Here is a 69,938-nt window from a genome sequence, read left to right as displayed (position 1 = left end):
ATAGTTATGAACATTTTATGTATTTAGTTATTCACATAAAAGTAAAACTGATATAATTTGTTAAATGCCAAGTTGCCAGACCTGTTTCTTTTCAGGAACTTAAAGCAAATAAAAAAAGGCAGAACAAAACTCCGGCTGTAAAACTGTTTTTCCGTCTCCAGCTGAAGTCATAACCAGGACAGAAACAAGATCCTAAATGTGGAAATAAGAGTTTTAGCAGCAACAGAACTGGCTGGACAGGTTTTCCACTCTAGTTTCTGTAACATGGGGCCTCTCACAGAGTCCTGGGCCCTTAATGTTTGTTCTTGTTTATTTATGTTGAACATGCGAGCAATATGTTCTTACACTGACACGTTCATGTAATAAAAGAAAGGCAAGTAAAAGAGTGTAGAAAAGGATCTGATTTCTGCACTAATATGCTGTGTTGTACACAGTGTTTTATATGTACATGAAGTACACTTTTAAAAAGTATTTGCATATTCCTTGGATCATACGCGTGCATGATATTTCTATTTGTACTATACATTATCATAACTATTGTAGTTATTGTTGAGCTTGTTTATTACATATCATTTTAACGCTTTAATTACTTTTCCTGAGACCATTTATGCCTGATTGATTTTCTCCTTTGTTATATACCTCATCCCTCTCTTTCAGTACAAGATGATTATTTTTACTTAGGTAATATTAACTAGAAAAATCTAATCAACAAAGAATCTGTAACTGAAAAGAAACATTCTCTACATTTTATGGAAATGCTTTTTTTAATTGCCTTTAGTCTGAACTTCTTTTTTTCTTCATAGGTCGAGTCCATAAACAAAACAAAACGTTTTCCTAACTCTGCATGGTTTTAAAGCAATTATAATTTGTACAACCTCAAAATTATAATTTACCTAAGTGAAATAAACGTTTTATTTTCTCATTAACAGGATTAGCCAGAAGATGAAAAAAAGAAGAACGAGGAGGAGTTCACTTTAGGAATAAACAAACCAGAACGCGATCTTTATGTTGTATCTGACTCCATCTAGCGGTCAGAAATGATAAAACATTTTAATGCCGTTTCGAGATTTAACAGTAAAGATGTGCATTCAGTAACTTTTGAGCTAATAATTTCTCCCAGTATTTTATTTTTTATTTTTAATAATCTGTTAAGCACTCATAGAGAACCTTTGAAACTGTATCTCTTTGAGCAAGAACTAAAGAGGATAAATAAACTAAACATGAATTCTTAGCCAAAATGAAAAACCTATTTTTTTTTAATGGTTTCACCAGATCCCAGAACTAAATCTGACAGGAACATCTGTAAGGTCACCTGAAATAAGATCATCTGTAAGATCTGAAGAACTTTTGGTCGAGGGAGAGAGGCTGGAAAACTAAATAATGAAAGTAATTTTAAATATGCCTCAACCAAATATCAAAGTGTACGCACCCAATGTCACAAATAAGAAAAGCAAAGAGAGAAACTGTAGACTTGCTTTATTAGTGAATATATAATACTACATATGTACATCATGTGCTTAGATTAAACAAAAATAAAACATCTCTTAAAAAAAACAACAATGAAAACATGTTTATAAAGTGACAAAATAAGTGAGTCAAATGCATGAATATAATACTGCACAACGAATGGAGGAACAAGCGGCAGAAGTCGTCAATTTCTTTTTTACTGCAGATTTCAGCTCTTTTTTTTTGTCACAGCTTCAGTTGAATGTCTTCAGACGGCAGCAGCTTTTCAAACTGCAGACGTCGCTCAGGTCACATGCAGAAAAACCGTCTTCTCACCTACGAGAGCCTTCCTTCGGACCAGAAACAGCGAAGCAGCCGAGGGTCACACTGTGCATCCTTCAAATGACCAGCAGCTTCTTGCATCACTGAGTCAGCAAAAAGACTTCAGCAAAACAATTACACAATGCAAACTAGGTTAGAGAGCAAAACCACTTGAAATCGGCAGGATGTTCCTTCATTTGACCACTACAGAAAAAAAACAAAACCCAAAAACAACTTTCTTCATTTAAACTGAAACAAATATGGGTGGAGCTTATGAGAACTGTAGTAAATCGAGGTTTTATGCCAGATTTAGGCACAAAAATCAAAAACCCAACTCCTCCATATATTAAGCCAGGTGTTTGTTAGACCCTACGCATGACAGGAATCTTTTAGCAACAAAATTACATGCGCTCGATAAATCGCTGCAGTCTGACTGAAACCTACAGCTTTGAAGGCTGAGACACATTTACAAAATTCAAATCAACGTGAAAATCCTTCATAACTCTGGTTTTGTTTTTAACAGGACCAGAGTAGCTGTTACTGGGAAGATCTTTCCACTCTCTGTAGCACATCAATGCAGGTCAGATTGTAACAGAATAAAAACAGGCTCAAACATTTTCTCACACTGCAAAAACAAACTCAGTATTTTTCTGTCTAGTTTCCAGTGCTAATGACTTACTACTCTTTAAAAACAAAACCCTAACTTTTCAGCAAGATAAAAGAGTTTGTTTTCAGTCAATAATTCTTTAGCATTAATTTTAAAAAAGTACTATTTCCACTGGCAAATTATTTTACTTATAACATGGGGACATTTTCTTGTTATAAGTGAAATAATCTGCCAGTGGAACCAGTAATTTTTCTTCATCCATATTACGGAATTATTGATTTAAAACAAGCTTCTGTATCTTGCTGAAGTTATTTATAGATTAGTTTGTCTTTCTTCAAGTGGACTCATATATTTACACTAGAAACAAGACCAAAAAAAAAAAACAACTTGTTATTTTTGTGTTGTTGCAGCGCATTGTGCCACCATTTCTCTGACACATGAATACTGAAGTGTGTTAAATAATTTAAACAGTTATAATTACATTTAGATTGCATAAAATATTTAAATTTTAAACTAAAAGACATGTGCAAGTGACTCTCAGGACAATGCTTCTGTATCTAAGGAGTGTTTTAAATATAAAAATGTGGTCTGGTTTTATATTTGGTCGGTTTGAACTCGCTAACCAGTGAAAGTCAGCAGCTCTTGTTACGCTTTCAGATCATCTGGGTGAAGCAAAAATGCTTCTGTAGTCATTCAGGAGTTTCCACTGATGAGTCAAACTCAGGACTGCTGATGATTTCCTCCAGATGGGGATTCAGATCCCACTAACACCAGATATCCTGCATGAACATCTGGATTATTCTGGCGTCATCTCTCCTCTCACAGAGCAGGTTTTCTTTCGCTCTGCTGGTAAAGTGAGACCTGCTCCGAGTTATTCTGCAGTCAGTGTCGGTCAGACACGCAGACGGTGTTTGTGGTGATGAACAGAAACGAGGAGGAGCCTCAGATGCGTCTTGGGGCTTCTGACACCGACGAGGAGATGCAGTCAGTCAGTAAACGTTCGGCCTGTGCAGAAGCTTGTTGTTCATTTGACGTGCCGGCCCCTGTGTCGAGCGCCGGGGCTGGAGAAGGAGCCAAACTGTTTCCCGTGGCTCCTCCAGCGCTGTCGCAGCACGAAGTCATAGTTGGCCGAGGTGCACATGGCGTAGAAGACGTTGGCGTTGTCAGGAATGTGAAGCTCTGAGGAAAACAAAACACACGTGAGGAGTTTCTCGGTGTGTTCTGTGCCATCTAGACCGGATTCATAAAATCTTTACTTTTTTTTAAATCATTATTATTGGCAGCAAGAACAAGAAAAGCAAGAACTTTTTGAACAGGACTTTGTTTTTTATTTTATTTTTTATATTTAATTCAATTAAAACAATACTTTTCATACAAGCAGTTTAAAAGTTGTTTAGTTTAGAAGGGAACAGTGTTTCAATAGGAACCTGTAATATTAATAATGATCTAAGCAGAAATATTTTAGCTATTCAGACAGACTGAAGTGCTGATGTTCACCTCTTCCATGGTTGAGCAGCTGGTAGAGGCCAAAGTCGCTGCTCCTGAAATCCTCCATATTGTGTTTCTCTAGAGCTCTCTGGATCACCTGCGGCGTGTGGTCCTGGCTGGTCAGCTGCACGGAAAACAGGAAGATTTCTCTGACTTCTCCAATGTAGTTACTCAATAACTCAATAGAAAACTCAATCCTGATATTAGCTTAACTATCTTAATGTCTAATTTGCAACTACAGAACAAATACAAATGAATAAATTAGGAATGCAAGATATATCTACACTAATATGTTGGCTGATATTAGTTATTTTTCAACATATCAATATCAGACTGGGTTGATATTAACCAATATTATTTCAATCTTGTTGCTTGTTTCTGGAGTGGAGGAGGTTGGTTGGGGTATTTGTTTAGTCATGAGGCAGTGAGATTAATATTGCAAAGAATTGTGGGAAGTTTAACTGAAGCAAAGAGGCAGTTCCTATTTTAAGGCGTTGAGAGATTAGTAAAATATATATGTAATGTCTGTAAATATCGAAAATTGCAGCAATATTAACATCGGATATCAACATCAGCCCAAATTTCTATATTGGTGTATTCAGAAAATATTGCAACTATTTTTAATGTACATTATTACATTGTCCACTACCATTACAAGAACAGTAATAAACTTCATTTCATTTTTAAGTTGTTATTCATACAGAAAAATTGACAGGAATAAAAAAAAGTTTATTTTTCCTTTGTCTTCTATTTTGTTCAAGGAAACACTGCTCAACAATAATAAATTATTTAAATTTTTTTAATTAATTTTGAACAATTTTATTTTATTATTTTGAAGTAAATTATAAATGGAATGGTCCTTATAATCGACAACCATAACAGAATAAAAGCAAGAATAGATTTTTAAATTCTTTTGACTGAAACAGATCTCCCGTAGTTCGGTCAACGTACCAGGATGCTCTTGTAGACGTTTCCGTTGCTGACACACTCCACCGTGACCCTGATGATACACGAGTCTGCAATCTGTTTGTTGTAGAGAGGCAGCACGGCCTGGGGAGAGCAGGTGGACTGCGATGAACACGACGATGACGATGAGGAGGAGGACGACTCTGGGCTGAGCGCCAGAGAAGAAGAGCAGAGGTCTGGCTGCGAGGAGCAGCAGGATGAGCTGGAGAGGCTCGGTGAGGACGAGGAAGACATGGAGAAGTCCTCCGCTACGTTGTGAAGCGAGCCTGGGAGAGACTGAAGCCAGGGGAGAAAAAGTGAGTTTAAGGGAGTCCAAGCAGGAGTCTGGACACTTTGGGGGCTCTTTTACCTTCAGTTTGAGCCTGAAGGGTGAAGGCTGAGGCGTGGAGAGGTCCTCCAGGTCTGAACCACTGGACCCAGACGACGACACGCTGATCTGATCCGAGTGCGACGTTCGCAACCTGAACATAAAAAAAAAAAAAAAGTTACTCTAAAAAAAAACTGACAGCAACCAGTAGCTAATTTGAGTTTTGACAGCTGAACTTTCAAAACTTACAAAGCGAGCTTATTGGCCAGCAGGCGGCGGCTCCAAGAGTTGGGAGAGTTGGGGCAGGGGTCAACAGGAGGCTCCAGCTCCCGAGACCGCTCGTAGCTACGGAAACAAAAAGACAACATGAGACATGGCAGGGTTTGGTGAAACCCTCATCAAAACCGTTTCGTTTTCCTGGTTTTACCTCTCCTGCTCCGTGAGCAGAGTGTGAGCCTGGAGCCAGGCTGTGAGGTCAGAGTTCACCGAGAGGCTGTAGTGGGAGCAGAAAGCCTGCAGCTGTCGGATCTGAGAGAGGATCTCATACTCCTAAAGGAAGCAAAGTTAAAAACACTGAATAATCCATGAAACTTGTAAAACTGATGATAATAAATCAAATTCTGCACACATCATAAAAAGCCAGAGGTATCCACACTCTTTACAGAGTCTGATGCTCTTTTTATGTTAATTCTGACTGAAAATGTAAATGAAAAGTTTGACTGTTAAACATCCATTCACTTAAAGTAGGAGTGCTGCGAACCACAATGCTTTCAATTCACTCAAACAGATATTCCTATGAAGCGCCACTAGGGGGCAGAACTTACCCGCCTCCGTTTCTCAAAGTTGATGAGATTCCCCTATAAAAATTAAAAATTAAAAATTAAAAAACCAAAGTTATAATGGGAGCAGACAGCTCTGAACTGGACCCTAGAGATGAGTAGGAAAAGAACCGACCTCCACAGTGTCGGCCAGCGCCGTGTCCAACATGGTGAGGACCGTCAGGTACGTCCCCAGGTACGGCACCACACCACAGCTGAAGTTCTGAGGGGGAAAACAAACATTATGCATGATGCACACATAGAAAAAAAAAACACTAGAAATATAAAAGATTCTGACCTGTGGTTTTCATTTCTTCATAATATAAAAGGATTTTAAACAATGAATTTTCTGCTCTTGTCTGAAACATTGAATATGATGCAAAACATTTTCCACAACCGACAGGCTGCAATAATTATAATAAATGTAGGAATCACTTTTTTAATTCCTTCACCTTTGTGCTGAACTCGTAAACATTTTCCACTTTCAAGCACAAAAACAAGAGGAAGATTAAAACACCAAATCAGCTCAAGGGAAGTGGATCTGATGATTCAGGGAAACAATTAAAGACTTTATGTCACACATTTCTCTACCAGCTGACACATTTATTCCATTTCAGTGGTCAATACTGAAATTTGGGAAGTGAAAGGCAGTTTCAGAGCAAATCGCAGGGTCTCCTTTCACCGTGGGTCTAGACGCAGTCATGACTTACAGCTATGCGTGGCGCTGCTTTCGCGATGACTCCTCTCTTACAGAGAGAGGACAGGAGTCGTGTCAACGCTCGTGAATCAAAGCGAGGCCACAACAAACAAGTGGAAGCGTTACATAATCGTTTCCTGCAGGGCTGAGTGGAGCTGGGGATGTGGGAGGGTGCAACATGACCAGTTTAGCTTCAGCCATTGTGCAACATTAGAGGGCTGGTTTTATAAAAACTGGAGTTTCTGCCTGTAGAGTCACTAAATGCACATCCTTATCGGCTGTTGCTCACAGTAACAAAAGAAAAGGTGAAAAGTTATCCAATATGTGAAACACCTTGAGCAATAAAAAACGTTCACCTGGCAACCAACAAATAGATGTGATGTGTTGAGGAGAGCTGCAGGTTCAGAGAAATGTCTGCTTGCTCTGCTTTACCCAGGCAGTGTTTGGCATTAAATGAAACGTGCAGGAATTAGACATTTGCGTGTTGCTGTCCCAGATTCAGCATCGGCCCTCGTCTCTGCATGGAGATGATAAATGAAACTCCTCAAGTCAGAGCAGTTTCACCCAATTCCTTCCTGTTGAGCATTTGCTTACATAAAGCTGCTTCTCAATATTCCTTTGTTGCTCTGCTCCCATCCAGAGCAGATGGGAGCTCTGGATGGGCTCAGGATGGGCTCCAATAGAACTTCCAATAGAACTTCCAATTGTTCTATTGGAAGTTTCTTTGCTTTGAACTGGATATTTCCAGTCACAGCTGGCTCACAGGGTTTCTGCAGATGAATATGCCGAGGTGTTAAAACCTCTGGGATTTTCACTGAGACCGTCTTTATCAAAATTAAAAATAACCTGGAGATATTTTGAACATAAGCACTCAATCATAAGAGCTATAGGTTTCAAAGCGTCTCAGTATAAAATTAAATTTAAGACAGAGGTTATTTTTTCAATTGAAAAGACAGATATAAAAAAAAAAAAAAAAAAAAAAAACATCTTTATGGTGGAGAGGTGTTTAAAAGCAAAACAAATGTATGCGTGATAAGATGCTTCCCTGAAAACAGAGTTGTTGTAAAAGACATCGCTTTTTAAAAATTAGTGTGTTTTTTTTTTTCAAACATTCTAATAAAATATCTCTGAGATGCTTTTTTTTTTTTTTTAGTCTTTCACAGACTACCTTTAGAGGAAAGTAGGGCAAACTGAGGTTAAAGACTGAAGTAAAGACTACATCCTGCAGAGTTTTGCTCTAGTAAATGCTTGACCAGCAAAACAAACTATGCAAAAAAACTATTCTTGGATGAAGATGAGTAGTTACTTTAATACTCTGCAGATTTACATGTATATGTTTAAGATTTTACTAGCGATCCACCATGAAATCTACCGGTGGCTGATCCGAGACCCGCGCCAGATTGAACTGATAACACTCTTCAGAGTGGATGTTGTTACTGAGGGGAAAGAAATGTAAAGTCCGAAATTTTCAGAATCAGTGAGATGATTAAAATGAAAGCACAGATTTAAGAAGCTGTTAAGAAGGAATCTATTTTCTTCACCACATGGCCGCAGTTCATTCAGGCTGCACAAGGCCCAGATAGTCACATTTTCAACTTATAACAGGAAAGCTGGAAGTATTACAGCAAAGTTGCTCCATTTTATCAGCCCTCAACCTGGATTTTTAAATACTTCAGCCTTTTGGAAAGCTCATAGTTAAGGAAAATATCTACATTCCCAACAGGATGAGCATAGAGACGTCTCCCTTTTGATGGTAGTTGTGCTAAATTTGAAAATCGCCAATATAAGACGCTAAAGGCTGATTAAAATGCTGTATTACGGCCACCTCTCACCTCTCAAGATATAAATTATATCTTGAGTTGGTAGATCACAGCGGGGTCGCTAGATTAAAATCTTTTCAGTGTAATTTTTGTATTTTCTTTCATTTTGACACTTAAAAAGAAAGAAATCAGAATCCACCAAAATCTTTGCAAAACCCAAAACCTGGCAGTCAGAAATCAGCATGAAATTGTGATCAGTGAAGCTGATTGATTGTTTTTCCTCTTGTTCAAGTGAAAAACATGGGCAGTGGAATCAAACACCCGACTAAAGTATTGAGCCAAAAGTTCAGCTGTGGTGTTCTGCAACAAACTAAATCCTTGGCAGGAATCATTTCTCTTTACATAGTCAGAATCAGGACTTTCTGCTCCAGTTACTTGCAAACACAAGCAGTTTTACTTCATCAGAGAAGTTTATGTCGGGTTACTAGAGTGCGACTTTTCAGTGGTTATAATTGTCAGATGAGGCTTCTCTGATAAATGCAGCTCAGTTCTGCTGAAACATCAGGGGAAAAGGGATTCATTTAAAGAATATACCAGATTAATTCTTCATTTGTATTCCATGTCATTTGAGAGTGAAGCCAATTTAAAATGTGATGTTTCAATCTAAGTTTCTTACATGTATGAGGACGAAAAACATGTTTACCTCAACTAGTATCTCCCCGTTTGTGAGGACACAGTTCTCGTCGGGAAACGTCTCACACAGGTGATCAAAGGTGGTCATGCTTTCCCTAAAAGAAATATTTAATTCATAGGTTAATCCAGATTCTCAGAGTCATAATCCCGAAGCTTGTTGAAAACATCAGCACACCTGCTCACAGCGGCCCAGGTCCTCTTGAGGCGGTACACGGCGTTGGACTGCAGGGCGGACAGGATGGCTTTCAAAGACGAGAAGTTCTTCAGCTGCCTGCACTCCTGTGGAGAAACAAAGCTGCTCACTCTGCAGGTCAACATAAACATTTGTTGTTGAACTTTGTGGCGATTTGTCTGGATCCTGACCTGTGCGACGGCGATCCACCACTCGATGACGCGCGCCCTGTGAACCGGACTGGCGTGCGAGCCGTGAGGCGAGCCGGGTGCCGAAGACGGGTTCAGAAAGGTGGGGGTCGAGGAAGGGGACAAGACGGGGGAGGAAGTGTCTGGGCTGGGTGAGGACGGGCAGAGGAGGGAAGTGATGACACGGTTGGTCACAACGTTGAACTGGGAAATGGTGGCTCGGACCGACGGCGCCAGATTGCGGTTTTCCTTCTTGTCACGCTGCGACCAGATGCAGCCCAGGCAGTGGAACGGCTCCACTTTCACAAACAGCTCCTGCAGGAATGGTAGGGACATTAAGGAGAAGTCGTACCAGACTAATCCATCAATTAAACTCCATCAAAGACTGTGGATTTGTGTGCATCTTTACATACGGCGTCCAATCTGGTGAGCTGCTCTGCTACTTCTCTAACTGGGAAGTCCAGGAAGTTGTGTTTGTCTGGTTTAGCGGACGTTTCTCCTCCATCGCCGAGTTTGCAGCGCTGCAGGGATGCACTGAGGTGTTCTGACACGGAGCGGCTGCAATCTGTCCAAACACAACATGAATGAGAGAAATGAATGATCAGCAGATCGCTACAAGGCCTCGCAGAACCCACTTCTTAGTCTTGTCTGGATTTTGTCACTTTGCAACTACAAACCTCTGCATATTTATTAGGATGTTGTGAGATGGATCGACACAAAGCTGAGTTGAAAGTGAAGTGAAAAGACTGACTGTTTTGTTTTTTCTTTGTTAAATTGTGCATGCCACTACCTTGTTCCTGGAGTCTCTTGAGCAAAGCCTCAGCAGTCGAAAGCAAACGTCTGAAGCTGAGTCGATGACGTAGGTGGGAGCACAGCAGCCTCAGGGCCTGGTACTGAGGCGGGTCCTGGAAGTCGGTGCTGTATTCCTCCAACCACAGCCGGACCACCGGGAGAGCAGTACTGCAGAGCAGCAGAGGGAGGAAGAAAACACGTAAAGCTTAGAAATGAGGTCACAGCTGCTTGCCGTGCAGGTGAGCTGATGAAGCTCTGATGTAGAAGCCGTGATAGCTGGGACTGAACTCACCTGTGCAGACTGACCGCGTTGTCCGAATTGGCAAGCGCTTTGTCTCTGGAGGGAAAAGGAAACGGTACCGCTTATCAGCTGGACTATAAATCAAGACATCATCAGATAAAAAAGAAATAAAAAAAAAAACATAGCAGCTAAATGGTGACAGAAATCATCCTGTAAACAACAGAAACCACTAGAGCAGAACGGCCAGACTGTCCATCCTGTGGAAATGTCCTGCAACACTCCTCCGTCCCCACAGAGATGTTGGCCTTGGCACAGAGCGTAAACAGAGACCAGTCTTCCTCTGGGATTTATGACCCTGCCATAAAACATAGGTGCAGTAAAACTAAAGTATCGCTCCACGATGTCTGCGTCGCAGAAACTGAGCTGCAGTTTTACAACAAGATCCTGATGTTTATGGTATTGATAAGTGATCGAAAACAATTTAAAAACTAACAGACGGGGAGCAATGCTCATGTTGCTGATAAAATACAACTTATGGGAAACTACAGTATAATAGTTGGTGGCAATCAGACTTTCACAAAGACTCATATGACAAACTTTGCCATTTCATTCATGTTTTTCAACTATTAGTTTTCATACAGACGCAAATTTATAGATAAACAACTAATATTTGGATAACACCCCCTTAGCAAGTTGCATCAGTAAGTTCTTTGGAGTGAGTTGATTTACTTTTCTTCTTAAAAGATCTAGTGGAGCTCAATAAAACATGTTAGTTCACAAGTTTTGAGCAGATGTTTATTACAAACGTTTTTCAAAAGGCTTGTGGGCAGGAACATTTCAGGTTCGGACTCTGATGGCCAAACCATGTGAGAAAGAGACGTCTCCTGTTCCTTGAACCACTCTACCACAATTTGAGACGTCATCTTGGAATATAACCTGGTCATTTAGTTTACTCAGGTAGTCGGCTGACCTCTTGATGGACCTGACCAACAACAGAAGCCCTACAGTACAGCACAGGCCTATACGGTTGAAATGCTCTGTCACTATTAAAAACAGTTCTGCTATTTCTCCTTTATTTGCTTTCACCAAACAGTTTAATGACCACCAGTCACAATTTTGTAGGATTCTCCACTTGACCTCCAGTTTTTTATCAAAGCCTTGGCCAGTTTTTAACCCAAATTTAGGAGATCTTGCAACTCATTAAAGTTTTTTTTCCTGTTTGATGTCAACTATTTGACCCTTCTTAACACAAACGTAGTTAGACAAGTTGTTGCCAGCTGAAAGATAACTGTCTATGCAGCAATTACCCAGTAGGAGGATCTGACCCGTTTAGCCAGCGAGATCCAAGCAACAACGTTTTTGTGACCTGGCACAGTACACCAAAATCACCTTGGATGTTTGTTTAGGATCATCCTCTCATTGAAACACCAACCAAATGTCTGACATGAAGTCCATAAAATGTAGTAAGACCAGTGGAACTGGTTTCAAAAGGCCAGGACTGACCTAGAAAGACACGCCTGACCTAAAATGGACTCCTTCAAGCACAAATGTAAAACCCAAGACCACTGGACCCATTGTCAAGCATGGCAGAAGCTGCATCATGATGAGGGCCCATTTCACTGCCTAAGCTTTGTAGAAAAGAAATGTATAAAAATCAGGTTCCACGACTAAATTCTTAAACTTGACTTCAATCAGCAGCTAATCTGTTGAAATCTGGACAAAGTTGTTTAGTCACTCCAAAAAAAAAAAAAAAAAGTTTAAATGCATCTTTAGGAGTTCACAATTTAATAAAATTGACACCAATGATGAGCAAGCAGCAGAGTTGTATAATCTGATGACAGTGATAGAAATGGAACATCCTGTATTAAATCCTGTTGGGGTAACACCTTTTCCAGTTTGCCCCGACCTCATCCTCTGAAGCTTACAGGAAGCCAGCCAAACACCAGCAGCAGCACAGCTCCGATGAGGGCGGCTGTCTGACGAACAATAAATCTATCAGAGCACCAATTAAAGCAAGCAGCTGCTTGAAGCCTCTGCAGCAAGAGGTGCAAAGGCTTTTTAGGCTTATTAGGAGTCACTTCAGAACAAAATGTACTGAAACGCTCTAAGACATTCCAGCAGGGAAAAAAAAAATCCAACCAGGTACGCCGCTGGGCATGGAGGGTGTAGTCATGAAGCGCTCACAATGCAACAAAGCTCAGGAAGCTTTGTTTACCTTGTGACGATAAAACCTGCCATAGAAACCGGCAGAGAAATTTGTTCTGAGAACAGCTGATGGGACGTGGGGAAGCTGTTAAACTGCTGTCTGTGTTGAAAACTGATACGTGCATCCGGCCAGTCGTAAACCCTTCTGACGCAGAGGCTGCGCTAACGTTTGACGGCAGTGACGACCCTCCTAAAAATAAGGACAAGCTGGGAAAATAAATCAATGTCAGAAAAGTTTGAAAGCAAATACAGCGAATATCTCTGCGTCACAGCTCCAGATAAGAGGAGGTCCTGTTATGGCACGACTGTTTTTAAAATCGTAAATTAAAATTTTTTTATTCCTGATTAAATTATAAAACATTCAAATCCACCAAGATCCTTAAAAAGAGGGAGGAAGAAAGGATACAAAGGAAGGAAAAGGATAAAAGGAGGGAAGAACGTAACAATGGAAGGACAGAAGAAAGTGAAGGTGTACGATCGAGTTGGGGAATAAAGCCTTAAGCTGATTTTTTATTTATTTATTTTTTTACCAATTTGGTTGTTTTCTTCATCAGTACTTATCCTAGCTAAAAAAAAAAAAACTCTTATCAAATTTCATGCCTTTCCAGGCAGCTTATGGATAAATTGTTATTCACAAACAATGTAGGATTAGGATGACTTGAAGAAAATGTCAAACTATTGTTTTTCTTCCCTTCTGCATACCGACTGTTTTCCGTTAAACAGATCAGTCCAAATCAAACAGCAACAATGAGCTCATATGGCGGCTGGGAGAGCGGCTGTCTGTGCCCTCATAATTTCTCTTAGCACCCGCCTCAGTTCAGCGAAAGCCCACAGGCTCACCTCTGAAACAACAGTTCAATGAAGGCGCCGGTGGAGGTGAAGGCCCGGTACATGGAGAGGAACACCCGGATGAAGTCGGGCTCCCGGTGCTCTGCGTCCAGCAGGTGGGACACCAGGCGCTCCAAGGTGGCGGCCTTCAGCCTGCGAACCTTCACCGTGTGGTACTGGACGCACCTGAAGGCCGGCGAGGGGTCAGGGGAGTCCGAGCCCGGCGGGACGGTCTCCCTTCGAAGGGTGATCCCGAAAATGGCCCCGTCCTCCTCCTCCTCGCCCCACTCCTGCACTAGTTCCTGCGGGGAAGAAAAAAAAAATTCAAAAAATTAAAACTGAGTCGACACAAACACTGAGGGAAAATTTGCACAAAATGAAAACGTTTTCCATAAACATGGAGCTGCTTCATAAGATGGATTTGGAATTGGATTCAGGTGAAACTGTACATGGATGGTTTTCATTCTTGACATTCCCTGACGCAGCTTTTAAGTACAACGGGAGGACAGAAACTTCAAAGTAACCGATGACTCAATGGTTCATTGATGCCACTTATGTTTTTAAAACACAGACAGAGTTAGATTCCCCATGTTAGAATCTGTTCATTTCCTCTGAATCGGTTTAGTTAAATAGGGTACTGCATCAGGCTCAATCTCAAGTTACACCACATGAACTGGACGTTTTATTACAATATTTGATCAAATGTATTGGAATTAAGTATTTCAGACTTTTTGACAACAAATCTCCAAATGCATATCGTCAAGAGCCTTGTTGATTAATGGCATAAAAATACACAGAAAATGCACTGACGTGATTTTGTGGCTGCAATGTGAGGCTCCAATGGACACCACACTGATCTTTTTCAAATCTGAGGCTGAAACTGTTACAATACGGCACATTAAGTCCTTTTTCTTGTCTTTTTGCAATTTTAAAAACACATCTACACATGATCTCCAGTGAGACAAGTTGATATTTATATGTTCCCCGACAAATGAATAATACACATAATCAGGCATTATTTTCTAACAAATGTTGACTAAATAAAACGTAAAGGTGACCATAAAGTGAAATAATTTAACTTAAAAAAGTAAGCTTTCCTGGCTTCGCATGAGCACTGGTTGACAACATGTCGTTGTACACGAAGTCTTATTTTGGGACACATGTAATAGAGAGCCAAAGTGTGCAACAACATGCAACCAGAGCGTTCAGCAAGGCAGTGCATTGATTTATAACCCTGCTACGTTAATGCAAGCATTTGTCAGCACGTCAACAGAAACAGTCAGGTTCACACAAACATAAAACACAATTAAGATCCCTGATTTTCGGGCTTACAGGTCAAATAACTGAAGTTAAATTTACATACCATCGATAACTGCCATTTTCCCATGTTTTGACAGACAGGAGATGCGGTGAATAAACCCTTCTTAGTTTTGCTCCTGAATATCAACGTAAACTCCGGGTAGTTAGGAATAGAGCCGCTTTCTCCGTAAACTTAAAACATCCATGTTATCAAAACTGACGAAAATATTAAAAATGATTCAATAGGTTGAACTCTCCGTAAAGCACTGACTCCTCTGAGGAGGAGGAGGAAGTCTGCAACAAAGTTTAGTAGGAGGTGGGCGGGGCCAGGAAGCAGGTGTGGGCGGGGCCAGTGCAGGCTGACCAATAAGCGGTTAGGAACAGATGACAACAGGTGTGCTGATGTTAATACTGAAACTACTGCCATTGTTTGGAGGACTATTATTATACTGACAGCAAACTGATAACAGTAGTTGAAATACCTGAAATAACGGTGTAAATCCCCTCAATTGTTCTGCATTAAAGTCAGTCAGTTTAGGTGAGTCTGGCATGTGGTGATGAAGATGTGTTCTAGGCGTGACCCAAAACTTACTGAAAATTAGGACAAAATAAGAATTATCATACACTCTGTGCATCCACAGTAATTACTCTATGAAACAGTTTATTGACTGCATTAAATTTAGTAACTATGCTGTGAATTCCCCACTTCCCCAAGTCTTACTGTGAAAAATAAAAGCAAAACAAAACTTTATCTAAAATATTTTACATTCTGTACTTCCACATTTTACTAAAAAAGAAACCAATAACAAGAAATGCTTACTCTAGCATCGGCTTGCAGGATGTCTGCTGGACATAAGCACAGCGTCGTCCTCCTGCTGAGACATATAGATACCTTTCCTGTCACTGAAAATGGGAAGTGTGGCGATTAACTTTGTTTACAAGCTAAAATCATTCAGCTGGATTTCTATGATGCATCTAGTGGACTGTAAATCATGTGAATAGATTTTACAACAGCGGTGACAAACACTCTCATTAGTTTGCTGTGTTCTCATTGATTGGTGTTGAGTGTGTTTGTTGAATTGTCTTTGGATCAGTCATTAGACTTTCAACTTTCCTGCTAAGATAATAAATAGTAATTTGAACCTAGGAACGAAACCTAAAGAGACAAAATATAAAGCAGATTTTAAAGTTTAAAGTTATTTAAAACATTAAGACTTGTTATTTATCTCATAGTAAGCAACTTCAAACCCTATCCCAGAACAGACAGATTTTATTTACGCTTGCATTTTGTGAATTTGTCCAAGTGCCACTTTTATATCGTGTATAATGTTAATTTTAACTTCAACAATCGCTGGGAGAGCGTTTAGACTACAGTTGACATGTTTTATGTTAGAAAGTTATTCATTTTATTAACCTTTTATTTTTCTTTTACCATCAACATGGTTGTTTTAAAAATAATTTTCCATAGAGATCTTAGGTTCACTTGTTAATTTGTGAAAACTTAAAAGTAAAAACATACATCAACATACAAGTAGAAAGCTAAATAATACTGACATTTGATGACTGAGCCAAAAAGCGAAAATAAAAACAATTTCACCTAAAAAAACATTTGACTCAAAGCTGGACCTACAACTTTGGACTTGTTCCAGGTACTTAAAGCATCATTTATGTCTGACAATCAGGAGAAAGATGATTAATAGAAAGAAATAAAAGATAAATGATAATTAATCAAATGCATCAAGGAAGTTGACTGTGGGTCAACTGCAGGTAAGAAGGAAAACTTTCATAAAAATAGAAAGATGGTAAGCAGAGTCTTGTTGACATTCCTGCCCGTCACCTTAAGACAAAGTACTACGTCAAACAGGTCGGTTCTGATTCTAAAAATACTCTATGACACACCACAAATGGCATCATGGGAAACTTTTAGATTTCGTGCCTTTTATGACATTGTAAACATTTGCGTCACAGATTTGTGGATGCACTCGTGATAAAAGCAAATCTCATCAGCAGAACTTTAATCGGGGTCAGGGTTCTGCTGCTCATTAAGTCAAAAGATGAATAATGAGCCTTTTGTTTGTCTAATGAGTTTCTGTCTCTCACGTTTCTCTAGCCTCAGCGATTCACAAAGGCCAAACAAAAGAGTGGCAGGAGAGACATTAATTAGTTCAAATTAGTCACATGAAGGGTTGATGTGGAGGCGGGCCAAGAGGCTGGAGAGTGACTGCAGAAAAACATCAAACTCTCTCGTCTCTGCTTGATGACCAGGACCGTTCATTTCTGAAGAGTAACTTCTCAAAATCCAAAGCAATGTTGACTGATTTTAGAGAGAAACCTCCACCATGCCCTCCTGTTTTTATCCACAGACAAGCTGTTGAAGTTGTACAACGTTACCAAAACTTCAGAACAATTAACAATCGTTTGCCTTTAAGGCTGATGCATGTGCTAGGGTTCACCAGCGTGTTTATGGTGAAAAGGTTGTACTTCAGTTTTATCACATTAGTTTTACCTTTTCTTTTATTTGTTGGTTTGAGTCATTCACTACAAAAATAATAATAATAATAATAATAATAAAATCCCAGACTCAGCAGGATTGGAAAAATGTTCAGCTAATTTGTACTAATTTGTGCTCCAGTCAGTAGAACAACACAAGCTATCCCTGCTGAGCCGAACTCCCCCCTCATCATTTTTACTGTCTGCTCTCAGGTACATGCTAAGACAGTGCAATACCAATAGATAAAAATGTTCATTTGTCCCCGTTAGTGTCGGCCTCGTCAATAATTTGACCTCATGAGATCGACTGCAGTAGTCCATATTTAAATCCTGGTTGTGTCATAAATGTGCTAGTTATTTTTTGGATTAAATTTTCTTCTTCATTATAACATTTATCTTGAAGCTAAACTGGTTAAAGTTCTCTAAATAATAATAATAATAATAATAATAATAATAATAATAATAATAATAATAATAATAATAATAATAATAATAATAATAATAAAAATTGAAATGTATATATATATCTGTATTTCCTTCAGTTAAAACAAAACAGGAGTCTACTTTCCTGGAAAATATTCTACATTGTGTTTCCGTATGAAATGATGCAATAATGGAAGTCCCATGACAAAAAAAGAGAAAGAATTTGCATTACAAACTAGCTGTCCGCCATAACAATTCAGGATAATAGCAAAAACATTTTTATTCTATTTTATATTAAACTTGTAAGGAACATTTATTACACTTTTCTTTCACCTTGACTAATTTTTGCATTTGGTACAAAGCGGTCTCCCATACCAGCTGGTTACATTTGGTACAAATATAAAAATTGGAAGCCTTTTTTGGTACAAAACTTTATTTGTACCAACTACACATTAGTTCAGACATTTGATTAACAGAATGATTTGCTGTAATTTTTCCTTCTAGTCTAGTCAGACTCTACTGAAAGTAAATATGACTGTGCCTCCAATAACGCTACACAATATCAGAAAAATTTAAAAGAGATACTATTGCAATCAAGTCACATTTTCCAGACCCAACTAGTCCACAGTATTGTGCCTGTTAAACCTCTGATGAGAGGCATCCTTCTTACATTCCCAAACTGGAGTCTTTAGATGTTGAGGGACAAGAACCATGGCCTCAAGGATCCGTCTCCCATTCCAGCTGGTTCACCCTTTTGTGGTGCACGCTAAAGCTCAAACCTTAAACTTGCCAACCTTTAAGAATCACATTATCTGCTAAAATCAGTGATGAAATCCTGAGGTTCCCAAACTTTCTCCTTTCCACCACTGCGCTTTGAGATCCTCCCCATAGAGAGCTCCAGGTGCAGCCTTGGCAGAAGCCAACCTGCACTGGGAACAAGTTGGCTTTTTGTGGACACAGCTCTAAATGGACCCGATTACCATTTAAAGCACCCCTCCAGCTATACCTCCTCAAAGACAACCTTGAGCTTTCTCCAAGTCCACAAAACACACAACCAAACTCATGCCCCCCTCAGCCTGTCCATGAGGGTACAGATCTGGGTCACTGATCCTTCTGGATAACAAGTTCAGTTATTGCTACGTCACTTTGTCCCTTGCCAGCGACACAAATGGGTGTTTCTATGAAGTCCAAAAAGCCAAGAACCAGTCAAGTTTTAATAACCATGTTCTTAAATAATGCCATAAGGTGCATTCACACCAGCCTTGCTCAGTCTGTTTTAAGTGAACTCCGGTCCGTTTGCCTAGAAACGGACTGGTTCGTTTGGGGAGATGTGAATGTACAATCGAAATCTGATGTGGATCATAGAGACGAACTGTGGTCCACCTAAAAACCAAGGTCTCAACCACAGGTTAGGAGAGAAGATATGCTGATACTTTTGCCTTTACTGAACTATTCCCCATCCAAAGTATCTAAATCAGGAAGCCAGCTATAATGCTCTGTTTTCAAACGAGACTTTCTTTATCCAGCCTTACCTCATGTTGTCCCTCCGTGTCCAGCAGCTGGAAGCTCCTGAGCCACACTCCGGGCTCCGTGTCCATGTGGATGCCCCCGCAGTGATTGGACCTGAGCCACAGCAGCCTCTTCATCCAACCCACCCTGCTAATGCTTCGCTGATGACCACAGGCTTCATCATCGCCTCCGCACAAAGGAAGAGTGGTCCTCATTTCCCGGTTTGAGTCGGTCACGCTCACAGGCCCACACACCTCTCATAAGTGATCTCCCACACCTGCTGCCTCATCTGTGTTTGGGAGGAAAGCGTGAAAACGGGTGTACTCATCTTATTTCAGCCAGTCAGAGTGATATTAGAGTCTGCAAGTATGAAAGAGGCAACATGCCATCATATAACCCATCACTGCTCACCAACCAGAGTGCCATTTTATATTATATCTCTTACAACAAGGCAGTTTTACCTGGTTATGCAAGTGAAATAATCTTCCAATGGAACTAATATTTCTTCATTTATATTAAGGATTTATTTACTTAAAATAAGCTCCTATTTCTTGATAAAAGGTTACTTGTAAGATATCAAGTGTGTTCAGATATCTGCACTAGAAACTAGACCAAAAATGCTTGGTAAGATTTTGTGGTGTATTAGAGTAAATTTGGATCTAAATGCCTGCAACATATCAACAAAGAATCTGTATAAAGTTTCCTTTTTCAAATGGTAAAACAAATAAACTACCTTTCTAATTATATTCTAATTCATACATTAGGTTACATTCAGTTTTTGTGCACTAATTAGAAAAACAGTGTAAGTAATGGCCAATTAATCCAAGCTCTTGAGTACTATGGCAGTCATCAAAAATCATTTTCAGTACCAGTTATGGCAGATATAATGCATAGATAACATTGAGGACTTTCATAAGGTGCATAATTACAAAAAGAAAATGTAAAAAATGAATAAATCTGAACACAAAAGAGTGCAGATACACAGAAAACATGCATTTACTTACCTCTATCCCGGCTCCTTTTGCCTGTTTGTCCACGTCCGAGCTTCACGTAGAGACAAGTGAAGCTCGGAGGAAGAGAATCTGGCATTTATCTCAGAGGGCTGATTGTTCTCTGAGTCAGTGGGAGGATGATGCCCTGCGCATGAGTCCGTGGTAAAGGCCTCCTCCTTGTTTAGCTGCAGCCTACTCTGTTATGTGTAAAACTGCTGTTTAATAAAATCAAATCATTCCAGCTCAATGCTCATGAAAACAATGCACAAACTCGCTGCCCTCATTTTCACTTCAGTAGTGCGTTAAAAAAACAACCCAAAAAACAAAAAAACAAAACACGAGACTGTACGTAAGTACGACGATTCTTTCGATGAAGGAATGTGCAAAAAATCCTAGAAATACTTTTGCTTTGCTATGAATACAGTCGAAAACAGCGAGATCGTGGTTTTAAATAACTGTCTCACCTGGCGGGGTGATTGACAGGTGAGTCTCGATGACAACTCATGACAGTCGGAGCATTTAGGCTGAAAGCCGAACAGATTACTCGAACATGTCTAAAAACCTGTTTGCGGAGCATTTCGATGAATCAATCAACAGTTTTAAGTTTGGGGAAGATTAATTTTCTAGTTCAAATTACTGTAATAATTTATCCTTTACTGATATTCTCGTTTGTTTATATGCACTTGTATCGTTTATATTATGAATATTTAATATAGTTTTTTTTTAAGGTTCAATCTTTGTTTATTCTCATTAGTGTAATTGTTTGAATTTGCTTATCCTTAATGTCAAAAGTGCCACAATTTAACAAATAAATTCATAATTTATAAAATAAATATTTACATGTGATCATTTAAATAATATCGGAACAATAATAATTACATTTAAATGTCCAATTAAATGACAAAACACAATTTAAAAATGGACTTAGCAAACATTTAAGTAGGAGCTGTATTTATTATGATATGAGTACATATATTTCACTGTTCTGGGCAGTACTTTCCTGTTAGTGAAAAAAACCGTACACTTCAAAACATAAATTGACGATTAAATGAATATTTATAAATGTGATGTTAATAGGAAAAATAGATTGGACATGTAAACATTACATAAACATTCTTGAATAATTATTTAAAAGTTAAAACACGAAATAACTGAATGTGCAAATATTTGATCAAAATTTGTGTTAATTACATGTTGAACGCATAAATCAGTAAGTGTCTAATTATTAAGTCTTGTGCTGCAGCACATCAAGCATGTCTATCTGTCCGTCTGCAGACAGGGACAACACTGCCACAGGCCACAGAAGCTGGAAAATAAATACATTGATACCTAAATAATTATTTCTGACATGAATGCATCATGACAAATGCAAACAACGACTTATTATTTAGTTGTACATGTAATAAATACACAGAATTCCTTATTAAATGAATACACCTAACATCCCTTCACAAGGCCTAGCAGTAGCTTGGATTACCTTTTACCAGCCTGACTATGGACGAATGCAGGATCAAACAAAAGGGAACACAAACGATGAACGCAACACAAACTCTGGAGAAACTAATTTTAGAAAAGAAAAGAACAAAAAAAAAGAACAGAACTGGAGCTAACATTACGCCAAAGCTGCTTTATTGTCACCTTCCTTACGTCACAGACACACACACAGAGAACCAGGCACCTGTTGAACTACTTGGATCGAAGTGTTTCTGGCTGCAGCTGCTGGGTCAACGTGTAAGACGTTTGCTTTGCATCTAAAAACAGAAATTCCCTCTGGCATAGGGCAGACATTTGAGAGGTCAGAGAACAAAGGTGAGCACATGACATTCAAGAGCTGGCTCCAACAACACATGAATTCTCTGAATAAAGCTGCAGAACTTGTGCCTGACGTGCTTAACGTGTTGCATTTAACCATGCCAGCGGGTTCTGATTCATCCTAATGAAGAATAGAGTCTGAATATGTCATAGGTGTAGGTTTTCGTGGCTCTGCGGCGTAATATCTGCAATTTGAAACCAATGTTTACAATGAACTGGTTTCAGACACTAGAAGCAAAAAAAAAAGAAAAAAAAAAGGACAAAATCTTCCCTGAAACTTGACTCTATTCACAGTGAAAGGATTCATAAGTCGGAGCAACTTTCTGTCGTTGACTCCCAGGAGGCAACGACAGAAATGTTGCCTGGTGATAGGTGGAAATATCTGTGTTGGTGCAACACCATCAGCAGCACACGGCTGTTGTCAAAACAAAGCTGACACGAGAACACACACACACACACACACACACCGATCATTTAACGAGGATCATCTAACCGATGATGTCAGGTGACGATGCAACATGTACAATGAGATATTAATCATTTTTATTAGATTATTTTAGTATTTATAGCAACTGAGCGTTGCTATACACATTGAATTGTCACAAAAACATTTTAACTCGTGAAATCTTTCCTTTGTTTTCATTTTACAACCACAAACTCCAATGCAATTTACTGGGATTTAATGTGATAGACCTACACAAATTAGTGCATAGCTGGAATTTTTTATTTTTTTTAACCATAATAAAGATTTAAAAAATGTGGCATGCATTTGTATTCAGCAACTCCAAGTCAATACTTTGTACAGCCACCTTTGCTGCAAATATAGCCACAAATCGTTTGAGTAATGCTTTTCACCCAAAAGACAAATAGACAGAAATTCAGTTGCAATGCTGGCATTGCGATTGAATTTCTGTCTGTTTTTCTTTGTGAAATAGCTCAGGCTCAGACACTTTAATGTGGAGAGTTTGTGAACAGTGCAATGGATATAAAGGACTCTATTGCACCTTTGGTTGTTTGTTAAAGGGGCAGTATTATATATTTTGCATGCACATAGTGCCATTTTATAGCACAATCAAATAACTATGCTACCTTCAGTTGTAAATCAAACAAGACTTAAAAGAAATTTGACTTTGCAATTTAACGTCTTGAAACTGTGCCACTGTCTCTTTAACAAGCTCTTGCTCTTTCCATCATGCCGCCTTCTCCATTAGGTCTTTACCATTTTTCCCAGTGCTTCACTTAGAAGTAGTTCCTAAGATAAGCTCAGCAGAATCACAGTTCCACCAGGTGTTTTCAAATGGCTGACTGGGGTAGTTGTGGGAGAGCGGTGCTATTTGAGGCGAAAACTCAAATGGAAACTGTGTTTCCGGGGAGGAGCTTCAAAGAAAAGGCGGGGCTTTGAGAAACCAGGCGTTTTTCCAAACAAAATGGTTGCCATGGGAGATTCAAGAATTTCTCATGAATGAATAAAAGTAACACTTCGTTTAATTTGTTTACATAATACTGCACCTATAACCATTGTTTACCCGCTAGAGGGCATGGAAGATTGCCATGTATAGCTACATTGCAAGCTTCTCTGCCCCTGCTGAATATGATGATATGACCCTCACGTCAACGCATTTCACATTCTGTGAAGATTGTGTGTTAAGGGTGAAGTACAGTGGTAGTTTTCCTTTACATAAGATAATTAAGCATGCAGTCTCATCTGACTGGAGAATATCCTTCTGCGTACGCCATTTTTCACATTTTTATTCGGAAAAACAGCCCCACCACATGTCATTTCCCTTCTACTTCACAGTTGTACTACACTTTGTGTTACTCTTGTTGCTTTGGATCAGGACTTATTTTTTCCAAGGCTTTTTGCTCAAGTTGGATTCAATGATGACCTGAGACTGACGCTTCAGGGCATCTCGCGTTATGATGTCAATCTCATCTTCTTTGATTTCACCCTCTGTGACACAAGCATGGACACAAAGAGATATTTTACAGTCTGTGTGTGTGTGTGTGTGTGTGTGTGTGTAGGCGTGGTTGTGTGGATTGTTACAACCCACCTTCTTTGCCGATGTCCTTTATTGGTTTGTGTGGTACTTTCACTTTGGTGTTGGTCTTGGGAAGCCTCCCTTCAATCGTCATGTAGAACTGCTCAGTAGAAAAAAAAAAATACAAGCAAATGATGTTGAAGTAAAAAAAAAATAGGTGTTTTGAATTTGTTTTTAGCTCTTTTTTTCCTGTAAAAGCAGCCTTTTAAAGACTAAACAGACTTTATTCATCACAGAAAAACTGGTATTCAGTTTTCAGTAGCATACATGTTTTGAGAATCTTCGGATTTCATTTACTCTAATGACTGGGAGATGTTTTCATCCAACATGCCTTACAAATGACAACATGAGAATGAAGGTTATATCAGCGCTGACAACAAGTTACCCAGACAGAATACCACTAGTCAGGTTGTTTTATATGTGATTAGTATACAATTGCAGTGCAGGTATAAAGAGAGGACAGGCTGCAGTAGAGGGCTAGGGAAGTAAAAAGGAGAAGATGCTCTCTGATGGATATCTGCTCTAATCAATAGTCCTTTTCAGGACAATGAGAGAGTAATATCAAACAGCTCTCACTGCTTTTGTACTCCACTCATCTATTCCTTATTTAGAGAGAATTAAAAAGCAAAGAGCCAGTGATCAGATCACCAAATGCATGATTACTGGAAGAAAAACAATATACTGTCTGGTTGGTTGGTTGAAGAAATTGCTGTCAATATTGCAATGATGCCTCAATTAACACGGAGAATAATGTTACAACTAATACAGCCTTAGTTAATATTGAGTTTCCTGAATGTCCATTACTGAAAAATAGACCAATATTTCCAGTGTTGTGTCATCTACTGCTCTAATTTATACATTTTACAGTAGATTTATATATATATATTACATAGATATTATTAGATGTTTTCCTTAGCTTCAATCTTTTCAGACTTATAAAAGAAGGCCCCAAAAATGATACAATGAGCTTTCTATCTTATGACTTGAGAAATTATATGAATCGACCCCATATTAGATTTGAGCCAAATCCAACAGCCGATATTATTACTACCTATACGATACATATATTGTATATATTTCCCTACATTTCTGACACCATGTAAAAGCGACCCAGACGCCATAATACTGTGCTGCATCACAATCACTGTCACATGACAGGGCAAATAAACATGATCAACCTCATCCATGTTGGCCCTTCCTGAAACACAAATGGTGACAAAACGGAAATAAGCATGTGTAGTTAATATCAACCCAGATTTACTTATTGGACCAGTGCCGATGTTGTTGTGGCTATATTGTTGATTATAACCGAATAAAACAACAAAACTGTTCTGGAACCACAAGCTTGTAACTTAGGCACAGATACTTAGGAATACCTGAGAAATAAGCCGCATGTGGAACTTTCCTTGTGATGGTGTTAACGTTAATAACTCAAGACCTGCTAGTTTTATGAATCTTGGCACTAAACTTGGTCCCTGAATTGGAAGCTTAGGTAAACTAACCAGTCGGACCTGAGTGATTCAACGGTGCATCATCATCAGCAGCAGCTCTAATCAAATTTGTCATCACCTTATCTGATTTTCCTCCCAGACAAATTTGTCTTAAAAAGCCCAAAGAACTGCCATGCAGGTTTATTTTTATACAGGGAAAAGTAGTTTCCCAAGTGCCAAATATTTCCTGTGACGTAGTCGTACACTTACCTCATCTTCTTCTATCTCCTTCATGACAGAGGCCATGTCCCTCCCTTCAAGTTCATTTAGTAAGATCCGCAGTTTCGTGCCACACTGGTTCAAAAGCTCCAGCACAAACTCATCTGAAGTTGGTAATAATTTGAAAGGTTTGTCCTCCATCTGGAAGAGGCACAAAATCAGAACAAAAATGAACTGCACCGTTAGCTGAAAGGCTGATGTAAAAGTCGAGTGGCGTCTGTGATTTACAGGAGAGGAGTCCTGCAGTTTCCCTGCCAGGTGCTCAACTCCGGCTCTGATGGCGCCGAGGGCCTTCACATTGTCGGCCAGGCGCTCTGCGTCTGCATCACGTCTCTGTAGCTGGACCTCCAGCTGCTGCTCACACTCCTCCAACTTCTGCATCTCACTAATAACAAGACAGAGAACCACTTAAAATCTTTCAGCACAAGTCGTTCAAATGAGGAGAAACATAAACAAGGTGAGCGATCTCTGATGAATCGGCTGCACCTGGACAGCTTGGCCTCCCCAGAGTATTTCATTTGATCAAACTGTTTGCTAAGCAGCTCCTTCTCCTCCTTCAGCTTCTCCAAGGCCTCGTCATTCTGTTTCTTTAGATTCTCTAAACGTTGACAATTCTCCTTCTCTAAGGTAAAATGTTCCACAGCGTCCTGCGTGGATGACATGGAAGATTAAAAGAATAGCATGAATCTGTTTTCTTGTCAGGTTTACCGTGTTCCTTTGTTTGTTTGTTTGTTTGTTCTGTTCTTAACATTTATACCTGCAAATCTGAGACTCCGGTGGCTTCCTTGAGGTTCTTCAAGATCTCCTCAAAGATGGGGTTGGCTTTCTCTTCTTCAGGTATGATCCTGGTGCTTTGCTGGGCCTCGCTGTCCAACTCATCTGCCTCCAGAGCTGTTCTCTGTGCCTGCAGAAAACCAGGGTGAATACAAATATTAAGATAGGTAAATAGACAAACATTAAATGTCTTTGTAAATAAGGAAATAAACATTTTATTACCTAAAATGAAATAACATAGCGTTCCTTTAGTGTACGCTTGATTATTTGTAGCAAAGGACGCTTCTGCAGGTTAAAAAAAATTATTCCAACAACATGTGAAAAGCTTAATCTCTCCTTCTTGACTCAACATCAGTGCAGTGTAATGCTAGTCTGTGGATTAACCAATTAGTAGTAGAATATCGTGAGGTGGGTTTTTTTTTAAACAGAATTTGAATCGGGTGAGGCGAAAAATGCCACTTGAGGAGTTCTGGAAAGTATATATTTTTTCTTTTATTGTGAATGCTAAAAGCATATATTTTCAGTAAAGTTTTGGTTTAATTGCAGGTCTGAGTGTGTTGTTCTTTTAGGAAATGGCCTTTTTTTTTAACCTGCATGCTCCGCTAATTGATTCCTAAATTAGTTGACGATTATTTCAATAACTGACTCATCACAATTAATTTGATTAATTACTTCAGCCGTATTGCAGACAAACCAAAATCACTTGTCCTTAGATGACAAGTAACTTTTTAAAAATGTATATCCTAAGCTTATTTGCATCTAAATCTAAATCTAAATCTAAATCTAAATCTAAATCAGTGTCTGTCTCCTAATAGGACAATTCTCCCAAGGTAAAGAACATTTACATCTCACCTTTTTGTCAGGCTTTTCAGTCTGAACCTTGCGCTGATCAACTTTATGCCTTAACCTTGCTATGTTACTTTCTCTCTCCTTGTGTTCTTTCAACAGCTGTTCCTCCAGCTGGTGTAAATCAGCCTGACGGACGCCAGACAGAGACACACGGTTAAAAGGATTAAAAGCAAGAAGGACCAGGGAGTTAATAAAATAATTCAACATGGCAAAAATGCGTCATGAATAGTCTGGCAAAAATGGATTTGCTGACGTTGATAAATGTTAGAAAATCATCACTCTTAAAACATGCGGAAAAGAAAGAGAGAACAATATGTTAATATCTTTCCAGAAACATTCGGCGGTTCACCTCAGCAGCTGTTTTTGAGAGGTAAGCCTCCATATTTAGGGCCTCCAGGTTGTGAAACTCCTGTCTGTACCTCAGCAATTCTTTTTCCAAATTGTCGATCTGTGCTCCGTAACTCCGAAACTCATCCTGGTTGGTTGAAATGGAAAAGGCACGTGAAACCATGCGAAACCACAGTGTAAGAAAGGAGGGTAACATATGAAAAAAAAAAACAGAGGAAGCATCACATACTTCATTCTCAAGTCATATCATGTCAAGTTAAATCCTCAACAATAACACTCTTTATGTGAAATGTGAATGTATAGACTCTTAGATTTAAAAAAAAAATATAAATAGCTTAGTGGTTTAGTACCTCAGCTTGTTTGAACAATTAGGTCCTCTAATCATTACAAAACAAAAATGGATAAAGAAGTACAAATAAACATATGCAAATCAGTTAAATTCCATGATTTTCAGAAAATTACAGAAAATAGAAGATAACTTTGCAAATACTAAGAGATAATTTGAATTAACAATGACTTTCATAGTTTTGTTAATTCAAATACACACAAAAATAAAATAACAGTTGACTAAAATGACCCCACAACAGAAGAGGTTAAATAGCAACAGCTGAGGAGCATAATTTTGGTATTAAAGTTATTGATGTTAATAAAATGGTATGTGAATTTCTATAATTACTTGTTACAATATCACTGAAATATTAATACAGCTGAGGAAGAGCTTAAATAACTATCTCTTTGGTAAACTCAAAGCTCGACCTCCTCTGTGATAAAGATTAAAAAAAGTATCTGGTTTGTTATAAGAACAAGCCCATTCTGTGATGGTTCATTCTGAAAAAAAAAACAAAACAAAAAAACAAAACAATAACAAAAAAATGTAAAAGTTTTTGTTTCTCACTGTCTGATATTAAATCAGATTGTTTTTGTGCCTGTTTTGGGTCAGCTAGGACTGCTAAAGTTTGCTAAAAGCCAGATTATAAATCAGTTATTAGAGAACTTTTTACATTTCTTAAGCTCCGAAGCCCATATGATCCTGAGTTTGCTTCTGATTGTCTTGATATAGAGGAACTCCATTGGGTGCGTCTTAGGAAAACACTTCAAACATCCAGCTTCCTTGTTTACCATCATGAGAAAATAAAAGAGAAATGCTTGGCTTTGTGAGGGACTGGTGCACTTCATAAAATAAATGGGATCCTGAGAAAAGAACATAATGTGGAAATATTTGAAGGAATATCCCCAAACACCAGACAGGAAGTTAAAAACTTGAGGTTAGAAGTTTGGTTAGAAAAGTCGATGAAACATCTTATTGGCATTAAATAATGTATTAGAGTTCATTTCAAGCACAGGAATTCAGTCTCCCTCTTCTGAATGTATCAGGTCCTCATGTATTGTAATGCTGACAAAGCAGCTCAGGGAGTGTAGACGGTATTATTTACCGAACATGGTGTTACTGTGGTGACTATGCATTTTTATTATTCAGACAGATAATCAACAAACTGGGTCAGAAAGTACTGTACTGCTGTGGTCTTTCACCTTTAGTAACTAGTCCTACATTAAAGCACCTCTTTGCTCTCCAGAGCGCCACATAACCCATCCTTTGTTACGATGATTAAAGTCTCAACAAATATGAACCGCAGACCAAACAATGAACGAATGAGCTCACTGTCAAGCAGGTAACTCATTAGGGAGTATTTGTCGCACCCTATAGGTTTCCTATGTTTCTGCTTTTTTCTCACACTCAGGTGTTCCAGATCAAATATATTTTGATGCCATACAACAACCAGAATAAATACAAAATGCTATCTTTACATAGTGATCTCATTAAGTAGAAAAAAAGCTATTAAAACCAACATGGGCCTTTGTTCAATCCTGTCCTCGTTAAATTACGACTGAATGTGTTTACCTGACTCGAATCGAATAGATTAATACTTTACTTGTAGAAACAAGAAATCATGTAAATAGAACCTGGTTGGAAATATGAAGTAGGCTAAAATATCTTAAGGAGTGTGAGTAAACCCTCGCATCCCGATTGCAAGAAATTCATGAATAAATGAGAAACAAAGTTGTATAAATAACATTTCTATGGCTTTAAATGCAAATAATAATAATACACCATCTCCGGAATGACCCACTTATCATAATTAGTCCACGAGGTCACAGGTGGTGTATCCAGGAGATAACAAAGAAATCAAGAATATCTAAAGAACTGCAGGCCTCACTTTCCTGGTCATAGCGTGAACTCCAGAGTGGTACTTTTGTTGCTATGCTATTGTTGCCAAGGGTGCAATTACTTTCTCATGTAGTGTCAGGCTGGTTGCGCAGCTTTTTTTCCCCGACAGTGTCTTTTCCAGTTAATGAGGATCACTGTCAAAAATGACCAACTGCAGGTAAATAGGGCGAAACAGAAAGTGTGTCGTTAAGAAGGAGCATCATCCACCTACCTGCATCTGTGCCTTGAGCTTCACATTGATCTTCCTGCATTTTTCAGCCTCCTTGCACTTGAACTGAAATTTATCCAGACGGTTCTCCAGCATACGGAAATTCTGAGGAGATGCCCACAAACAAGTAACAATCCTGCTGGTAGATCTAAAGAGTATGTTGTTAATACACAGTAGCTGCAATGTCAGTGTATTCAAAATGAATACTGCAAAGAACATGACGAATGTCAGCTAGTTCAGTTGATTAAAAGCCAATTACCATCGCTAGTGGTTAAAGCTTGACACATTTTTAGAGATCAGAGGGTAAACTACCATTGCGTCTTCCTCTAGCTCAAACTCCGAAGCTACAACGGACGTAGCTGCTCTGGTGTGCTCCTGGTTCCGTCTCTCTTCTTCTATTCTAAGCTCATCAAGGCGCTGCTGGTAGTTCAGGGTGGTGTGGGTTAGAGCATCGAGACGTCTTCTTCGGAACAGTAGCTCTTGTCCTAGTTTTGAAGCTGCTTTCTGAGGGGAAAAAAAGAGCAGTTTTTAACAGGCAAATACAAAGCACACTTAACAGCTTTTAGATGCTTTTGAAACCAGAAATATCACCTGTCAGGCATATTTATTAGTAACATAAAAACTTTGCCTCTCACCTCTTTTGACAAGTTGTGTTGATCTACCTAATTTAAAACACACAGAAATTTGTTTACATTTTTTTATTAGCCTTTTATACATTTGCATAAGCATTCATTCATTCTTGAACTAGTTGTAATCACATACTGCACAAATTTACATGAGCGAAGTACAAAATACTTTGTAGAACAATGTTAATACAGTTTGTTGCAGCAAGTCTCATTACAGTATGTCTGAACCAGCTAGAGACAGGATGTAGAAGTTGTTCAACATCTCTTTTGCAAGATAGCTCGAGCTCAGTCAGGATGAGCGGAGAGCGTCTGCAAACATCCACTTTCAAGTCTGTCCACGGATTGTGTATAGGTTTAAACTTTGCTGGAAGGTAAACCACCATGTCAGTAAAGTCTTTTGCTGCAACTATTTCATGCTAGGGATGTAATGTTCAGGATAACAAGTAGATTTCATGTTCCTTTCGCACATTGTCAAAAAGTTCAGTTTTAGTTTAGCATCTTCTTCCAAATGCTTGCTTTTATTGATTGGTCAATAAAACTGAAACCAAATGGCTGACATAACTAAGATGGAAATTAAGCACAAACTACACAAAGAAATAAAACACACAAAAAAGGTTATTTATTAAGATATAGTCTCTCAGTAGCACAACATAATCACTGAAAAGAACAACTGAATTTATGTTTGATTAAGACTGCTAAATAGGATACATCTTAGTAAAAGGATGACCTGTGCCAGTTCTTTGTGCAGCTTCTGGTTCGCCGGCCTCAGTTGGAGGATGATCTCATGGTTCTTCTTGATAACGGACTGAGAACGCTCATAAAATGCAGTCCCTTCGCTCTCTAGTGGACACATTTAATAATAGCAGCAACAAAAAAATGTGAGCACTGCAGTCATTCACGTTTTAAGTTAACCTAGAGCTCCTTTAAAAGTAAGACATCAATGTAAGCTAGCAGCAAAGTAAGTAGTACCAAACATGGAAACAGCTGAAAACCCAAAACCGTGAGACAGTTGAGTCACGAACTTACCCAGCAACTGAATTTTATCTTGAAGCTCCGCTTTCTGTTCCTGCAGTGACAGTCTCACGTTTGGGCCAAAAGACAACATTTTTGAACGCTAATTTTGGACCTAGTTAGTAAAAACTGAGAGAGTTTACTCAACTCGAAGCGGCTTCAGAGGGCTGTACCGTTGCTTAGCAACGTGTAAACGAAGACTGCGATCATTTCCCCACCTGCCCCCCAAACTTTATTTAAACAGAATATGTACAACAAATCTTAGCAGCAAGCACAAAAGTACCAGTAGGCCCAAGAATATAATATATCTTCGGCGGGTTACAATTGATATTCAAGGTAAAATGTTTTGGGGTTTCGCATTAATATCTAAGGTGGATTGATGGGAAGGTATATAGGCATAAAATACTGTAATTTTGGGTGTTGGTTCAGAAAATGTAAAACTGTGAATATACTTACCTATTACTAAAACAAAAATTACAACAACAAAACTTTTTTAATTGAAGGAGTCATACAAAAAATAGAATGAAATGGTAGGTCTATGTCCTTTTTACAAACAAGAATGTGTCATTTCAAAATAAATTTATGTCAGCTGTGGCTGGCGTTAAAGCGCTTTATAAATGAAGTTGTGGTTGATGATGTTGACTATGATGGTGATACAGTCCCAAAAATAGATAAGTGATGTTCACCTCTGTGCTGTAAACGGCACTAAGAACAATGTAAAACCAAAACATAAAAAAAAACCATCTTGTCTCTTATATTTTCCTCCAGAAATATTCCTATAATCTATGCGCAACAACAGGAATAAGACATTAGTTGTGTCTTCTAAAACCCTTCCTGTATTCAGCCAAATGTTTAAAGAATGGGTGTCCCCAGAGTCCAGGGCTGGTTGAAAATGGTTCTTTATACAACCAACTGTCCAATATGAAACAAAAAAGCTCTGGTACAGTTGGAATGTTAAGATGAATAAGTTTTGACGCACATAGTGATAACAAATGTTCAAGTAGCTCCTCTTTTATTTTTCCATTATTAAAAAATAATGGAGCCAATACAAAATGAGCTGTCTCTTTGTAAATGATTTGCCTCCAAACAACTTAATGTTTTCAGGTTTCAGGAATTTTAATAGGTACTAATTGTATACACTTTTCCACCCAACAAAAAAAAAAGCATAGTTACACAATTAATTTTTTTTTCTGATGTATATATATATATATAAAAAGCAAACAAAAAAAACCATAAGCTTAACAATTGCTTATGAATAAACAATCTTGCAAATCTTACAAACTGGAGAGCTTTCTATTGCATTTCCAAAACTTACAATAAAAACACAAACATTTATCATCAAAATCTTAAACTCAAAATTATCACAATAAAAATGTTACATAGTCAGTTAGACATTAAAAACAGCAGTATAAAAAAAAAAGGTGCAGTATCAAGCTTAAAGCACTTGAACTATGGATAATCTCTCAATGGCTTTTCTACCACTTTGGTGAGTTAATTAATTTGAAACAGTGCAATTTATTTGGTTAAGTTTGTAAATCTAAAGTTTTCTCTGTCTGACTTGTAAAGGTTTCCATGCTATCTGAATGTCAGAATAAAATTAACAGAAAAGTTAGAATAAAACATATGACATCATTTATAAAACAAGACCTTTCAGCATTCTGTTGCACTTAAATTAGCTAATGTAATTCCCAAACTTATGTACTTCAAGTTGCCTGTGTTGGCAATTTCTCATCAACAGTATGAAGTTTTCAACATGTTGAACGGAAAAAAAAAAAAAACTCTCCTCGTTTATACCTAGACACAAAAATACTGTACAGACATCAAATGAAATGGCACAGTAATTTATCTGCACATTCACAGACACACACAAAGGGATTTAGTCAACAGATTTGGGTGTGTCATTGGTCTTTTTCATGACATCAAGGAGATTTTGTGACATAAAGTAGGGCCTCTCGGCTGATCCATCATTGCGTTCCAGGTCTTCCACTGTGACAAACAGAAATAGAAGTTAAAATGTTTTTCTGACACAGATTTTATTTTAACCTACAGTTTTGATTAGAAGTTAATGTATTCCTATTCATTTCGGGCTTACAATGTCATGTGTGAACCACTGTTTTAACTCAGTGCATTTTGGCAATCTAAAAGCGGGGAAGATGACTTTCTGAGGATCCAGATGGGACAGAAAGGGCATTTATTGACTCTGACCAAAGCATTGTCATTGTAGTGTAAATCCTACACCCCTCAGTGTTGTTACTATGTCCCTCACTTTATGACCACCCATCTTCTGATGGAAACTTCCAGCTCGATAAAGCATCGTGTCACAAAGCTTAAATCATCTCAAACTGGCTTCATGATGTCCCTGTGCTCCAAGGGCTCCACAGTCGCCACATACCAATCCAGTATGGCAACTTTGGGGTGTGGTAGAACAGAGGTGATCATGGATGTTTAGCCAACAAGTGATGAGGTCAATACAAACCAGATTTTTTGAGGAATACTTCTGACATCTCATTGAATCTATGCAATGAACAATGAAGGGAGTTTAGCAAGCAAAAGTGGGTTTAATCCACTACCAGTGAGGTGCACCTGATGAAGAGCTGAATGAAGATTTTAGAAAAGAGAATCGAGAGGGCAAGTTGGAGTTCATTGTGATTTTTTTTCCCCAATTTACGCAGGGTCTAAATGTTGGGTAGAAAGATACAAAATTACCAATGAGCCAATATTTGGTGAAATCTTCCTTCTTTTCTAAACTTTTGGCTGAATATTTTGCAGAATGGATAGCAAAATCCTTTTATACAGGCATAACTTTTCAGAATACTCCACAAAGTCTTAATCATCGCCTTTTTGGAAATTCCTTTTCAGAAGCTTATAGTCAGCGCCCATCTATGCACCCAAAAGCCAGGCGATTAGTGTTTGGGATGATTTGAGGTGAAGTTGAAGAATTAAGAAGTAGTCCAGCTTTTCATTACAATCTCCTTTTTGAGAAATGTTTAGTGTCAGTATGTCAGTGAAACCCACCTTCAAGATGACGCTGCCACCATCCTACTTGACACCTGGTAGTGTTTTTTAAAAATTAAAGCCCAAACTATTGGGTTTTAAAGACAAGATTATTTTCTAATCCTACTTGTATACCAGGATTATAGGGTAATCCTGATACATAAACACCTGACAAAGTAAGCAGGTAAAAGAAGTGGATATTTAGATTCAAATAATTTATTTAGTCGCTCCATTTTCAAATGTTTCTTCAGGGATTTCAAAGACTTTTTCACAAATTACAATCACACAAAGTCCAGAATGTATACACCTTGTATTCTGTTGGAGGGAGTCACAAATCAAAAATGACAATTAAACAATTAAATGGACTTCTGTAAAATTGTCAGTCATTTCATTTGTAGACGAAGAAACTCACCATTTTGTCTCAGATCCCAAAACTTACCTGTTTCCAACCATTAAACCCAAATCCTCCTTCACATGTTTACCCATAACAGAACTACAATTATTAAATACGAGTATTTGCGATCAGGAATTACACCCAATAAATATGGAATGTCATCAGTGATTTCAGGTGGGGGGATAAAAATATCCGCTTACAGCTTTCACAGCATGACAGACAAGAAGAAGAAGTACAAAAGCTTTCAGACACCTAAGATGTTAGTTGCGAGCATTCAAAAGGCCATGTTAATATCATGCAGCACTTAAAAGACGGAAAGATTCAGGGAAGGGACAGAGCAAGGCAAGAAGAGGGGTCTGTAAACAACTGGGAGGTTGGGTCAGGGTCCGGAGAGTCTGAGAGGTCATGATTTCTGCATCATGGCCGGACAATCACAGCACTTAACGCCAGTCCAAAATACCAAGGCAAGTAGGCGGCGATACAATAAATGGAATCCCATCATAGTGAGAGTCTCAACAAGACTGAAGCCAAAAGATACATAATAAACACGCACCAGTGCATATATACAAGTTTTCCTATCCAGAAAAAAAAAAGAAAAAGACAAAGTCCAGTGTTCATAGCGTATCAAATAATGTGAAAGGTTTTGGCATCAGCTGGTATTTCTGTAAACTGTGAAAGGGATTCACCGTTGATTGAGATGTTTGCGCAGACTGTAAACATGGTTCCGGTTCTGTGGCGCATCCGGCAAATGGGATTGAGACGACAAACACTGACAGTAATCAGGCACGGGGTTCAGCACGCACTATGTGTTACAGACCTTCACGATAGAAAAACCAACACTGTTCTAAAACCCAAACAAAGGAATGTGTGTGTGTGTGTGTGTGTTTTCTTCAAGCTACAGAGATGCACTGGGCTTTCGACCTCCTTCGGCCTTCGCTCTGGCCGGCCTTCTCCAGGTGGAACATCAGCTCTCTCAGCAAAGCCGTACACTTTAGCTTGAATGCTGTACATTTAACAGGTCCATATCACACAGCTGAGGGACGTAACTTCTATTCTTTCTGCTTTATGTGGTCTAGCGAGCCTCCCTTGCTTTGCTGCATCTACTCCTGTGGTGCAGGTGGAGGATCATCATCTTTGTGTTGCTCTTTTTCTTCCACTTTCTTCACTTCCTCAGCTTCGCCAGCTGCAGCTGACTGCTCCTCTGCCTTTACCTCTGCTTTCACTTCCTGCTTTGCTGCAGCTTCCTTCACAGCTGGCTCTTCTTTTTTCTCAGTGTCCTCTGCCTGACTGTCTTGTTCCTCCTCCGCCTTCTCTTTCTTCTCGTCCTCAGTACTGGACTCCAGAGGCTGCTTTTCCTCGTTTTCCTCCTTCAGCACAGTCTGCCGTTTCAGCTGGACCTCCCCGTCCTGCTGCTGGAGGGGCGTTTCCTCCTCCACTTTTACCTCGTCCACTTGTTTGGCAGCGTCCGCCGCCTCGACGCCGTCACACTCGTCCTCCACCTTCCTGGACTTGGTGAGGATCTCGTGCAGCTCCGGGTTCATGAAGTAAGGTCTCTCGGACGAACCGTCGTTCCTTTCCAAGTCTTCGCCTTTTGGCGGTGTGTGGTATCGATTCAGAATGGGTTAATGGAAAACGGATGGGGAAAACGCAAAATGCAGAGGGAATGTATGAAAGTGAAATTAACAGGAGACAAAGAGGAGAGAAGTGAGAAACAGAGCAGCAAGAAGGCAAAACAAGCAGGAGGAGAAGATCTTTGGTTATCTTTGAGAAATGACTTACAGAAACACAGGAAGAGTGTGTCCACACACATGGCGTACACGCTGAAGAAGCCATGGGCAATCAGATAGGCTCCCACTACTACTGTCTGCAAAGAGAAAAGCAGGAAGTAAAAAAATATATATATCTGAAAATTCATGATTATGTCCGTCTTAAACAAAGCACTCCACACATATTGACCCCCTGATAAACATACGTAAAGACATCTTAAAATAATTTATCTTTTATATCAATAGTCTAATTTGAAACTGGAAGTTTTAGGAAAGCTCCATGCAGTCTGCCTAGGATCTAAAAATTATTTGTTTTTCTCCAATCCATCAGATCCATCAAGACAAAGAACCTATTTTTCTGCATGTACTTTGTTTAATTTTTTTTTTGTTTTGTTAAATGTTAGTCCTGTGAGGTATAAATGCGGATATTTAATTGTCATTTAATCTTTATGTTTTCTAGTCCATTAAGAAAACAACATCTGAATTGATCAGAATTGGAATTGGTAGATCAGACCTCGCATAACACTGTCACAGCCAGAAACATCCTGATCGCTGCATCTCTCACACATGGAGAAAAGGTTTAATAAATCTCAAGCAAAAAGCTGCATTAAGAAATTATTGTTTTTAACATAATTATTGCTACTACAGCTATTGGTTCCTCTGCTGTCAGTACATACAGTAAATATGTAAAGTATAAATAAGGTAAAAATGTTTTACTCAAATTTATTCTATAAGACATGCAAGGAGTACCAGTAAGTACTCTGTTGATTTAATAAAGCAAAAACTTTTTGAATCACAAGATAAATGACTAAATATATAGTAGTTTTCTCAAATTTATTAAATACACTACTTAATTACATTGCTAACAATTTATTTTTAAGTTTTTTTCCCACAACTGTTCTTACCAGTATTGGCACCCAGTAATAGTTGAGAGACGGAGCCGCCTCCTCTGCAGCTTTTATTCTTCCAGAGAAGAAGAAGAAAGAGAAAATCCCTGCGCAGAGACAAAAAGCGAAAATAGTTTATTTGAACTGTGGGAAAAACACGCGGATGTCTCCAGAGTGTTTCCGTCTATTAATAAAGACCTCCCTTACCCACAATGCCAACAATAAGGAGCTTCCCAAGAAACAGCAGGAAGTCAGTCACTTTATCTAAAACCGCCACCCTGCGTTAGAGAGCACACAGTGTTGAGTTTAACAGCGTTGTCATGTTGCTGCAATACAGGGGAAGAAATTACTGTAATATGAAGGTAAGTGAATGAAAAACAAACCTGATAATGTTTCTCATGAGAAGGAAGAAGGCATCTCGAGCTGAAGCGCAGAAACTTCTTCCGTAGATTGCAATCTAGAGGGAAAACAAAATAACGAGAAGTAAACTTCTTGGAAAGAAGAGCCATCAGTCAGCAGTATCCAGTTGCAGCAGCTCACCATGATGTAGGCGTTCCGGTTCAGGAATTTGATACATTTCTCCAGACACCAGAAGCAGCACTTCATGCAGCTCAGCAGAAATTTAGCAAACTTATTCTGAGCACCTGGAGGACAGGAGGGGAAATGGTGCAACACTTTAGGATGAACAAGTTTGTTTATGTGTGCACATTTTCAGTTTATTCTTCACCGCATGGAGATGAGAGAGGAAGTAATTGATGTGCATAATCATAGCTATATGAACAATGATACACAGATATGTTGGTCTGAGACTGATTAGACCTGCTAGCAAAAAAACAAACAAAAAAAACAGTAAAAGCAGATATTGCCATAAGTATTAATAACCCTAACTTCACAGTTTGTCATGTTGCAATGACAGCCATCAATGCATTTTATTGGGATAGACCAACACAAATTATTCACAAATTAGTGAATAATTGCAAAGTGGAAACTAAAGAACAGATGGCGTCATGAAGACGGAGGAAAACACCAGTCAGTTCAGGGACAGAAATAAAATGTATATACAGTACAGACCAAAAGTTTGGACACACAGTTGTGCCATTATCTGTACTATATATATATACACCTCCTAAGACAAGGCGTTTACACGAAGAAGATAAGAAGAGCATTAATCAAAGAAGCAGCCCAGAGGTGCTGCAGAGCTTCACAGCTCAGGTGGGAGAATGTGTTGATAGGACAACTATTATTCATACACTCCACAAATCTAACCTCTACAGAAAAGTGAAAATAAAGTTGAAATCAAGATATCCTGTAAAGATTAGACTCAACCCACAAAGGGACACGATAAACATGTGGAAGAAGTCGCTCTGGTCAAACCAAGACGTAACTTCTAGACCTACATTCGAAACGCAACGTGCGGAGAGAAAAAAAAGCCGACAGCGAACATCACCTGAAACATAATGCTTTAGTAGACACATGGAAGCTGGTCAGAGTCGGTGGAAGGACTTAGGTTAATGTGTTACTATGGTAACCGGGGTTACTTGTGACTAGCAAATCTCCATAGCCACTATTAAACAAGATTTAATGAAGCGATTTTCCAACCTTTCAACTTGTGATCCAGATACTCCAGGAGGACCCTGATGACCTGGACCAAAGACAGGATCAGGGAGCCAAAAGCCAGGGAGCCTGTGTGGTATCTACACAGGAGGAGACCAAAGACGAGAATTAGTCACAATTTTCCATGTCACATGGTCTGAGGCACCACCTGCAGACCTCAACATATGCTCCATTTGGGACAGATTCACCTGCTTTTACTAAAAAATAAATGAATAAATAAAAAATGCCACATTTGTTCTAGAATGTTTTTAATTATGATAGTTAAAGTAAACATGGTTTCCAACAACCTAAGAGCCCGTCCCAGAGAGGAGAAGATGGGATAAGCAGGGATGTCATCTGGCTTCTTGAAGGCCCAGTAATAGGAAGCGAAAGCTCCCGACAGCGTCACCTGGCCCAGCGCCGTCACAAAGTTCGCACACCAGAAGAAGAGGAAGACGTTGTAGAACTGAAGCAGGATGAGATATTTGTGGTACAGCGTCTCTCCACCGTAAAACGTAAACAGGCATTCTGCGTCTGGGCACTGGGCTGAAACATTGGAGGTGTTAAATGTCTGCGGGAAAAAGGAGAAGAGGCGGATCAATGCGGAGATTGTCTTTCTAACTAAAAGGCAACCTGTTTACAGCGTCAGTACAGTTACTGGATTTGAAAAATGAGCCTGACTGAAAAGAGACATTTTGGGATCACCTTGGGATCGCAGGTGTCCATCGAGAACGGGCAGTCGGATTTGTTGTACACTTTGTAGATCTGCTCATTCGACGTAGACAGAAATCTGATTGGAGGCGTCAAGGTGACAAAGTGTCATCACTGAAAACATCATGAGACAAAATGAGGGATTGAGCTTCTTGGAAGGCTGATGAAAGGATACACTGCAGTGACGGCCCAGTAGGCGATCACCAGAGCCAGGAGGCCGAAGGTCAGCAGCGGGTAGAACATCGCCGACATAATATAGCCCACAGCTCTGACAAAAGAAACGCTTGTTATTCTGCAACATGCCATTACTATATCTGAAATTGCTATAATTGCTACATAGAAATTGCTATAAAATAAAAACATTTTGACTTAATAAAAGTCAAAATATAAATGTGATAAATTATTGCTTGTAAATTAAGCAATAATTTAATTCGCATCATCTCTGTGAGCTTAGACAGCAGGATGATTTAATGACCACTTTTTCTCACACTGATCTGCTCTCCTGCTAATTTTAATTTTAATTATTATATTATTACAGTATTGTTTTCAAAGAAGGTATTCACAACTTATTGATTCTTTGTTTTGCCGTGTCTTACTCCTTGACGCATTACCCGACAAAGTTGCTGCTGCAATTAACTTCATGGATTCCCTCACTTTTATTTTGGTCTTTTCCATAGAAAGTTATCCTGGGTCAGTCGCTCTGTGGTCAGGTGCGTCTTGCTCCTGGACAGTGTCCGTGACAGAGCTGTTTCTACCATTAACGGTGGTACTTTCTCTCCACTGGAAAGTACACCTGGCTGAGTCATTCTGTGCTTAACCATGTCTCTTTTCTTAATTCTGCTATTAGCTGCATTTTTCTTTACCATGTAAAATAAACTTATTCTAGCGCAGTTCTATATTTTCAACCTCCAACCGTGATCATGCCTATTAGTTTAGGTTTTGCTGTAGTTCTTCTATAGAGCTTCGTACTACATTCAGTTATCCGCAGGACCGATTCCTGCTTAAAGGAAGTAGTCCCTTTCCACTGTTGTTACATGCATGCGGCAAAGTCAACAGCTCCATGCAATCACATGAGCTTATATATTTAGATAGCTTTTACAGATAAATAATCGAAGTCAGTTGATTATTTTATTGCATTAAATGATCAACTCACTTTGATTGTTTTGTGTTATAATGTGGATTGAATTGGACTTTATGTAAGCAGATGTGAATCTTTTGAGTTTGCTCTGACATAAACTTGATTGATTCCTTATTCATTTCCATATAACTGGATATGAAATGTGTCAGTTTTCCTTTTAAGGTGCTTAAAGATTAAACTTGTGGACAATCAATGGTACATAAATATGTTGAATTGAATTAAAACTCTAAATGTAACTTTCATACTGCATAATCTAGCTGCATTGCTTCTTTAATTAAGTCAAAACGATGATGCAACACATGTGAGACATCTGTATGAAAATGCACCATATCTGACATGCACGGACCTGCTGGCCTCTTTGATGAGAGCGATGGCGATCAGGATTCTTTTCCTGAGGAAGATGAGCAGCAGGATGATGATGAACTCGACAATCGCCAGGATGATCACTGCGAAGCAGATTAAAAATGATGACTGATCAGTTAATTGAAAGAGATACATCACGGTGAAAATGTCTTACTGAAGGCCAGCCATGTCTGTTGGATCTGCAGGTAGACAGAGAAGTCTGTCTGCAGGCCCAGGTCACGGATGGTGACGTCTGCGCCCGGTTCTCCCTTCAGGGCGGCGTACTCCATGTAGCAGTGGAAGATCCCTAAAACCAATCAAGCTTGTCAGTTATATCAATTGTCTTTAAAGACAACCTTTAATTTTAGCATTTAGAGCTAGTAGGATTTACCGTATCCAATGACAATAATGACCAAGAAAATTATGACCCAGACCATGACGGCGGCCAAGAATCGCAGCAGGACGATGAAAATCAAGCTGATAATCATGGCGATCACCAGACCGCTGCAGAGCGAGAACAGATTAATGAGTTACATCATTAACTGCGTTATCATCAACCAATCAGAAGTCAGTGTGATCGGTTGATGCTTTTCAGAAACCACACAAAGATTTTTCCTACACCAATCTGAACTAAAACAATCTGTCCGTCTCGGTTCAGTATGAACTGAATCACTTGAGAAAATTGAAAGCTTGTTCAGTGCTTTAACATACTACACTTATCCTTTTGTTTGAACAGTACAGGTAAGTAAACTCACAGTAGTATCCAGTGCCAGGACTGAGTGTAGTCTTCAAAGATTCTCATGGCCACCTGACGAGCTTCCAAAACAACATTTGACTTCCTTTCAAGAGAAAACATCAGATGAATGGATTATTTTTACTCCACAGGTTAAATAGTCAAGATGAAGTCATTCAACTTGGCAAGAAAATGAATGAAGGTATTAAAATAAACTCCTTCATCAAGCAAATTAATTATATTAATAATAGCATATGTGCTTAGTTTCAAATTTTCATATCACTTAAGAGCGATATTTCTGAGTTCAATGTGTGAACAAACAACAATGACGGAGAAAACTGCTCAGCAATTTTAAAAAGGTTTTGATTTCTGTAGTGCAGTGTTGAACATTTTGCTACAGCTGCCAAAAATGTCCAACTGAACGTGTTTGGGGCCCAGATCAATTTTTTCCCATTTATTAAAATTGCAAAACTATTTATTTTTTTAAAGATCTTTACCTGCTAAAACAATAAAGAAAGAACACAGATTAGTAAAGAAACAAGTAAAGTTGTCTGATTTCTGTAGAAAAGTGATTTGTAAATCACAGTAGGTTGGTAAACATAAAAAGATTCTCAAAGGTTTGCATGGTTGGATGGATACTTCAATTATCCTGTAAGAGCAAATAAAATGTTTCCCAAAACAAACTTTCTTTGCATATCTATTAGGGCCCAACACAAATGATGGTCCGACCGGAACACGGTGTGCTAAATAATGAAATATAACTTTTTGAAGCTTTGAGGGAGATACATTTCTTTTATAATTAAGGTACTCGAATCATTCGAGGAATCGCTACAGAACCTAGTAGCTATACACATTTCATAAACTGCTATACTGATATAAATGTTAAAACAAAAACTAAATAATGTGCTTTATAACATTATGTTGTGTCTCCATATATATGGAGGTAGACTCACTTTGATGCCTCCAGCAGGTCTGTGGCGTTGACTCTGTTGTTATCGTCATCGAAAAATGAGGTTTCGTTGCCGACGACCACCACCCCGCCACTCAGCTTTCCCAGGGCAGGCAGGCAGCGCCGTGTGACTGTGGAGGCAGGAACATTATCACTTTCTGAAACTCTTGGCAGCAGAAACTAAGTAACAGAGACACCATCATAAGAAGTGAAAGCTTGTCACTTACAAGCTTTGCTGGGCAACAGCATGGCAGGACACAGGGCATCCTTCAGGATCTCAGGAGGACTCTGAATCATGCAACGAGAGCTTTAGTTAAAGATCCCCTCATATCGCACACAAAGCTCTTTACGTCCGACCCCGTTTTAAGGTGAATAACCTCAATATCTGAAAATGTACCAGTGCGGTGAAGTCAGTTCCCTCCTTGCAGTATCTCGAGTAGTATTCACGGTCTTCGTTGCTGCCTAGCTTAGCCTTCACCAAATTCAAGTGCCTGTCAGGACACTTTTCCACACATATCTAGGAACAGAAAACAGCAGGCAGGCATGAACCACTGATCGGTGCTGTAAAGAAGCTGCAGCAACCGGATGTAGCCACACTTCCTGACCTGAGGGGTGGGACACTGGAACTCCAGGAGCACCAGGGGGCTGGCACATTTCAGGATGTTGAAGTAAAACAGAAAAGGTTTCTTCCTGTAACGTGACAATGACACAGATCACATATAATCATGAAGTGGAAAGGAACATGAAATGCAGCTCTGGAAAAAAGCAAGAGACCACTGCAGCGAGTCCCATTGAAAACCTCCTGGTTATTCCACCAAATATTGATTTCTGAACTCTTCCTGAGTTAAAATATTAGTATTGTTGTGTCTAAATGAATATGAACTTGTATTCTTTGCATTATTTGAGGTCTGAAAACAATGCATCTTTTTTGTTATGTTGACCATTTCTCATTTTCTGCAACTAAATACTAAATTTTTGCTCAGAATTTCAGAGACATGTTGACAGTATTTCATAGAAGAACAATGTTAATTTTACTCAAACATATGCCTATAAAAAGTAAAATCAGAGAAACTGATCCTTTTAAATGGTTTCTTGATTTTTTTCCAGAGCTATACATCTAAAAAGTGTGGCATGTATTTGAGTTCACCCTACTTCACTCTGAAACCCCTAAATGAAAATTTGTGAAACTATGAAAATTAAACTGCAAATAATTTTCCTTCCGACGTACAGTTGTTCTGCACTATGTGTTAGTCTATAAAATAAAATCTCAGGAAAAACACACTGAAATGTTTTGTTGCATCGTGAGTTAATGTTGAAAAGTTCAAAAAGTACGAATGGTTTTGCAAAACTCAATTATTTGAGTTTTGCAAAATCAAAATTCTTTAATTTAACTAATTTACTTAGTTAAATTAACTAAGCAAATTTTAACTTTAACTAATTCTTGTGGAAGTTACACAAGATTATGAGCAACCTTTAATATTTCAGGTGACTTACTCCAGTGCTGTCCCGGCCTGCCCACAGAACTGCCCTTTGCTGTCTGTGGGATAAATCACTTTCCTGGGGTCACCCTGAGACCAGGCTGCAGAGGGATGAAATACTTCAGTTTGGAGGTTTTACATAAACTTAGCAGGTTTTAGAATAAAGTAGCAGATACAGAAAAAATATATATAAGATATTATAGCAAAAACCAGATAAAATGCAGAAGTAATGTGTGGTGCAAGCAACAGTTCAGCTCTGCTAATCAAATGCATTGATTAACTGATCATCAGCAACCACCTTGATAAAAGAAGGAATTTCAACAGTGAGATTATCAGGAAAAACATACAAACGCATCTTAGGAAAGCAGAAGTTGCAGATGTTTGGTGAAAACAAAACAAAAAAAAAGGCATATATGCAGCCATCTGTCTTAAACGGTCCAAGCTGTGTCCCTTGACACATTGCAGCATAGCAAGGACTGTTTTACTGAGGTGGAAGCTAAAAACACAACAGAGCAGGCCAGAAGTGACTCATAGTTGGGCGAAAGACAGATATTCTGTATATGGGTGGGAAACCCATATACAGAATTGACTGACGTTTTCTTGAGCTTTTAAAAAGAAACTGAGAAAAAGAAAGCTTTACGTTGACTACTTTAGTAGTGTTCAAGTAGCAGCAGGGTTGAGATAGCTCTGCAGTCTGTGTATGGGTTTTGAACAAAATCAAAACAGGAGTAGAGTGATATGGGATGATTCTTACCGAGGATACCAACAGCAAAGTAACCAAACAGGAAGAGGATGAAGAGCAAACAGCAGAGGATGTCTGTGCAACCCCTGGAAAAAAAAAAGCATCAGACTCATCATGTTGCTATTTTGGTCTTACAATAAATCAAAAAAAGAGAACACACACACACACAAACACATTAATGAGTAACGCAGATGCTTTCACCTGTTCTGGATCGGCCCTTTGAAATTGGGATCAAACTTTCTGGACTCCCCTGAAAGAAAGACAGAGAGAAATCTTTCTTAGCTCTAAATGTATCCTTACTCTGACATGCAACACACGCAGCACGGTAGGCAGAACTAAAACCTATTGCACGTTCAGGGATCCCTCTTGACTTTACCACATAACCACTCACACTTTACAATGAGTAAGACTCCACATCAAAGCTGAGCACAACTCTGGGCTGGAGGTCAACTCCCTCAAAAGGTTCTTGATCGGGGTAAATTTTATAACTGAAATTAGTCACAAAATTTAAAAGAATGCCTTTTATAAAGCTATTGTGTGTAATACGGCATGGCAGAATAAGGTTTTTAAACAATATCAATACATCATCACAATACGTATTTTTAAAGAAGTGCTATAGTTTTACTTAAATCTGCATTGCTGATATTGTTAAAATAATGTAGTGGTTAGTTAGTTTAGGCCTACCATCATAATAATTGTAGTTTACAACATCCTCAAAGAACTTGGGTTTACTTTTTAAAATAAGGGCATAGTGTTTATGATTATGAAAGCCTCACTTTAACCTCTTCAAACATCTGGGCATTCCTGAGTGGTCAAGCAGTTCAGTTTTTGTCTCTTTTGACCCTAAATATTTTTATCCAGAAGAACTATTAACCTGTCCATGTGGGCAGCTGCAAATATCAGCGTGAGCCTGAAGGCTCTGATTTTAAAGCTGGCAGTTCTTTCTTGGTTTGCATCTCCTCAGTCCATGGCCATCGAAAACTTGCTTCACTGTGAACAGCAACACCAGTTCAAGATCAGGTTTGGAAAAGATAAAGCATGTTTACATAAAGCTTCTGGACTGGTCCCAGTTTCAAACCTGCTGACTGTTTATGGACTATACCCATCAGGCCTGTTTTAGAGCAGGTAGGATATGCAGGAAAATATCCAACTTGCTGAAAGGCTTTTAATCAAATATTACTGCAGGTGAACATTTAAGTCAATACATGTAATTTTGGACTTGAAATAAATAATATGTTCCTTTTTGACAGAAAAAATAAACAATTTTATCTTCTCATATATTTAGATTTAGAGAAGTGTATTTTTCAGTATTTTGTTTTTATTTTGACTGCATTACAAACCATAAAGTCAATGTAAAGCATCTGTACTGTGTTCCAAATTATTATGCAAGTGATATTTTCTCAGATTTTCTTAAATGGTCAATGCAAATGATGGCCAGTATAATTTTCAAGTCATGAACTATTACAGTATAAATCGATTTTTACTGAACAAAGCTCCCCATGAGGACAGTATTTTTTTCCAAAAATAAAAAACTGAAAATGCACCGTTCCAAATTATTATGCACAGCAGATTTTCTAAACATTTGATGGATTATAAAGAACTGCAAACGGTCATTCTTTGAATGTGCAGCATCACATGTACTAAAATCAAAAGCTATTTCAATCAAAAACATCTTAACAGACAGAGTTACATGTTAACATAGGAACCTTCTTTGATATCACAGCACAATTCTAGCATCCACTGAACTTGTGAGTTTGTGGAAAGTTTCTGTTTGAATTTCTTTGCAGGAAGTCAGAATAACTTCCCAGAGCTGCTGCTTTAATATGAACTGCATTCTTAGATCTTCTGCTTGAGGAAACTCCAAAAGTTCTCAATAGGGTTGAGGTCAGAGGTCAGAGGAGGATGGTGACCAGACCATGAGTTTCTCCTCCACCATGAGCTCACCAGACAAACTAATCAACCCAGCTCTCTGAAATTAATTATAGTGATTCAAAGAGCCCTGGCACACAATACCATCTATAAATTTAATAGCACAACAAAATATTTAATCTGTATGACACTTAAATCCAATTTGCATAATAATTTGGAAGAACACACTGGGTGGTCAGTATACAACACACACAGTTTCTTTGAAATGGACTGACAAGTACAGAAAGTATGAGGTCATAGCTTTATAAATAAAAACTCCTTACACTGCTGATGTTGTTTCATGGTGCAGATCATCATTTAAAGTCAGATGTTTGCAGCCCTTGTAGTTTGACACACAACCACAACATACTGAAGACAGAGGTATTTTTAACTATCCTTTCTGTGTTTCACTGCACTTCCTGTCTTATTATAGCTGTTACCAACAAGCAAATTAAGAAAAATAAAAGGATGTATGAATAAAATGCTAAAAAGTTTGTTTTTTTCATAAAGTGGTCATATATTGCTAGCAGTTTCATTAGCAATGCAAACTGAACTGAAAACATTAATCATTTTTATATTTCAAACAAAACATCAAGCTAAGCAGTATATAACTGCTTAGTTTGTCTTTGTTGGATCTCAAAGACAATGTCCTTGAGATCCAACAACACATTGTCTACTGTGGATCACTACTGGTTCCTGCTAATAACAACAATGACAGTCAGAACAACAAATTTATAAAAGTCAATTCAAAAAGTGGAGGCAGAAATTTAAGAAAGAAAAAGCGTTCCACCCACGTAAAAACGGGCTCAAGAAGTAGAACGTGGCAAAACCCAAACAGGCCAAGACCAAGCGAGGCGACTCCCATCATCCTTAGAGTCTGCTCCATCTGCACATTGAAAACTCCCACTCCCCACCCACCAACCAACCACAGCCAAGCAGAGGATGCAGCTGCCAAACAAAGCACCACCCACTCCAAAATCCCCACAAACCCAAAGAACACGCCACTAGAAGAGGCAACGGGCACACGCCAACAACACTGGTACTGGCTGAACCAAACCTGTGCCACCCAGCAGATTGTGGCAAATCAAACCCCAAAGGAAACCAGAAATAAAAAAATAAAAAAATTATTCCACCTTTTGCTGCAGAAATGTGTTTTACTAGTTCACATTGTTGCATGTAACATATTCTCAGTCAGTGTGCATACAGGACATGATTAGTTGATAAGAGTCAGGCCAAGCACTGACATAGACTCCTGCAGAACAAAAGGATTTTTTCTGCCTGACTGTCATTCCTCACAACCCACAAAATGGCGCCCCAGGGACGGCAGAGGGCTCCCTGTGGGCATCGCCAGCCTCCATGGAAACCCTTCAGACGAGGCAGAGGAAAGAAACTTCAGCCGGGCCCACGCTGACCACAAATACGTCACAGTAAGACAAACGAGTCAAAAGACTTACAAGAATCACATGTTTGAACACTTGGTAACAGGAAAACCAGCTCGATGGAGAAATTCTGCTGCAAGCAAGATTTAGTGAAGTTCCTCTGAAATGTTACACGTTCTGTCTCACACACTTTATGAGAGCAAAGCTGCATTAAGCTCATGTTAAGGTGTGGAAAATGAGTAATAAGAGGCAAGAGACTAGGTATCAGCCATGACGACCTTCCTTCAGCCAAAACAGTGCTTACACATCGCACATACACAGGATACCCAAACATTTCCTGCCAAAATGTCGCAGACACAACTGAAATATCGGACTACTCAAAAGCAAAAATGTGACCGCAGAACAAAAAATCCATCAAAACCGCTTGAAACAAAAAGCCACAGTTGAAATCATTTGTTTCAAGCAGAACCTACAGCATTTTGTTGAATTGAATCCAAAGGGGAAACAGTACCTGTTTTTTCATACATGGTCATTTTGTTGCGGTTTCCCTCCCAGTTTGTCGTAGCTACCGAGAGTTTTATCGATCCTCCACAGCAAGCTGGTGTTCAGCAGCTGTCTCCTTCGTCTCCTTCCTTCTAGAGCTCTTCGGCCTCCGAACTTTTTACTTCCTTCTTTCACTGTTTTGAAGCCCTTACTGTTTTTTTTTTCCGCTTCCCTTAAGCTTGTCACTCTGACGTTATAAAGAAAATTTGCAGCAGCAGCGGCTTGTCTGCATGGTGCCATTTTGAGGTCATCTAACAAAAGATAAACTTTGTGGAACTTTGTAAGAAAGACAGTATGTTTCTTACTTTCATTTTGCTGAATCAACATTTTGGGATGCTAACATAACAGGAGTTACTCTTCACCAAACACCCTCTCTTTCCAAAACACATGGCCTAAATGACTTCTGAGCTTTGCCGAAGCACAGCGGTGCTTCAGTTCTAGACAAACAGCTTCATTTCTCAGTCTCTCCAGCTTACTGTTGTAAGTTTAAATCGCATCATTCAGCTTCTCACAATGTTTTGATAGCAGCCAACAGGCTAAAAAAAAAATTCTTTCTGCATTACTGAAGCACTAATTCTGGTTCTAAACCATTATTGTTACACAGAGAACAATACAACTGAGAAAAGGCCGTCCTACGTAGTCAGTGGAGTGCATGACATGTGACTGACAAACAATACACTAACTATTGATTTAATCTGCTCCATGGCTTGATACAGTCAAATCGGCACATGTCTTCTTGTGTATTTCTGCTGTGAAAACTCTGCTAGCTCCCAGTTAGAAGTCTTATTTGGCGATTATTTCCAAAAGAAAATAAATATCTTATTTTTCCTGAATGCAATAGTGATTTTTTTTTTTTAAATAAAAGATTATATCATGTTGGAATCTGAATCAAGGTTTCCAATTGGTAACCTCAGTAATTTCAGTTAAACTAATGTAACCACATACACATTTTGTAACGTCATCCGTTCACAATATTTTGAAAATAACTGCACAAAGAATTCAGTCTCAAACAGTAATAAAATACCTTTTAGAGCACAAAAAGCTGAGTGTATAATTATGCACAGCTCTTGCCAGATGTCAATAGAAATGTATTGTTATTCAACTAAGAAGTCTGAAAGGAAATGAGAAAGAGCTATTTCAAAAGATAATGAAAGAATGCAGCAGAGTATCAGCTTTGATACATATCATATGAATGATTTGTTTTCATTTACTTTTTGATGAAAAAAAAAAATCAACATAGTGAATATTAATTACACTCTTTTCAATTATCAGTAGAAAAATCGGTTTTTTTTGTATTACAGCAGTCAAACCCCTCTTATGCTTGCTGACCAGCTTTATGAATGTTCCACTGGGAGAAATCTATTTTTGGTGATGATCCCGTTATTTATTCATTTATGATTGCCGTTATTTGTATTCTTTGAGACCCAACAACACATTGGCTACTGTGGATCATTACTGGTTCCTGGAAACCAACTTTTATTGGGGCATGAGGTGTCCTCTAACACTGCCGAGAATAAGCCCTAGCAGAGACTTCCTGCAGCAACTCCAGAAGCACAATCAGTCACAATAACTGCTGCTCATCTCCCTCACAGCCATTATTCAGTCTGTCCTGTGTTCATACAACATCGTGTGGTTTGGCTCAGCCACAAAACAGAGCAGGGCCGGACTCCAATGAGCAATCAGGTCTGGTTATATGTCTGGGGTCAGGAAAAGGGAAGCTAAAATATCTGCAGACCCCCCATATTCTGGACACAAACTGTTTAAGCGTTTACCTTCTGGTAAAAACCAGCTGCCCCAGAAATGGCTTCTATGCTTATACTGTCAATCTGATGAACACTTACCAATTAGAGTGTCCAGATTTACGCAAATTTGAAGTAATTCAGCCTAACATTATATCAGTAGAGTTACAGGTTTTTTTTTTTAATTCATCCTTATTTGGCATCAATTTAAATAAAATTGATGCCAAGTTATATATTATATCACAATTTTGTGCTGAAGGCTATTGTACGCAAGAAGAATCTCATACTGGCCAATGCAAAGACATTACTAAATGCCATAAAATCAGTAATTTGGCAAGTTAAAAAAACCAACAAAAAAAACAAAGCCCTTTTACTGCTCTTATCATTGCTACTTTTTCATATTGAAGGACAAAATGAATTTGAAAGACTGAGGCCTCAGAGCTGGAGGATGACTTGGCTCTTTTATGCAGAAAAACAGATCTCTGATTGTGCTGTAAAGCACGCAAACAGATTTTCATCTCTCTACTCTGCCAAGTCTTTACAAGCTCAGATGTGTTTGCAGATTTGTTGAAATAAACATGGCAGTAGTTTACTGATGTGCTTCGGCGCATCCAAATGCTGTGGATTTATATATTTATTGTTCTGGAAGCAGCCTATTATCTTCAGGCACAGCATTACTCATCCAGCAGCTCTGTATGGGATTAAAGCCGGTCCTAATCGATCCAGCCTGTAGTGTGGTCAGTATTAGAAATCTTGAAATTATTTATAAGGGGTGTGAATGTTAGGGCAGGAGTAATTGTGTGGGGTGTGTGTGCGTGTGTGTTACTGGGTGTGATGATGTCATGGCTGATGTGCTCCACTAATGGGCTCTGAGGGGTTATCAGATGAAGCTTTTCCTGTCTGCCTTAATGGATTCTACTGTGTGTGCGTTCCTAGAAGGGAGAAGATGGATTTGTCTCCCGATGATCTTATTCCTTACAGTGTATCTCTCTTTTTAAAGAATAAGGATGAAGACTTATTTATTAACTATAATTAGAAGAGAAGACAAACTCACAGCTGCTGTGTGTAAGTGTTTTAAACACATGGGATTACCTTAAAAACTCTATTTCCAGACACTATTCAGGACGTTGGCCTACATACTTTTTAAAGGAAATAAATTAATGGTTCTTTACAGACAGTACTGAAGAAAAAAAAAACTGGCCCAGATCACAGTCTGTACACCAAACAACTGACTTATTTAGTCAAATCCAGCAGCTTAGTTTGTTTGAGTTGTTCTAAAACATCTATAGGATCAGCACAGAAACATTTTGCAATAACACTGAGTAATCTCTATAAGAAAAAATTATGCAGTGTGTGTGTGTGTGTCAATAAAGAGGAGTTTGCAGGCCTAATATTGACTGGAAGTCTCCTGACTGGTGTCTGCTGTGTGGGTCGAGCAGACAAGGCTGAACATAGTCCAGGTATTGCAGGCTGCAGCCTGCCTTCAAGCAAGAACACCAACTCAGAAACGAAGGATTATGCTGCATTGTTAGACTACATTGCTAAAAGAATGCTAGAAATTACTTTTCAGTGCACAAACTACAATACAAAAACATTTTCCAGTCTTATTCTTATCTAAGCATCTAAGGAATGACAAACAATGGGAGTTGGGAGCCAAGACTAATGTATCTTTTGAAACTGTATACATGTGTTTCAGAAACACTGGGTACATAACAAGTGGACAGCAGCTGGCTAATTAGTCAGGCTATCTGCTGGTAGAGCCTGAAGTCAGCTGCTTAACAGCCTCAGACTCCTGGTCAATTTCCCACTTCCCCAATTCACCACCCCTACTTTGAGTCAACAGACCATGTCCTTCCTTTTCTCTATTTTATAATTGTAAACAAACAATTTCCTTACCATCTACTTAAACCGTTCTGTTTGATTCAATTAGAGTTCATATTATTAAAGGAAACTTATGCAGTAGTAATGTAGTTCTGATCCATGTAGCAGAATGTAACAAAAAATTATTTGAGTAACAACTTCTTTTTGTCTGTTGCTGAAATCAAAACTGGAGAGCAAATACTCAAAATATTGAGTATTTTGTACAGAAAAACAGATCTCTGAAATAACCACAAGCAGCTTCCTGCTGGTAGATAAATTTTACATGACTCATATATTCACATTATCTTGCAGTGTATATAGATTATATAAAACGACTTTAAATCGTCAGTTGTCAAAGAAGGGTCAACGTCCCCAAAGGGTGCATGAATTGACGTATGGTCTATGTGAAATGTCCAACAGTGGCTTTAATTCGCACCTGAAAGGGTTGTGCATGAAACAACCAAAACCACAATGGTACAAAAATGGTGATAACACCCAAATGCTACTTGGAGCTTGGCAATAAAGATTTGAAAACAGAGTTCACTAAGACTGTGGTGATTAAATTAGTTTATAAACCATAACAGATGCTTTCTATGTCAAAAAATATTTCCAAAGAGACATTTTTCTTTCTTGTAACTGAGGGATCAGTGTAATTCCTAAAGCCAGCTGAAGGGCAGTGTGTAGCAAAAGGAAGAGGAAGGAACACATTTTTTTTTTTTTTATCCAAACCCTGCTCTTTTCATCTTGAAACACGTAACAGACCCAATGGACAACTCGTTCATCATTGACATTTTCAGGAAGCCCTGTTGAGGGTAAAATCCCCAAGACGGGGTTAATTTATACCAAAACAAAATACATCTCACCAGCTCCTGAAACATTCACAATGCATTGTGGAATTTAGCAGTAAGGCAGCACTGGTGTTCTACTCCCAGTGAAACACCAGCTTGGGGATTGTGGCTTTCTATGACTGTCATCTCATGTTGCAACTCTTAACTTGGGGTTATTGCAGCAAGGCTAAGGTCGGTTATTAAAACTTCATGACTCAACAGCTTGTATGAGCAACAACCCAGTTCAGACACAAGAGGAGCAGGGTTCATGTGGGCTGAAACTTTGGAGAATCAGTAAGAAATCAGTAGTGACTCATACGCTTGTCTGATGTGGAGGGAAGAATTCTCACATTATGTGTGTCTACGGACAATCCATTGCTGTGTTTTAAAACACATCTGTCAAATCCATGTGTTTCTCTGTTTGTGGGAGGTTGTGTGCAGCTGAGAATGAAACGACCATATGCTGATCTATAGTACACAAAAAATACACACACACCCACACCCACACACACCAAATGGTTTCCAAGCTCAGGGGGAAAACAATAACCAAATAATAAATCACACATTTAGATGTTGGTTTCTTTCAAAGTTATTTAAACCAAGCCTTCTTTTTCAGTGTTTTTAAAAGCCAAATGAAGAAATAGAATAATTCACAAAAAAGGTAGACTTGTACCGTTAACCGGTTGTAAAAAAAAAAACCCAAAAGACAAAACTGAGGCTACGTAAAATCAAACTATCTTGTTACAAGATGAAATAGTCATTTTATCCATGATAAATAGAAGTCGCTGATTTTCGAGAAATTCCAGTGATAAACACCCAGTCTACAGCTGATGAGGATGTCTCCAGATCAGCGTACCACCCTTGAGGTCCACACCCATTCATCCATTGCAGTCATTGTTTCCGTTTCTTCGCCCCGGTTTGGAGAGAAGAGGTGGGGAAACAATCAAAGATCGAGGAGAAAGCTGTGACAAATCCAGCTATTTTTTGTTACCGTATTTAGAGTCTGCGTTTTTCTCCTCCGGCTCCATTCTCACGCTCGGTTCTTCTCCTCGCTGATGATCAAGCCGCAGACAGCACAGTTACCATGGAAATGTCCAGGCGGGGAAAAACATCAAGAGGTGACCGACTGCTAGCTGCTACAGCACTCAGAGAGAGAGAGAGAGGGAGGGAGGGAGAGAGAAAGAGACCATCCCAAAATGCACGGTTTCACGTCGCATTCCACAAATAATTGAAAGCAGACGCAGCCAATCAGAGAGCGAGGTTTGGGACCGGATGAGTTCTCTAGCCAATCAAAGTGTCGCTGAGCAGAGAAGCCCCACCTTTCGCTCACATTGCTCTGGAATGTGTATGATGAGAAAACTAGTGTTTATTTCAATGGGCGTAACAAGTTTTAAAAAAAAATGTTAAAAATGTTTTATGTTAAAAAAATAAAGAAAAAAAAAAAAAAAATATATATATATATATATATATATATATATATATATATATATATATATATATATATATATATAGCTACTTTTGTGAATCTGCGTTTTTGCTTTATACCAAAAACTTGTGAAAAAGTAAGAGTGAGCAGAAATTATTTCCCTTTTCACGTGCATTGCGAACATGGCTATACTTTTAAATGTAAACTTTTCACCATTATCGCAAAAATAATTGAAAGTATAATTGGCTATATGCAGTAAAAAAAATTAATAACTAGTTTATAGATAAATGTGAGAAAAAAATTCGATTTTCTTTTTCAAAAATGGAAAAAACATATACACTTACCGCTGAGTTAATACTTTGTGGAACCTGACAACCGGAACTACAATTTTTACAGCTTTGCACATCTTTGCCAAATTTTGCTAACCCTCACCCTTTTCTTTTTTTTTCTTTTTCAGAACGGCTTAATCATAGATTACACTGAGGACGCCTGTGAATCCAACTGCATTCACAGGCAATAAGATTTAGATCTGAACTTCCACTGGGCAATTCCAACACATTAACATTTGGCTGTATGTTCAGAGCTTTCCTACATTTTTTCCAGCATTGTACTCTATTTAAACCACTCATCATATCAGCACTGACCAGCTTTCCTGCGCCTGCAGAGGAAACTCATCGCCACAGGGTGGCAGCATCACGGAATGTGTGTTCAGGTAATGAGCAGTTTTTGCTATGATAAATCCATGTTTAAAGCTTGGGATATTGTTGTTGTTTTTTTAGCCTAACCCTACTTAAAACAAAAACAACCAATGCTTATTTTGAAACCAATTGAGTACAAATTAAGTTCTGATCAATCAATTTTATTCCAACAGGAAGATTAAAAGTGTAATCTTTAGTTTGTGGCTATCTGGCTTAATTACTCCACAATATACCATAAAACCTACAAATATGGACTTTTACAATGTGCATTTCAGAGTAATAATAGTACAAGTAAAAGATCATGCAACCTTAAGAGTAGCACAATGTGTAAAATGAGAGCCTTAGGCTTGGTGAGATGCAGATAGATGTTAAACTTAGTTGATGACCTTCCTGGTAAAATAAAAACATCCTTGAAATGGCAAAGCTTTGGGAGACAGTCTCACATTTCTTAACATAACTCTATTTGCTGAAACTGTCAGACATAAAAGTGTTACGTTCAGCTTTGCCAGGAAGGGAATGAATAATTTAACAGAATGAGATGTAATCAGGTTTCCTCAGAAAACCATGAGAGCTCCTTCCCTGAGCTATAACACCGCAGAAGCCAAAGCTAGCAGCTGAAAACATCTTACCAGCTGCAAAGCTTTCTTTTAATTCTGTTTGGTTTTGATAGCATACTAATGTAGAACTTTGCAAAAAAAAAAAAAGAGAGAGAGAAAATACCAGTTACACAGGATTATGAGATTAAATGATGTCTCAGAAGTGAATCTTGTGAAATATTTGCATTCCTGCAACAATCCAACTGGAAGTCGTGAAAGTAAAGCTTTTCTAATTTTTTCACAATACAATCTCGTCTCAAAATGCTCAAAAGGCATTCTGGGACAAAAATAATCAACTGAACTCAATTACTCAAGCTATAAAGAGCAGATAAAGATTACATAAAGGGTAATCTTTATCTGCTACTGACAATAATGGGCCTTTAATTTGGAGAATACAACTCATACTAACAAGTGAAAATTTGTATGAACACAATGTGTCAAATATTCCTTTTCCTTGTATTTTACTGCATGTTTAATCTTGATTGGGCAATAAAGATCTGAATCTGCATTGTTGTAGAATAAAACAGATATAAAACTAGATTTAATGTAACTTTAGAACAGTTATAAAATTGATTGGTAAAAAAAAAAGTGCATTTTAAACAGCAAATCTTCAAAAAGTGCACTCATTCCTCATTGGTTAGTTTTGTTTTTCTCTGTGGGTTGACTGATATTGATTGGGCAGCAACTTATTGAATGGTCAAGCTTTACAGTGAAACTGGGCTGAAGTTATAAATATAGAATCTTAATTTAGCATTTCATTTTCATTTTTAATATAAAAACTCTATCCGTCTGTCGTTAAGTTTACCTGCCTGTATGTTGTATGTATATTTATGTAATGTTGCTTTCAAGCTTATAGAACTGAAATTGTGTACCATCCCTAAATTACCAGCCAATGAGCTGAGAACTGGTAAAGCTACACCCTCGTCACATCCACCTCCTACTTGAGCCCAATAATTATGAACCATTTTGGAGTGAAAAGTCATTGCGGAAATTCAGATAATAAAATATTCGCAATAAATAAACAGTAAATCAGTGTGTTATTAGTGTTAGAAGCACCGAAAAAGTTACTTGTGTAACGTGAAAGTTACGCAACTTTATGCTCATATGTCATGTTACGTAAAGTTGTGACGTCTCACCCCCTGAAGTATTACTTAAAAACTTTTCCAGCTCCCGGACGCTGAAAGATTGTCGCATCAACAGATAAACGCAAGTAGAGAAAAAAGGTACGACTTGGATAAATATTTGTGTGTCTATGTTGACGTTGGTATCGAGCACTGCATGAGAAGCCGACGGGGCAAGATGATTTAGGTTTTGATTGGATTAAAACTAAAGATTTCAGCTGGGAGAATATTTTTGCGCAACATTCGAAGACATAATGGCTGTCTGCTACAAATCTTTATATTAGCGGATGGTTTTGTGTGAATTAGGCTCGTTTTAATTTGTTCACATATCATACATGTTTTCATATCGTTTCTTATGTCCTCAGTAAACGCATGATGGCTCTCCGAAGTGCCTTGACTCGTCTTCTCACGAGCAGCCAAAAATGTGCTGCGGTCACCGCAGGCAGAGCCCAGGGCACAGCTGCTGCATCTGCTAAAGGTACTTCCAGTGAGGGCTTAAATGAATTTAAGTAAGAAATGGGGGGGGGGGGGAACAAAAAAAATCAAATTAAATTCAACTGAGAAGATAAAATTATATCTAAACATATAAAACACCTTGAATAATGCAGTGTTGCTGTGTCTTTTAGACGCAGAAGAGTTCAAAAAGCCCACAAAGGCAGGTAAGTGAAAACTATAAGAAGTTTGCCTTAACATTTTCTGCAGTTGTGTATGACAGTGACATAACTGATGTATGGATATACTTTTTGCTGACCTACAGCTAAGGTGGCATTCAACTGGCAGGACTCTCTGGATCTGGAGGGTCAGCTGACAGAAGAAGAAATCATGATCCGGGACACCTTCCGCAACTACTGCCAAGAAAAGCTCATGCCTCGCATTCTGATGGCTAACAGGCACGAACGTAAGTTAAGACTATTAGTCACAGGAAAACAAGTTCATTCTAAACTTTTTTATGTTTACTTACACCTTTATAGAAAGTGTCAAAAGAGTTTCTGCAGAGAGCTGCTGGTTTTTGATTATTCAAACCTGTACCGCCTCACAGATTTCCACCGAGAGATTGTTTCAGAAATGGGGGAGTTGGGTGTCCTCGGGCCAACAATTAAAGGTAAAAGAAACACAAAGGCCTTAACTTATGCACACATTCAAATGACTGTCTTGAGGAGCTCCTGAAGTATTCATACCTTTAGAACTTTTTCACATTAAGAAGTGGATAAAAGCACATTGTTTGCGAATGTCTGTCAAAATGGCCCATTCAGAAACAAGGCCAAAACAGGTAATTTTGGTCTGTGGGAAGATTGAAAATATTAAGAACTCTCTTAATCCAATCTGACTCAGATTGTGGTATTTTGCAAAGAAGATAGGGCAGAGACTTCAGTCTCCATGTGTGCAAGGCTGGTATTGTACTTTGTATTGTTCACTTTATGATTGTCCACTATCTTGTGATAGTCTATTACATAAAATCTCAATATAATTTAACAAAATAGTGTAAGGGCTCCTTTTTGAGATGTTTAACAATAATTTTCTCTCTGTTTATACTACAGGATACGGCTGTGCAGGCACTAGTTACGTTGTTTATGGCTTGATTGCTAGAGAGGTTGAGCGAGTAGACAGCGGGTATCGGTCTGTAATGAGTGTCCAGTCTTCGCTTGTCATGCATCCCATCTATGCTTACGGCACAGAGGCCCAGAAGGAGAAGTACCTGCCCAGACTTGGTAAGGTGCAGCTTTTTTTCCAACCAACTTTGGTTCCAGAGGGAAAACAATTAGATCACTGAACTCACCGGTATGTGTTTATTTGTTCTGAAGCTCGGGGGGAAATCATTGGCTGCTTTGGGTTGACTGAACCAAACCACGGCAGCGACCCGAGTAGCATGGAAACAAGAGCCAAGTACAATCCATCCAGTGGTACATTTTCCATCAGTGGAGCGAAGACATGGTAAGCTGACAGACAAGATGCAAGACTTAAGATGGTGGACAGTTAACATCTCAGACTTAAAACAGAACCAACATGCAGCACGTCACTGACTAATAGATTGAGACTGTACATGATGAAGTATCAGAGTTCCGACTTCTGAGGCAATTGCAAAGCAGCACAAGTATGAGAAGAAGTTGGACTGAGATGAGAAGCAAACCCGAGTGCCATCTGCAATGGAAACATTCTTGAAGACATTGAAAGAAGGAGAAATGTAATAAAACAGAAGGGGTCCAATAACAGGCCGATGAGGAACACCAGTAGTAACTGGAAAATGATGCTGATTGTTTTTTTTAACTTGAATGTGCTGAACGCATTCCGACATATATGATGTGGACTGTGCTCTTTTTTTCTTCCAGGATCACAAACTCACCTGTTGCAGACATTGCTGTAGTCTGGGCCAGGTGTGAGGATGGCAGAGTTCGGGGCTTCATACTGGAGCGTGGAATGAAAGGTTTTACAACTCCAAAGATTGAGGGAAAGTTCTCTCTGAGAGCATCTGCCACTGGTATGATCCTGATGGATGAAGTGGAAGTTCCCAACGAGAACCTGTTGCCCCATGCCTCAGGCCTTGGTGTAAGTAGCAAATTTTACTCAGATGGTTTACCATTACAGTTTTCGTTCAGTAGTAGGATCATTTTGTCCTCTCTGGTCAGGGTCCCTTTGGCTGTCTGAATAATGCCCGCTATGGCATTGCCTGGGGAGCTTTAGGGGCTGCAGAGTTCTGCTTCCACACTGCCCGGCAGTACACTCTGGACAGGTACAGGGACAGTTGGCACATCAGAATTTACAAGCAGGAAGCCAGTTTTAAAAAGTGAGATTATTTCATGACTTATCATTTCCTGATCAGAATCCAGTTTGGGGTGCCACTGGCCAGGAACCAGCTGATGCAGAAGAAGATGGGAGACATGCTCACGGAGATCACGATTGGCCTGCAGTCATGTCTGACCCTTGGAAGGCTCATTGATCAGAAGAAGTGAGGGCATCGCTTTCACTCTTGTGTTTTGTAACTTATTTTTAATTGCTGATGTGTCTGTAATTTCTATAGAGCAGCGCCAGAGATGATCTCCATGCTGAAGAGGAATAGCTGTGGCAAGGCTCTGGATATTGCCAGACAAGCCAGGGACATGCTGGGAGGAAACGGCATTGCAGACGAGTACCACATCATCCGTCACGTCATGAACCTGGAGGCTGTCAACACTTACGAAGGTGAGTGAGAGGAGCAGCCCAAACTAAGACCACAGATTCGACTTATACAGGTTTTCTTTAAAAGTTCAGGGCAAACTAAATTTCAGTAAAACAACTCACTCTAGATGTGTGTGCAGTCACATAAACCAGGATGGGTTGTAATAAGAGGACCGATTGGTAGGAAAAAGCAAGAAAAATCTGAGCTATAAGAAGAAAAACACATTTTAATACTGTATTTTCCAGACTACAAAGCGCACCATACTATAAGCTGCACCTACAAATTTTTAGAAAAAAAATATAAACGGACATATATAAGCCTCACCGGGCTATAACCCGCTGATATCTCCGCCGCTCTCAGTTTTCCATAAGCACGCAGCAGAGGGCAGCAAAGGGCTGCGTCCTAATAAATCTGCTGTATTTATTAAGGCATCCCTCCTCTCCAACACTGAACAGTGGATTCTTTCACACCGAGCTTACGTGCAGCAGCGCTATTTCCCTCCTGTACTGCCAGATCGATAGCTCTCAACTTAAAATCTGCATAATATGAGTTTGAAGAAATTTCTCCGTTGTGGCTGCTGATAGCATGTGCTTATTCTAAATGAAAATTAGTACTTTCTTCTCTGGTGTCCAATTTTGACTTCCAATGATTCACTTCCTGCTGAAGTGAATCATTTTATTCCGTGGCGGTTGAAGAAAAATTCAAGCCGTATGGTTCAAAACAGGAAAAAAGTAGCGGCTTATAGTCCGAAAAATACGGTTGTTATCAATGTTATACCCGTGTTCTTAAAGCATGAATTTATTTAATATTTTATTGTGCAAATGTTATTGCATTAAATGCTGCATGTCTCAGCTATTGGGCACATGATAAAGTTCAATATATTATCTGCGCAATACTCTCAATGTTTTAAATCATCTTTGCTCTAAATGATCTACAAAGATAAAAGTGATTCAGTCCAGCAAGGTGAGATATTATGTTATTTTTGCTAAGCAAACTCTGAAACGTTACACAAAATTGTATATAGTTGTCTTAAGAATATAAGTAAGAATATAAGTTTTCTGAACAGAAAGTGACTGCTTTTGAAGATAAAGGACAATAAAACACAAATGCAATAATAAGCTGAAAAAATTAGGTTTAAAAAATTGGGTTTTTAAACATATATCTTAGTCTAAACTCATGAGAAACTTAGAAATTCTATCATTTTTTTGCTCTTCATTTACACTGGTATTGTGGTGGAGAAACGGAGAAAAACAACTACTAATCACGCTTCATAAAACAAGGGAAAAATGGCCTGTTATCTTGCAGTTACATATAAACACCGCCAGAGGTCAGCAACAGAATGTTGAAGCGCCATCTTAAATCACTTGTGCGATGTCAAGAACACCTTGTTTAAGATGTTTTCTGTTGTTTTCCTTTGACAGGGACCCACGACATTCATGCTTTGATACTGGGCCGAGCTATCACCGGGCTGCAGGCGTTCACCGTGGAAAAATAGATGGACTTCAGCATCTAGATAAAGCTGATGATCTGAAAAATCTGGGAACTACAGTCTCTTCCTACAAGCAGTAGTGCTCCTGGACATTTGTGATGAATACTTGATTGCACTTATGTTTATGAAACTACTGGAACTAGATATTTATTTGTGTTGAAGGGCTACTGTCAGTCATATTGGAGCTAAATATTAGATCCAACTCTTTTGATATTTGAATTATAGTTCACTATAAAAGTTCCGACTTGTATAGTAAAACAAAAATCATACTTAAGCATTTGACTGTTTAATAAGTTGGTGTATATTCAGCTGTTATATTTTGTATTACTTGATTATGGAAATAAATTGGTTTGAATGATTATAGTTGAAATACTGTATGTACAGACCATGATAGTTCCTCCCAGTAAGATTTGTGTGCTGAAAATATTCTGTAAATAACACAACATAACTTGGCATTGTTCCCTTTTCTTGTGAATGTATTTATTACAAAACATTACAATGCTGAAACTGAATATCAAGGAAATGCGAACTTAGCTTTGGCTAGTCTGTTCTTGTTTTAGCTCATGTCAGAAAATGTTGAACTGAAACCAGAGGCAAAATCAGTTGTTTAGGAATAGAGAAGGAATGAAGACAAATGAACATAATTATTTAACACCAACGACGCCACAAAAACCATTCAACATGTCTTCAATTTAATAACTCCAGTTGAGCATAAAATTAATTTGTTAGGGCTCTGCTCTTTGATTAATGTCGAGACCATCTTTGAGACATGCCAAGGCCTGACTGGCCTCGAGGAGCTCGTGCTCCAGCTTAGAGCAGTTTTCCAGCACCTCTGACAGCTCCTGCAGCTTCACCTGGATTTCATTGCTGTTAAGCTCATAGATGGTGAACATTTCCTCCTTTATCAGCTGACACATCTCTGTCACCTGAAGACGGGAGGAAAGAAATAAGACCAGAATCTCTGTTTAAAGCAGGAGAGAAGGGTCTGAAGTAGAATCAGAGCTAAGTCCTCAGGATCAGAGCTTTTCTGGACAAAATATCTAAGAGGAACTCACACCTTCTCCGTTAGCTGCTTCTGAAAGCTGTCCATCATTTCCTGGTCTCTGGTTCGTTCGTGGTTTAATTTTTCCACCATTTCTTGTGCTCTTTTGCTGATGTCATCAATGTATGAGCTGCAACCGATGTTAAAATGTATCGTAACAGGTGGAATATACGTCATTTCCTAAAACATATTTACATTTTCACAGCCTGCATGGGTGTCTTTGTACCTGCCATGGTGCTCTTGAATCTCAGTCATGCTCACACTTGATGACTTGTTTCTTGACAAATCACAATCTGTATCTTCTACCTGAAAAGAAAAGGAAAATATTGCAAGAAATTATTTCGTCATCCAGAAGAAAAATTACAGACAGAAATAGACATTCTCAAAGTGTAAATAAGCGGTTTGGCCAAAACTATTTTATTTATTTTTTTTTACTCTTGAACCTTAAGAGAGCCTGAGAATTAACTTGGTAACTTACAATGTTTATGCTTTATGAAAAAGAAATGCAGTGGTTCTCATACCATTTATTTAAACAATGAGAATATTTAAAGTAAGTCATGAAATTACATTTAATGTTAAAGAAGGTTCTTGCCTATATGTGTTTATCTAAAAGTAGATTTTATTTAATTCTATGGTTTTACCATCAGTGAGTCTTCATGTCCTTTTTTAGGAGTTGATAGGGAACTGGCTGGAAGGTCATCAAAGAAGAAGTCCATATTGGCCTGTCTGACCATAAGGCAGAGTCTGAGTTAAGGTTTGGATGTAGGAAAGCACGAGATTAACTTTAGTGAAAGTAATACTATTTACATTGAAAAATGTAGACCGCGTGTAAAAGTATTACCACTATGACAAACGAGTGCTAAAAAAGTTAGTTAAGTGGAAAAAACATCAGGCTAAAGCGTTTGCTGCTTTTACAATGGACACATTATAAATAAATACAGCGAATGTCATTTCAAACCATTGATAAAAGATACGTCCACATGAATTGTCCATGGAACCCAAACTAACCACATCAATATGTTTTGCATCATTCAAAAATAATAATTCTAAAACCTTAAACAATTTACACTGATTGTGTGTGTTTTTCAGGGCCAAATGTCCTATATTTTTGAGTTAATTGTCCTTTACTTTCTTGGTTAAAATATATATATTTTCATTTATTCTGAGCAACAAGAACAGGACACTCTTCAAAAATGCTTGCTGTATTTAGCCAAGATTAATAAATGGGTGTGCCCTAGTTAGCTTTCAGTAAAGGTTATTGGATTGGAAAACATGCTTAAAAGGTGATGCTGAAAGCTAATTGTGGATTAAATTTGAAATGCTTTATATGTTGAAATATTAAAAATGTTTTATACTTACACAAAATTTACATATTTAAAACATGAACTACTGGTGTCAATATTGTGACATTAAGTGAATAATTTGAATTCATGATACCAATTTGTTAAAAAAATTACAATGTACAGAAAGTCAAAATAAATGTACTTGTTAATACTCAAATAAACATTATATCCAGTCTGTTATTCTGTTATTCAGGATAATGTAATGGTTCTAGCAAAAGGTTAGCATGTAGCCAGCCTGCCACATGCTAACGTGTTGCTAGCAGAAGCTAGCAAAGTGATATTTTCTGTAGTTAGTAAACATAAAATTTCCACATCTTGGTCTGCAGTTTGTGAATTCACGCCATTTATAACGTAATATAGTGTACACGGTAATATTTTTAGGTAACTAGATATCAACTGGCAGAATGTACATAAGTAAGAAGTGATTAGCAACCATAAAGCTACAGTAGTTTAAAGTCCTGTACTTTAAACTACCATATTCTAATGTCTTTTCATTAAAAAGTCTTCCAGATGTTAGTTTAAGAGGGTTACAAAATACTTGAAAGATTTTATTAAGTTCGTAGTAACAGATCACTTACCTGTCAGCCGGAGGTTATGAGATTGTATTTTTTAGGGTAACTTCATTGGGACTGTAACTACGGTAACGGAACGCAGTTCTACACTTAACGGTTAACCGTAACACAGACAAGGTTAACAGCAAAACAGAGAAAATTTAAAGGTATTCAATTCAGTTAAATTAAAAAATACTTTATTGAGGCAAATTAAATATTGTTGTTTACTCATTTAGTTAAAGAAAAACTAAAAATTTTAGCTTGAGTCGATAAGGGGGACTGAAATATATTTGAGCCACTTGAAATGGTTATGGAAAAACCTATAATTTATTGTATTAATGAAAGTAATTACACTAATATAATAGGCTATGTGTAACAACGGATGGTGAAAACGATCGTAACTATTGCTATTTGTTCTTATCTAGCTCTTGTTCCTTGATGAAAGAATGGCTTAATTATATAATTTAACCATAAATTCTTGCCTTCTCAACATTCACTGGATGCTACTGCTAAATAAGTAGAAAAGTAGTCTGATGTGCTTAAATTTTGTGTTGCTTAGTTCAAATGAATTTAGTTACATCCAACTGAAACATCACTAACACTTAGAATAATTGGTTAAGTTGCTTTGCTATAAATAGTGTCTGACTGATTCGATTATATATATATATACATATATATATACATATATATATATATATACATATATATATACATATATATATACATATATATATATATATATATATATATTTTTTTTTTTTTTTTTTTTATTTACCTGTTCTATCATAGTTTTCATTGTGACTGTATAATCTTTTCTCTGGGATTTGCAGTTTTTTTCAATATGATTATTAAAATGCTGCTGTTAGCAAGCTCAGCTCACATACAATACTACAACTGGCTTCTGCTTAGACATACAGCTTACTTGTGTATTTATTCAGTCTCTTTTATATTCTTTATTATTCAAAAAGGTAAAACAAAAATCAGCTTTCACTGACACTTTTCATGATATACAGTAAAGATATTGTACCTTAGGTGGGCAGTCTTGTGTAAAGCGCTTGATGCAGTACTGGCAAGATTTGTTGCGGATTAAATGCCCTCCAGTTCTGTGAGCTGGGATAGGGTTGGGATGGGGTGCTGCTGGAGCGGTGCTGTGATCTGATGTAATCCCTTCCTTCCCTTCCCCTTCACGCTGTCACTGTCCACACACTCTGGATTATGTCAGGACAGAGGAAGCACCATACGGAAGCACACAGCCTGTTGAAAATACCATGATGGCTCTTCAACTTATAGCAAATAATGTTAATCATGATGTGATGCCGTGGAGAGCAGGATTTAGTTAGATTAAATAGTGGTAGTTAGTCTAAATGCTGGAATTGACAAAAACCTAGCATTTGTCAGGTAAGAGACTTTCTTCATTCACAACTTCTAATATTTTTTGAAATGCTCAAATTTGCTATTTTCACTTCAGGAGGAGACTCTTCAGCAGGAAGAAGACTTAAACTACAAACTGTTGTTCTTTGAATGTACAGAAGAAGCTACACTTCAATAGAAGAAGCACCTACTCTGGAAATATGGACAGCTTCAACTACACAGACCCCGTGGGACAGTCCTTCCAGTATTTGGTAGAAAATGTGGAACCTTTGTATAAGCAATACAAGCCCCCACCTAGGGACCTCATCCAGCTCCCCAAGTCAGTGCTGTACCTCATCATGGCTGCCCTGGTTGTTGTTGCTGTGGCGTACGCGATCGTCGGTCACCTCATTAAAGATCTCATGCTGGATATAACAGGTACCCGATTCAGTCAGAGGCAACACATAAGCTCCACAGCATAATTCTTCTTGACCTAAGCATGAGCTAATCAGGCTTTTAGTTGTGAGCTCTGTACTCTCAAAAATTGTGTTAAGTAAAGTAGTCAACTCTCGTCTTCACAATGTTATTCAGAAAATGTTCACATTTGACATATGCTATTCTAACAAATAGAGACGATCACTCTCAGTCAAGTTCTTTATTTCATCAAGAACAGACACACACACACACACACCTTTCTGTAGTTTATTGAAATTGCAGTATTATTGTAACGATTGCAGTTGTACAACATTATCTTGGAAAATAGCATCTCTTAGCCCTGGATAAAATAGTGGTAATATCCTGAATTTTATATGCAAATCTATGAAGAATGAATGCATGAGTGCAGAAGAACAGAAATCCTTAGAAATATCTCCTCGAGCTATTTGCTTTCCTGTAACGTCAAAGCAATTCCTCTGAGATAAAACATTGTATAACATGGCAGGTGTGTTGATCGCCCCAAATTATCTTGCACAACAGGAACAATACACACTACATAATTGTACAAAACGTGGAGGTTGAACGCCTTTTATAGGGCGAAACCCTTCAGCGCTATGTTGGCTTCATAGAACGTTGGAAATACGATACTTCATGAAGTGTGTTTGTTCACAGACTGTTTGCTGGGCCCACTTGAAGACGACCTGAAAAAGGACGCAGAAGTAGGGGGCGTCGATCCTCTTCACATACCGCCATCCCTGAGCCATTCCCACCCAAACGCCTTCCACGTGTGGAACCAGGACGACATAATCATCCCCATGACCCCCGTCAACGAGAGCCCGTTAGCCAGCCCGCTGATATCCGTCATCCCGTACATCCCTTCTTTCTTCCCCAGCCCCCTCAGCATCGCCAGCCCCACCACCACTCAGCCGCTCCCCAGGGAGAGTGATGCGTGAGGAGATAAACACACACCGAGTCTCTTCAGCTGCTTCTGCATCTGAAAGTTGAAACATACCAGTTTCCAAAATGTTTGGAGAACTAATTTACCTGGGAAAATGTGCTGAAAGTCCGCGAGTAACCCCAAGAGACGATTGTGATTCGGAGATCTTCCTTTTTGATGTCTTTTGTGGAACATACAGGCAGTAATAAGTTTATCGTGGCTCTACTGTTATAAAATAATAATAATAATAATGATACTGTTGTTTGTTTTTCTGCAAGAGAAGGAAACATTCCAGATGTTTTCATTTGCTCAAAGCCTGGAATATTCAGGAGGATCGCCTTCATTAGTTTCTTTTTCCAAGAGTTTTGTGCCAAGACATTGCAGTGATCTATTTTCACCTGCCAAACCAAACGATTCAACTGATTCTTTCATTTAATTGTTTTCAGGAGCCTTTCATCCTTTTGAGCGAAATATATTGTTCATAGTCGTGTGAAAAAAATATCCTACTTATTATTCTTAGAAATATATTCACAAATTTTAAAAGAATTGTTGACATAACAATGTCTAATCAATTTTTTAAACTTCTGCTAAGAGAGTAACTCAATAAGACACATTTTATTTTGCAAATTGAACAAAGGTGTTATTTGAGGAAAAGTTTAAGACACCCTGTACTTCCAGGACTAGTGAAAACCCATGTGGGAGGATGCAGGTGAGCTTTGATGAAAGTGAGCTGGCCTGGCTCTCATGGAGTGGAGCAATTTCTGTGGTTATTTTCCTAAAATGTTGTTTGGTTTATGTCAGACATGTCGTCTTGATCTGATTCCCAAATAATTTAGGTTCAGATTCTTCTAACCTAAGAACATTACTCTCAGGAGTCCTGCTATTTCTCTACACTCCTTCTGGGAAACTTTAGTTGGGCCTTTCCGTTTTTCTCAAATAGCAAAAGTTTTCATCCTTGCATATCAAATATGGAAGTTAAACTTACGACTGCACAAGAATGTAATTTCTTATCAACAGTAGTACAAACCTGCCCTGAAGACTTCTTTTAGCATCTTATGCTCACATTGCCAGGTTTTATGTCCTCCATTGATGGTTTGTCTTCAACTGATTTTTTTTTTTAAATTTTATTTTAAAATGAGTTATAAAAAAAAGCAAAAATAACACAAATGTCTGCTTTCTTTGTGATTTAAAGACAAATACAGGAGTAAGGCACTAACATATGCTGACACAGTCGTATTCTGATGCTAAAAATATCTGTGGACCTTAAGGAGCTTGGCTGTTGGGACGAAGTTAATTCAATTAGTTAAGGTGACCACTTTAAGTTGACTCTGTGATACCTTTTAGAGACTCAATGATTAATAGGAAAAAATGGAAACCGCAAAAATAGATTCAAAGTATCCTTTTCTATATAAATAAAGTAAAAATAAGCCCAAAGACCGAATAAAGCCGCTTTATGTTTATTTCAGTTTCATATTTTCTTCATCTTCAAATTGTAGTATTTAAATTTGTTATTTAAGAATGTTTGCTTTTACTTAAATTTTTTCTATGAGTTTTGTTCATTTATGTTTATATAAATGTATATTTTAATGCGCTGAGACAAATAAGTTAAAGGAGCCTCAGTCTGCAGGACAAAATCACATTATGAGGTCTTATACAGGCAGGATGTTGGCTAAAAGGAAATAAAAAGAATATAGTGAAAAATGTTTAAGTGCATCAGATCAATTTCCCCAATGTCATTTATTTTTTATGCTAATTTATCAATTTGAATTAGTTTTACTTTTTCTTTAATTTCCATGGTTATTTATTTTAAGCAAAATTAAAAGTTGCTGATCTAACCTTGTTTTGAAAATCTGGTACTTTGCGCTGACATTGCTCCTCCCATATGTGAAAAGCAGACTGTGTGTATTTAGTGATGGGCAGAGATTATAGTGGGGAGATTAGATGAGCAAGTTTGGCATCCAAAATGCC

The 69,938-nt window shown here is 38.4% G+C and overlaps 5 protein-coding genes across 12 annotated transcripts; 1 reads left to right on the top strand and 4 right to left on the bottom strand.

The window, feature by feature from the left end:
• Positions 1-1,461: 1,461 nt before the first annotated feature.
• rgl3a (ral guanine nucleotide dissociation stimulator-like 3a) lies at positions 1,462-15,128 on the bottom strand. 2 transcript variants are annotated; one of them, XM_044113638.1, is made up of 16 exons: positions 14,893-15,128; positions 13,542-13,831; positions 10,548-10,592; positions 10,254-10,423; positions 9,877-10,028; positions 9,467-9,778; positions 9,279-9,382; positions 9,114-9,198; positions 6,090-6,176; positions 5,960-5,992; positions 5,563-5,684; positions 5,385-5,480; positions 5,178-5,289; positions 4,814-5,104; positions 3,872-3,986; positions 1,462-3,553 (listed from the first exon to the last, which is right to left on the bottom strand). In XM_044113638.1, exons 1-16 carry the CDS (start codon positions 14,914-14,916, stop codon positions 3,399-3,401), a joined length of 2,193 nt encoding a protein of 730 aa, XP_043969573.1. In that variant the 5' UTR covers positions 14,917-15,128; the 3' UTR covers positions 1,462-3,398. The 2 variants fall into 2 exon arrangements, with proteins under 2 accessions (XP_043969573.1, XP_043969574.1); XM_044113639.1 differs by having other exon boundaries at positions 13,716-13,831.
• Positions 15,129-23,787: 8,659 nt separating this feature from the next.
• odad3 (outer dynein arm docking complex subunit 3) lies at positions 23,788-32,037 on the bottom strand. Its single transcript, XM_044113637.1, has 13 exons — positions 31,861-32,037; positions 31,562-31,674; positions 30,844-30,870; positions 30,521-30,712; positions 30,212-30,313; positions 27,775-27,900; positions 27,429-27,551; positions 26,560-26,706; positions 26,289-26,449; positions 26,031-26,187; positions 25,794-25,943; positions 24,106-24,193; positions 23,788-24,005 (listed from the first exon to the last, which is right to left on the bottom strand). The coding sequence occupies exons 1-13, from the start codon at positions 31,937-31,939 to the stop codon at positions 23,896-23,898; spliced, it is 1,575 nt and encodes a 524-aa protein (XP_043969572.1). The 5' UTR covers positions 31,940-32,037; the 3' UTR covers positions 23,788-23,895.
• Positions 32,038-32,942: 905 nt separating this feature from the next.
• On the bottom strand, positions 32,943-55,029 carry slc44a2 (solute carrier family 44 member 2). 4 transcript variants are annotated; one of them, XM_044113628.1, is made up of 22 exons: positions 54,820-55,025; positions 45,774-45,822; positions 45,585-45,658; positions 44,847-44,931; positions 43,958-44,042; positions 43,750-43,869; positions 43,580-43,640; positions 43,357-43,483; positions 42,426-42,509; positions 42,062-42,174; positions 41,846-41,977; positions 41,675-41,774; positions 40,366-40,458; positions 40,185-40,269; positions 39,788-40,050; positions 39,486-39,580; positions 38,427-38,530; positions 38,270-38,343; positions 38,094-38,164; positions 37,905-37,993; positions 37,013-37,097; positions 32,943-33,831 (listed from the first exon to the last, which is right to left on the bottom strand). In XM_044113628.1, the coding sequence occupies exons 1-22, from the start codon at positions 54,854-54,856 to the stop codon at positions 33,722-33,724; spliced, it is 2,136 nt and encodes a 711-aa protein (XP_043969563.1). In that variant the 5' UTR covers positions 54,857-55,025; the 3' UTR covers positions 32,943-33,721. The 4 variants fall into 4 exon arrangements, with proteins under 4 accessions (XP_043969563.1, XP_043969564.1, XP_043969561.1 ...); XM_044113629.1 differs by lacking the exon at positions 54,820-55,025 and adding an exon at positions 49,371-49,594; XM_044113626.1 differs by lacking the exon at positions 32,943-33,831 and adding an exon at positions 35,034-36,821 and having other exon boundaries at positions 54,820-55,029.
• Positions 54,743-62,897, top strand: LOC122829232 (glutaryl-CoA dehydrogenase, mitochondrial-like). Of its 2 annotated transcripts, XM_044113631.1 has the most exons (15): positions 54,743-54,759; positions 55,712-55,825; positions 55,919-55,966; positions 57,716-57,771; positions 58,035-58,147; positions 58,296-58,328; positions 58,427-58,567; positions 58,709-58,771; positions 59,208-59,378; positions 59,472-59,601; positions 59,997-60,213; positions 60,294-60,397; positions 60,488-60,613; positions 60,686-60,846; positions 62,245-62,897. In XM_044113631.1, exons 3-15 carry the CDS (start codon positions 55,955-55,957, stop codon positions 62,316-62,318), a joined length of 1,401 nt encoding a protein of 466 aa, XP_043969566.1. In that variant the 5' UTR covers positions 54,743-54,759; positions 55,712-55,825; positions 55,919-55,954; the 3' UTR covers positions 62,319-62,897. The 2 variants fall into 2 exon arrangements, with proteins under 2 accessions (XP_043969566.1, XP_043969567.1); XM_044113632.1 differs by lacking the exon at positions 57,716-57,771 and having other exon boundaries at positions 54,744-54,759.
• A 90-nt stretch (positions 62,898-62,987) lies between these two features.
• Positions 62,988-65,364, bottom strand: syce2 (synaptonemal complex central element protein 2). 3 transcript variants are annotated; one of them, XM_044113634.1, is made up of 5 exons: positions 65,276-65,364; positions 63,996-64,080; positions 63,581-63,660; positions 63,370-63,484; positions 62,988-63,238 (listed from the first exon to the last, which is right to left on the bottom strand). In XM_044113634.1, exons 2-5 carry the CDS (start codon positions 64,068-64,070, stop codon positions 63,038-63,040), a joined length of 471 nt encoding a protein of 156 aa, XP_043969569.1. In that variant the 5' UTR covers positions 64,071-64,080; positions 65,276-65,364; the 3' UTR covers positions 62,988-63,037. The 3 variants fall into 3 exon arrangements, with proteins under 3 accessions (XP_043969569.1, XP_043969571.1, XP_043969568.1); XM_044113636.1 differs by having other exon boundaries at positions 63,996-64,076; positions 65,276-65,362; XM_044113633.1 differs by having other exon boundaries at positions 63,996-64,098; positions 65,276-65,337.
• Positions 65,365-69,938: the final 4,574 nt, after the last annotated feature.

This window comes from Gambusia affinis, linkage group LG04 (genome assembly GCF_019740435.1).
Source record: "Gambusia affinis linkage group LG04, SWU_Gaff_1.0, whole genome shotgun sequence".
Classification (NCBI taxonomy): Eukaryota; Metazoa; Chordata; class Actinopteri; order Cyprinodontiformes; family Poeciliidae; genus Gambusia; species Gambusia affinis.
This window is presented reverse-complemented; position numbering and strand designations above follow the sequence as displayed.

Excerpts from the sequence above, each read along its gene's own strand:
- rgl3a (XM_044113638.1), bottom strand. The coding sequence starts at position 14,916 with ATGGGAAAATGGCAGTTATCGATG. Across the intron at positions 5,481-5,562 it reads CTGCTCACGGAGCAGGAGAG|CTACGAGCGGTCTCGGGAGC; the intron begins GTAAAACCAGGA and ends TTGTTTCCGTAG. Across the intron at positions 3,554-3,871 it reads GCTGCTCAACCATGGAAGAG|AGCTTCACATTCCTGACAAC; the intron begins GTGAACATCAGC and ends TGTTTTCCTCAG.
- odad3 (XM_044113637.1), bottom strand. The coding sequence starts at position 31,939 with ATGTTGTCTTTTGGCCCAAACGTGAGACTGTCACTGCAGGAACAGAAA. Across the intron at positions 30,713-30,843 it reads AACACAACTTGTCAAAAGAG|AAAGCAGCTTCAAAACTAGG; the intron begins GTGAGAGGCAAA and ends TTTTCCCCTCAG. Across the intron at positions 25,944-26,030 it reads AACTGCAGGACTCCTCTCCT|ATGGAGGACAAACCTTTCAA; the intron begins GTAAATCACAGA and ends TGCCTCTTCCAG.
- slc44a2 (XM_044113626.1), bottom strand. The coding sequence starts at position 54,856 with ATGGAGCCGGAGGAGAAAAACGCAGACTCTAAATACG. Across the intron at positions 44,043-44,846 it reads CAGGCCGGGACAGCACTGGA|GAAGAAACCTTTTCTGTTTT; the intron begins GTAAGTCACCTG and ends GTCACGTTACAG. Across the intron at positions 37,098-37,904 it reads ATTACTGGGTGCCAATACTG|ACAGTAGTAGTGGGAGCCTA; the intron begins GTAAGAACAGTT and ends TTCTCTTTGCAG.
- LOC122829232 (XM_044113631.1), top strand. Across the intron at positions 59,379-59,471 it reads GAAGTACCTGCCCAGACTTG|CTCGGGGGGAAATCATTGGC; the intron begins GTAAGGTGCAGC and ends TTTGTTCTGAAG. Across the intron at positions 60,847-62,244 it reads GGCTGTCAACACTTACGAAG|GGACCCACGACATTCATGCT; the intron begins GTGAGTGAGAGG and ends TTCCTTTGACAG.
- syce2 (XM_044113633.1), bottom strand. The coding sequence starts at position 64,088 with ATGGTCAGACAGGCCAATATGGACTTCTTCTTTGATGACCTTCCAGCC. Across the intron at positions 63,661-63,995 it reads GACATGAAGACTCACTGATG|GTAGAAGATACAGATTGTGA; the intron begins GTAAAACCATAG and ends TTTTCTTTTCAG. Across the intron at positions 63,239-63,369 it reads AGAAGCAGCTAACGGAGAAG|GTGACAGAGATGTGTCAGCT; the intron begins GTGTGAGTTCCT and ends TCCCGTCTTCAG.